Genomic DNA, 72,089 nt, shown 5'->3' with positions numbered 1-72,089 from the left:
CAAATTTATTATTTGCTATTGTCTTCCTGATTCTCCTCCCGGCCAATCAGGAAGCATGTCCTGAGACCCGATTGGCCAGGGGGTCTTACGACTCCCGACCAATCGGGTCTCAGAGCCCATTTACTTTTCTACCGGGTGGAGAAGCCCCATCTCTTCCCGAATCCTCCTTGAGTGAGGAGCAGCAGCCCCCCTTGTCATCTTCCTCCTCACGGTAATGCCTCTAAACCCCTGCCTTCCCATCAGACTCCCACAAGCGCACGGGGGGGGGGGGGGGGGGGTTATTGTTTGTGGTGGTAAGAGCGAGGGAGGCAGGTTTTTTTTTTTTTTTGCAGCCCCCCCAAAATATTGAGCACCAGCCACCACTGTTCCACATGCTTCTACTACTGGACATTATTTAACATGGAAAGAATGAGTTTGGGTTGAACATTCAGCCTAAACCCAACCTCTATGCAATTTGGTGAATGGGTAAACAAATCAGCTATATTTGTGCACTTCGCCCATACAAATCCCCGGCTAATGTGGCTAGAAGTCTGTCATTTAGTGGTGAAAGCACTACCACTATTCATTGACATGGCAGTTCTCACCTGGTGTCATGTTGACCATTTATGGTCATGACCATACTTGACCACTGATGCCACCAAGGATCCTGTAGATCTTGTAGAGTTGATATTTCTGCCAGTGTTGGATCTCCAGTCCTCGCTGCATGCTGTGGTTCTTCCTGCAGGCCCCTTCGTTACTTCGCCTTCTCCTGAAAAAGCGGTCACCACGTTGATAAACCCATTGCAGGTGGCCCTAACCATAACACAATGACCCTGCAGTGCTGAGGTCTTGGGTTGCTTTACCACCATAAACAAATTTAGTTGGGTTAATGCTATTTTGCTGTGGGTTCTCCAATTTCCTTTTATGTAAGCCAAACACATATTAGTAGAATGAACGTCTGCTTTCATAAAAACTGGCCCTAGATGTATCTGTATGATTGTGGTAGGGGAAGTAAAATGTTGGCACCGTGCCTGAGTTGTTGAATTTCTTCGTAATGGCTTGAGTCTGTCCTGTTTGCATGTTGTGGTCTGGGTGAGCGGATGAGAAGCAGAGAGCAGAAAAAAAAATTTGACCCCAGCTAAAGCAGATATTCAGTTTCGCTGGCTGAAGGAACCATGTCAACTCTGGTAGTGCTCTTCTTAGTCTGTAAGTATTGCCATTTTCTATATCTTTTATATCTCTTGATTGTAGATACCAACTTTCTCTACTGTCTCTACTGTTGGAACACATAAAGATTAGATCATTCTTTACATCTCATTCATTCATAACTTATGTTTTCAATCAATTCATTTTTTATTTTTTTATTGTGCTTATTGTATTTGTATTGTTTTTGACTTGCATTTTTTTTTTTTTTTGCCTTACAAAGTCTACATTCAATTATTCCTAATTCATTTTTGACTCTTTTAAAACTGAATTTATCCCCCATTTTTTTTTCTTTATTATTTTTTTCTCTCTCCCCAATTTGACAAAATAAATCCTATAATTATTATAATTATTTGCCTTACAAAGTCTACATTCAATTATTCCTAATTCATTTTTGACTCAGAGGGAAGGCCTCTTAAAACGTAATTTTTTCACCCCTTATTTTTTTTTATTATTAAATTTTCTCTCTCCCCACTATTGAGGACAGCTCGGCTCCCCCTTGTCTACCTTGGCCCCTGGGTCTATAGACTCGGGCATAACGCACTAACCCCCGGCCTAGACTTAAGGGTCAGTGTCAGTCTATAATTTATATCCTTAGAATATGATTTATTTTGTATTTTCCATTGAACTTCTATCTTTTGCTTCATGTCCGTATCCCCTGCGTAGGAATTTTTTATTTGGTTGTTCCTTTTTTTTTTTAAAACATTGTACTAGAAAAAAAAATCATACCTAAACTACACTATTTTAAAACACTATTGGAATTTGTTATATATTTGCATTATATAATAGTGTAGTTAACACATACATTTTCCTTACTCGTGTATCAATTTGACAACATAAATCCTATAATTATTGTAATTATTTTCCTTACAAAGTCTACATTCAATTATTCCTAATTCATATTTGACTCGAGGGAAAGCCTTTTAAAACAGAATCCCCCCCCCCCCCCTTTTCTTTTTTCACTTTTTTCTCTTTTTTTTGTCTTTAGTATTTTTTTTTCTTTCTTCCCACTATTGCGGACAGCTCGGCTCCCCCTTGTCTACCTTGGCCCCAGGGTCTATATACTCGGGCATAACGCACTGACCCCCCGGCCTCGACTTAAGGGTCAGTGTCAGTCTAGAATTTATATCCTTAGAACATGTTTTATTCTGTACTTTCGTGTGAACGTCTATCTTTTTCTTCATGTCCATATCCCCTGCGTGGGAATTTGTTATCTGGTTTCCCCTTTTTTTATATATAACAATAAAAACATTGTACTAGAAAAAAAATCATACCTAAACTACACTATTTTAAAACACTATTGGAATTTTTTTATATATATTTACGTTAAATAATAGTGTAGTTAACACATTTTCCTTACTCGTGTTTCAATTTGACAAAATAAATCCTATAAATATTATAATTATTTGCCTTACAAAGTCTACATTCAATTATTCCTAATTAATTTTTAACTCAGGGGGTCTATAGACCCGGGCATAACGCACTGACCCCCCGGCCTCGAATTAAGGGTCATGTCAGTCTATAATTTATATTCTTAGAACATGTTTTATTATGTACTTTCGTGTGAACTTCTATCTTTTGCCTCATGTCCATATCCCCCTGCATGGGAATTTGTTATCTGGTTTCCCCTTTTTTTATATATCAATAAAAACATTGTACTAGAAAAAAATAATACCTAAACTACACTATTTTAAAAAAACATTTGGAATTTATTTTATATATTTGCGTTATATAATAGTGTAGTTAACATATACCTTTTCCTTACTCGTGTATCAATTTGACAAAATAAATCCTATAATTATTATAATTATTTGCCTTACAAAGTCTACATTCAATTATTCCTAATTAATTTTTGACTCAGAGGGAAGGCCTCTTAAAACTACATTTTTTTCCCCCTTTTTTTAAATTTATTTTTCATTTAATTTTCTCTCTCCCCACTATTGCGGACAGCTCGGCTCTCCCTTGTCTACCTTGGCCCCTGGGTCTATAGACTCGGGCATAACGCACTGAACCCCCGGCCTCGACTTAAGGGTCAGTGTCAGTCTATAATTTATATCCTTAGAACATGTTTTATTTTGTATATTCACATGAACTTCTATCTTTTGCTTCATGTCCATATCCCCTGCGTGGGAATTTGTTATCTGGTTTCCCCTTTTTTTATATATCAATAAAAACATTCTACTAGAAAAAAATCATACCTAAACTACACAATTTTAAAACACTATTGGAGTTTTTTTTTTTATATATATTTGCATTATATAATAGTGTAGTTAACATATACATTTTCCTTACTCGTGTATCAATTTGACAAAATAAATACTATAATTATTATAATTATTTTCCTTACAGAGTCTACATTCAATTATTCCTAATTCATTTTTGACTCAGAGGGAAGGCATCTTAAAACTTAATTCCCCCCCCTTTTTTAATTAATTTTTTAATTTATTATTTCATTTTCTCTCTCCCCACTATTGCAGACAGTTCAGAATTTTGGATTTTTTTTTATATATATTTGCATTATATAATAGTGTAGTTAATACATACATTTTCCTTACTCATGCATCAATTTGACAAAATAAATCCTATAATTATTGTACGTTAAAAAAAATAAAAAAAATCATTTTTTATATCAGATAGAATTTTTAATTATTACCATAAAAGATATCACAATGGCTAAAGATTTGCAGAGAAAGTCACATGTAATGTTTAGAAGAAATTGTGGACACTGGCTGACCTTTGGTTACCAAGGCAAAAAATTACCGAAAATTCAATCCGCTGAGCACATAACAGAAGCGATCTGTTAATTGCAACTTTCATCCATTTTCAACATTTATAAGACATCAATATTCAAAGCAAAATGATTTTTGCGTAACCACAGCTAGTTCTGTGTGAATTCCACACCATATTGCAAATATCACCCCGTTCATGCGAATCGATGCAGGCGTGTATGTTAAGTTAACGACACCCCAACCTTGGTGGTAGCAGAATACATTTTGGTCTAAATTTATGACGAAAGACTATTTATTTGCAAAGTTGTGTAGAAACTAAGGGAAACCTTTTTTTTTAAAAAACATATTGGTCTTTTTTTCCTTTATATAGTAAAAAATAAAAAAAACTCAGTGGTGGTTAAATGCCACCAAAAGAAAGATCTATCGGTCTCCAAAAAAGATGTAAAATTTATTTGGGTACAGTGTTGCCCGACCAAGTAATTATTAGTCAAAGTATGACAGTGCTGAAAACAGAAAAATGGTCTGGACAGTAAGCGGTTTTAACATAGTGGTTACTGTAATTATGTACAAAACAAGGCATTGTGCCTTAATTGTTTCACAATATCTAGGTTTTTAATATGAGAAATTGACCGCATTTCACACTTTAGTGAAAATGTTTAAAGGCTAAATTTAATTTTCAATCTTTTTTTTTTCTTTGTGCCAATGACGAACCACTAGCAGAAACACCACTGTGTACATTGTGGCCTCAAGTGTCCGTAATAAGAACAGCCAAGGTTCATTTTAAGTACAGACGGGTTACCAGCCTGTGCAATTACTTTTGACTTGTCTCAGTCTGCCACTTATCTAACCAAAACTCTTCCATATCTGCATCAGTCTGTCCTAACCTTTTTTTCCCCCAAGACCCACTCCTGAAGATTTTAAAACCAGAGCTTCATTTAGTTAGTGCCCATTCTTCATCTTTACAAAAATGTAAGAACCCTAACATCACAGGTCATTTATCAGAGTCATAGCTCAAATTTTACTTTAAAGTATGTGAACCCTTTTCTCCTGTTTAGAGGACCCAGAGCCGCTTACCAGTTGACTCCTTCCATGTCCACTTCCATTAAAGCTTGGAGGGAGCATTTAACATGTGAAAACTACCTCAGACATGTCCATGTCACTCAATGCTGAACCCATCTCTTCCCCATCTGTATATGCTGCCTGACCCAAGGGGCATGGGACTTTCCATTCCGTGCCCTCATTTCTCTCTGTGAAAGGCTCAAGATAGTACATAGAGCATACTACAATCCTTCTAGACTCCATAAAATGAACCAGTTCCACTCTCGGGAGTGCTGGAGATGTGGGCAAGCCCTGGGAGATTTTTTCCACATTTTCAGGAAATGTCCCATAATCGTTGGGTACTGGGAGGAGGTGCTCAATACCATCAATTCCTTGATACCGACTCCTCTTCCTGTAACCATTGAAATCTGCCTACTTGGGCTAGTAGAAAATCGAATTCCAAGAGTAGCAGCGGGAACCCTAGTCTGTCTCCAGGTATTTTATGCCAGGAAGGTCAAGCCCCCCATCCATCCCCTTTTGGAAGCAATTGATCACCAATATTCTCAAACGATATAAAGACACTTCCGCCAACAGGGGTTGCCCTGCTAAATATAAATAGGTTTGGTCAAGATGGTTAAAAGAACTTTACACTGCATAGTTATCCTGGTTACCCTCAGTGTTCCTGATTCTGTGATCATTTAAGTGCCTCTGATTTTTATTTTATATATATATATATATATATATTGTAAAGTCTGTATAAAATGCAAGATCTGGGAATAATATTGCATCTCAGAATCAGGAAGCTGAAATTTCTCTCGAAGTGTTTGTATTGTTAAATACTCCGATGGTCATAAAAATCAGCAATTTGTAATAAACCTTTATTCGTCCACCAAGAAAAAAAAACAGGGGTTTGAGTCCTGGGGGCAAATGTAGGAATACCGGTTAAGGGAGCCAAAGGAACATGTGGAGAAATTGTCAGAAACCATGAAACAGACTGAGACAGAAGTACAATCAAATCACACTTGTTTATTAATAAAAATGAAAAGGTAAATAGAAAAAGTGTAGTCAAGTATAGCCAGTAGCCAGATCGGGTAGTCAGCCAGTCCAAAGTTAATTAACCAGATCGGGTAATCAGCCAGGCCAGAAGTCAGGGATCCAAGGAGAGCAACCACAAGCAGGATAAGAAGCCAGGTGGGATGTCAGCAAGTCAGTCTTGAAACAAACAGCAGGAGATGGTTCCTTGTGATGTGACCAACGCAAAGGCAAATGAAAAAGTGAGCAGGAAGGCTTTAAATAGGCAGGTCAGAGCATTATCGGGAACAGCTGGTAACTGTGGAAAGAGAAGAGAGCTGGCAATTAGCCGACAGCTGAGTGGCCAGCCCAGAGGAGGAAGGGCTAAGCCAGCCCTGACAGAAATAAACGTATGAGCTTTACTTCGTCTGCCCCATAAACTGAAAACAAAGGAAAGTGTAGGACACATTATAGGTGGCCTATTTTTATTTCGTAACCACATTAAATGGCTAATTGGTTTCGATGGGTAAAGAGATGATTCAATTTTCATCCACGAGGGCGGTGCAGTCTATAGATGAAAACGGATTAGTTGAGCCAACTGTTTCGCATGAAAGTATTTTACCAAATCTGGTAGCCTTAAACCCCTTGTAATCTTGGTGCATGTAAAGTGTGTGCATTCTTTTGGGGTCTTTATTTACCCAGATAAAGTTTGATATTTTTCATTGAAGCAATTTAAGATCCGGCATATGGATCGAAATAGGTAATGTTCTGAAAAGATATAATTCTGAAAAAAATATTTAAATAGAACTATTCCTTTTCAATACTGGATAAAGCTTAACATGCTATTTCATATAATTCTTGATATACTGCAACATTATTGTTTTGGTCACCTAGGCTGTTGCATTATGATTATGTTGAATCACCTGCTTTACTCCCCTGTTTGCGTGGCATCTTGTTTATTTCACTCTTGTATGTTTTGGTTCTCTTTTTCATTTTTATGTCTGTTTATGTGTAATTTGCACTGAAATGCTGAATAAACACATCTTTAAAAAAATTTATAAAGTATGTAAACTCTAATAATGAACCTCTTTTAACGCATACATTAAAACGAATGGTTTGGGACTTTAAATGAGGCAGGTGATCAATATTCAAAAGTAAATTTAATCAATCAAATACAGAGTAGATTTAATCAAATTGTAAACATTCACATTACATGAAGTATAAATATATTATTTCATAATTTCATATATATATATTTATTCTATCTATCTATCTATCTATCTATCTATCTATCTATCTATCTATCTATCTATCTATCTATCTATCTATCTATCTATCTATCTATCTATCTATATATATATATATATATATATATATATATATATATATAATTTTTTTTTTGAAAATATAAATATAAAATATAAAATATAAAAAAATAATAAAAAATATAATAAAGAATGTATAAATATATATATATATATATATATATATATATATATATATATATATATATATATATATATATATATATATTTATTTATTTTATTTTTATTTTTTCGTAAAACAAAGTAAATTATACAATTGACTATTGCTTCATCAATAGCTAATGGGAATTCCAGATCAGAAATCACAGTAGCTGCCAGTAGCCTCTTGTACCAATCAGTAATTTAACCACTACAGATCCGCGCTATTGCCAAATGACGGCATTAGCGCGGACCTACATTTCCGGGACTACGTCTATTGACGTCGTCCCGGATACGAGCGGCCTGCGCGCCCCCTGAGGGGCGCGCGCGGCGCGCTCTGTGATCGGCGAGTCCGTGAGACTCGCCTGATCACCGATCCATGCAAGGGGTCGATCCCGACCCCTTATCACGTGATCAGCTGTCAGCCAATGACAGCTGATCATGTGATAGAACGGAGCCGGTAATCGGCTATTATTCCTCCTCGCGCTGACAGCGCGAGGAGAGAAAAAAAAAGCCGATCACCGGCGGCCGTGATCGGGACATCAGTCCCGATCACGGCTAGCAATACAGCTGACCACCTGCCCCCTGCCAGTGCCCACCTGCCCACCGCCGTGCCATCCTGAATAAAAGTAAGTGCCCCCCATCAGTGCCCATAGTGCCCACAGTGTCACCTACAGTGCCACCCACAATGCCACCCACAGTGCCATCCAGCAGTGCCACCAACAGTGCCACCCACAGTGCCCACAATCTGCCTCAAAGGTGCTGCGACCCAGTGCCGCCCATCAGTGCCCAGCAGTGCCGCCCATCAGTGCCCAGCAGTGCCACCTATCAGAGCCACCTATCAGTGCCACCTATCAGTGCCCATCAGTCCCATCTATCAGTGGTACCTATCAGTGCCCATCCGTGCCACCCATCCGTGCCACTTATCCGTGCCACCCACCCATGCCATCTTATCTGTGCCCATCTTTGCCCATCAGTGCCGCCTTATCTGTGCCCATTGGTGCCGCCTTATCTGTGCCTATTAGTGCCGCCTTAACTATGCCTATCAGTGCCCACCAGTGCAGCCCATCAGTGCCCACCAATGCAGCCCATCAGTGCCCACCAATGCAGCCCATCAGTGCCCACCAATGCAGCCATCAGTGCCGCCTAATCAGCGCACTTCAATGAAGGAGAAAAATGACCCGTTTGCAAAATTTTATAACAAACTATTAAAACATGATTTTTTTTTTTTTTTTTTTTGCATCTTTTTTTGTTTGTTTAGCAAAAAATAAAACTCCGAGCTGTAACTAAATACCACCAAAAGAAAGCTCTATTTGTGGGAAAAAAATGATAAAAATTTCATTTGGGTACAGTGTTGTATGCCCGCGCAATTGTCATTCAAAGTGCATCAGCGCTGAAAGCTGAAAATTGGTCTGGGACTGAGGGGGGTTTAAGTGCCCAGTAAGCAAGTGGTTAAATACCCTCATGCAGCTCTCCCTATGCAGCTGTGTATCCAATAAATATATATATATATATATATATACATACATACACACATGTCATAAGTAATTGGCATATGCATACATGCATGAACATTGAAACAGTCCAATCCATTGACTCATCCTAGTTGGGCAGTTAAAATGCCAATCAGTGTGTTTGTGTCCTGTCTGACATTGGTGGCGTATGATGATATGTGTGTTGGCATCCCATATAGCTCGACGCGTTTCGTGATTTTAAAGCACTTCTCAGGAGGGGGTGCCTATTGTATGTCTAAAAAGAACGTAATAGCAAGTCAGGTATATGGCATAGAAGCAACATAGTAAAAAAATGTTGGGACAGGAGAGAAGGGTAACCCATCCCAGTCACTTACATGACATGCAATTGGGAAGGGATATGCGGTGTGATGGAATGGGAACTGCTACATGAGCCTGACACGGGAACTGAGGTGGCTAATCCCACACACAGAACGAGCGTGCACACATCAACCCCTGAAAAAGAAAAAAAAGATAAATCTCCATAAAAAATATTAAGGGTGCTTAAAAACTATTTTGGGTTGGTAAGGTGATGGGGACTATAAGTGGTGAGGGAGTGGTGGGTAGCCCACTATACCCTGAAGTATGAAGGTAAAGCGTCGTGATGATATCCGTGTGTAGGGAGCAACGCCTATGTCGGCAAGTGACTAGCAGATGTGTGTAAATGAAACAGTGATTGGTATAAGTGCGTGCGCGCGCGATGTGCATGCAGGATTTATGCTCTTTTAACACATAAATCCTCAAAAAGGACAAAGAAAGCCAGCTGCTCAACATAAGAGCCAATTTAAGTTTACTGAAATGAAAAGGATGCAGCTGCAAAGTCCACCTGGTGCAATAGCTATCCTAATCTATCCAACACAATGAACTTCTTTTATTGAATGAAACATCCATTGGTATAATACTGCAGATTTTCATTTTGATGGACCTCTGAACAGATTCACCAAAATACACAAAGAGAAGGCCTCTCCATCGGTCTGGCCAACAAATCTCTAAATCTGTGAACAAGTCCATGTCTGGGGAAAATCAGAAAATGATTAATGAAACCCCAGGGCAGTTTTCAGGTACCTACTCAACCCTACTGAACACCTCTGGGATGAATTATGAGCCAGGCCTTCTCATCCAATGTCAGTAACCCAACCTTACATATGTTCTCTTGGCTGACTGGGCAAAATTCCCACAGACACACACACAATTTTCTTAGCTAAAAGCTTTCCCAGAAGAGTGGAGGCTGCTGTAGCCACAAAGGTGGACCTCTTCATAATAATGTCCATCATTATGGAATGGGGTGGCCAACAAGCTCATACAAGTGTAATGTTCAGGTGTACACATATTTATTGAAGACATAGTAACACGTCTGTTATTACATTTTACCAGATACCTGTGCATCGGGAGCAATAAACAAACCTTTTGTGACCTGTACGCCAAACTGGAATAAGATATTCCAGCATGAACAAATCACTATCAGGTGTAACATGGGATCAGCAGAGACAAGAAATGGAAAATACAAGTGGTACAAAAACGGTGTTCAACAAATTGCAAGACATCAGAGCATTTACATTGGTTCTGCCTCCCTTCTAGACAGTGGAAGATACCAATGCCAGATCGATGACAGTGAACGTAGTGACCCGGTTAGTCTAATTGTCAAGAATGGTGAGTTCAGCAGTCTGAATAACTGCATCAGACAAAACGTTTACAATAATACTTTGAGCTTAAAGAGCAACTTCACCCTAAAGGGGAAGTTCCACTTTATGCCCTCCTCCCCTCCTCTTCCTCTTCTATTATTGTCACTCACTGGGGGGGGGGACCTGGTTTTCTTTCAAAATGTTTATTGTTTCAGCATAAAATGGTGTACAATTAACATTGCACGTGGTACATCGGCAATGTGGGTACATAGCGTAACAGTTAGAAAGTTGAACATGGTACTTTGTTAAACAAAAAGTGAGTATCACAGCAATCACGAAAAGGTAATAAGCAATATTCACAGTTCATTAGGATCATTAGTGCCACAGGGTGGTATAGACTCCCACATCTTCAATGTCCGCAACCTTCTGGGACACATCACGGGTCCCAGAAGGCTGCTGGACCATTCACAAAGCACAGAGCATCTAGAGCATAAGCAGTGGGCAGATGACCGTGAAAAAGGGGGAAAATAATGCGCTTTGGAAAAATTATATATCAAATATTGAGCAGCAGCTTATTGTGGGATATACACAAAAAACGTATACAGGGAAAAAGCTGCGCTTAAATAATGAGACCTATGTGTATTAAACCAGAATAGTGATCATATAAACATAGGTGGACAATCTAAATAAATTGATAAAAAACCTTAACAAATCAATACAGGTGTTTATAAATAAAACAAAAAGTGCGTTGTGCCAAATAAAGTCCACAATGGTAGTTGTTTCTATAGAAAACTTCTAAACGAGAAAATACACCAGTGAATTTCACAACGAAGTGCACCACCACCTTAAGAAATTCATGCTTACTAGAATGTAAGCCAAGCAAGCAGGTAGTTTTAACCCAGCCTGGGCCTTGGAATGCAAAAGGATGGAACAACAATGAAGTCCTTGCAGGCTTAAAATCCTGGATAAGCTTTGGCTCCACAAACGTATTAAAATGCAAGAGGATGGAACAACAATGAAGTCCTTGCAGGCTTAAAATCCTGGATAAGCGAAGTCCTTGCAGGCTTAAAATCCTGGATAAGCGAAGTCCTTGCAGGCTTAAAATCCTGGATAAGCTTTGGAGAGTCTACTGGGGTTATATATAAGCAGTACTAAACAAATTCGGAATCACTGGTAGTATACATGATGATGCAATAATGGCCTTGTACTCCAACCCCTCTGCTCGAGTATTCTCAGCAGATACTCTTTCCTCACGATTCCAGATCTCCAATGGCACAAGGCAAGGCTGTCCTCTATCACCCATTATATTCAACCTTGTCATGGAACCTTTAGCAGAAAGCAAAAGATCCAATAACCATACCGCCGGTATACCTCTTGTAGACTTAGAACATAAAATCAGCTTGTTTGCAGACGACGTGATCCTCATGATCACCAACCCTGACCGTTCCCTTCCTGAGGTCCAAAGGACGCTCGCCTGGTTCAGCGATATCTCTTATTACAAAGTCAGTGAGACTAAATCATACATACTATAACTTGGGACTAGATGTTCCCACTTGTAATCGACTTAAACTATGATTCCCATACACATGGGTGGACCACAGCATATCTTATCTAAAACATTGTTCTCCACCAATTACTTTCCGATCTAAGTTACAAACAGATCTCTCCAGGCTGGCGTCCTTTGAGTTCTCATGGTTAGGATGCTTGGCGGCGTTCAAAATGTTACATCACCCCGAAATATTATATTTTTTCCGCACAATTCCTATCCCCCTACCTCTTAGATACCTCAACTCACTCCAATCAATCCTATCAAAGTTTATTTGGAAAGGTAAAAAACCAAGATGTGCCCATAATCAATTAATTAAATCGATCGGCAGGAGGACTAGAACTTGTCAATTTCCAAGACTACTACATGGCATCCATCCTCACACAATCAAGAGAGTGGTTTCTACCTTCACCCCCTTACACAATATGGGAAAAAATTTAATCATCCCTAACTCAAGGCAATAAACTGTCTACTTGGCTTTTTGCTACCACACTAGGAGCGAAACTCCCCCCGCCTATCACCAACAATTGTAGCTACGTTTAAAGCTTGGTCCCGATTTTTGCAAATCACCTCGACCCGCCCCACACAAGCAACGGTACAAATTCCTATAGATGCTCTGCAACTACTGATGTTCTCGACTTCTTATGGCCGCTGGAGAGATAAAGGTATTTCCTACATATCCGATCTCTTTGACAATGATAAACCCAAAACGTTCCCTGCACTACAAAAAGAATATCAACTCCAAACTCTGACATATTCCTGTACATACGCACCCAACATTGCCTCAAATCACTCAAAACATGCACATGTAAACTCCCTCAAAAAGCCTGGATTTACTTCAAATCCCCTACTACCCACCAGAAAGGCATAACAATGTTTTATAATTTGCTCCACTCCAAAACCACATTCTCCACCTCCACTGCAATTACCAGATGGGAAAAAGACTTAAAATAAAACTTCACTTTAGCCCAATGGGACAAAGCTGACCAATCCACCTACAAAGCCACCTGTTGCTCCACTCTCTGGGAACTTGTGTACAAACTGACATATCATTGGTACCTGACAGACTGTCCAAATTTAACACAACATTAGACAACTCCCGTTGGAGGTTATGTGGACATTCAGGCGATCTACTGCCTATTATTCTGGAATTGCCCCAAACTTTCTCTTTTTTGGAACTCAGTGTTCCAATTAATATCTGACGTGACAAAAATAACAATGGAAGAACAACCATCACTGGCATTGCTATCTCTGAACCTAGACTGAATCCCCAATCCGACGAGAACTGTCATAACTCACATACTCTTGTCAGGTCGCCTCAGTATAGCTAGGAAGTGGAAAAATCCAGATCCCCCCTCTCTTCACAATGTGATCAGCACTACACACGAACACTTTATACACAAAACGACCCTGGCACTTTGACATAACAGTAAAACATGTATACACCAAAAGTGGCAACAATGGACTGACTGGGTTAACTCTAATGAACTGATTAAGACGTTCTACCCCTAAGCCCTTGTACACACGGTCGGACATTCCGACAACAAAATCAGTCGGATTTTGTCCAAAACTTGTGTTGCATACACACGGTCGGACAAAGTTGTCGGAAAATCCTATCATACGTAACGTGATGACATTATTTAGTTGCGAAGGGACTACGTTCAGGCTAGTAGCCAATAGCTTCGGTATAGGAATTTGATCTGAGCATGCATGGCACTTTGTCCGATCAGAATTCTCTACACACAATCGGACAAAGTCCGATCAGATCATGTTGTCGGCAAGTTTTATAGCCCAGCTCTAAAACTTTATCCGTTGGATATTCCGACGGAAACAGTCCGATGGAGCCCACACACGGTTGGATTATCCGACAACACGGTCCGATCGGACATTTTCCATCGGAATGTCCGACCGTGTGTACAAGGGGGGAGATTCTGATGTAATCCCTCTCAATTTCTACTACACCCCAAAAACTGTTAATGTTCACTCCTTGTAAATCCTTGCTATATAATTCTCAATGCTGATGTAGCTTTGAGGGTTAATCTGCAGGAGGGTGGTGAATGCCTTCCCACGGACACAGTCTAGCACCCTACCGGGGTGTCCGGGTGGAAGTGCCTCTTCCCTCCATTCAATTAAGTAGCGACTCTATATTATGTTAATGCTTTTCCCTTTACTTTGGATAACAGATTGTACATAATCTTCAACCTGTAATTATTAAAATATAACAATAAAAATCTATTTTGGAAAAAAAAAAATTCACTGGTGTTTTTTCGCGCTTGGAAATTTTCTATAGAAACAACTACCACTGTGGACTTTATTTGGCACAATGCACTTTTTGTTTTATTTATAAACACTTATATTGATTTATTAAGATTTTTTTTATCAATTTATTTAGATTGTCCACCTATGTTTATATGATCACTATTCTGGTTTAATAGACATAGGTCTCATTATTTCAGCGCAGCTTTTTCCCTGTAGATGACTGTGAAGCCACATGAAATCACAGCCCATAGTAAACATAAAACTGAGCAGGCAGGTTCTTTATTGTAATGTTTCCTCTGCAATAAAACCTACCTGTCCGCTGACAGTTATCTCATCCTGTGACGGCCAATCAAGATGGCCAAAGGCCAGGACCCGGAAGAAGTCAAGGAGAAGATTCCAGTTCTGGCAAAGGACCTTGGACCATTGAAGCAGAAGTAAGTATTGAGATTTTAGGTCCGCTTTAATATAGTGTAATAGAGGTGGTCCCAGCAGTTCCCAACTCCTGTGTATTACCAATACCAGGAGCTCTTATGCCACGTACATAGGGAGCAGACTATCCGGTGTACTAAGTCCGCTGGACTATCCGCCGTACTTTTGAAATGAATGGACTCCCCTACACACGCGGAGGAAAGTCTGCTAATTTTGAGCGTGTCTCCAGGTAGCCGGGGCCAGCGAAGGAGGCGTCGCTGGCCCCGTCACATGGTATGGACTTAAAGGGGAACCCCTACGCCGAAAAATCGGCGTGGGGTCCCCCCCAGGTCCATATCAGACCCTTATCCGAGCACGCTACCCGGCCAGCCAGGAATAGGGGTGGGGACAAGCGAGCGCCCCCCCTCCTGAGCCGTACCAGGCCGCGTGCCCTCAACATGGGGGTGCCTTGGGGAAGGGGGGGCTGCGCGGCCCCCCCCACCCCAAAGCACCTTGTCCCCATGTTGATGAGAACAAGGGCCTCTTCCCGACAACCTTGGCCGCTGTGCAATAAACTATTTTAAACCTTGTTGTGTTTTTTTTTTACTTTTTTTCACAGGTGAATGGGTAGGGGTACATTGTACCCCATACTCATTCACATAGGGTGGGGGGCCGGGATCCGGGGGCTCCCTTATTAAAGGGGGCTCCCGGATTCCGATAAGCCCCCCGCCCGCAGACCCCGACAACCAACGGCCAGGGTTGTCGGGAAGAGGCCCTTGTCCTCATCAACATGGGAACAAGGTGCTTTGGGGCACGGCCCCCCCTTCCCCAAGGCACCCCTCCATGTTGAGAGCACGCAATTCCGGCCGGCCAGGAAAGGGGGTGGGGATGAGCGAGCACCCCCCCTCCTGAGCCGTATCAGGCCGCGTGCCCTCAACATGGATAAGGGTCTGATATGGACCTGGGGGGACCCCCACGCCGTTTTTTCAGCTATGGGGTTCCCCATTAAGTCCATACTAGGTGACTTTTGAAATTAACGGACTCCAGGTAGCCGGGGCCAGTGAAGGAGGCGTTGCTGGCCACGGCTACCTGGAGATGCACTCAAAATGAGCGGACTTTTCTCCGGGCGGGAAAAGTCCGTTCATTTCAAAAGTGCGGCGGACTGGCACACACGCGGCAGGATTGTCCGCCGAAATGCGAGTTTCAGCGGACAGATTGGAGTGCAAAAATACTTTCTTAGTCCGTCTGACTTTTGGGTAAAAAAAGTCCGCCGGAGCACACACACGGTGGGATTGTCCGGCTTTTCCACCGGATTGTTTGATCGTGTGTACGAGGCATAACTTTAGATTTCATCTGCAGCTCTACCTGTTGATGCAATCTGGTACTGCTGCAACTTATATCATAAATCATAAAATGTAATTAAATCATTAAATTAATTAAATCATAGCAACATACGTTCTCTGAGCAATGCAGGCAAAAAAAAAAGAAGATAAGGGTTGTTATTGTTATAATTGCTGTTGCTATTATTAGGATTTTGGGATGGATGGCGTGTCATGGAGAGGTCCAAGTTTTCTTGATATCCTATTTAAGTTCCAAAGCTATTTACTTTTGAATGTAAGTTATCTAATGTACCGTATATTTTTTACAGAAGGGGTCATCTTGCAAGCTCCTAACTCTGTTTTTGAAGAAGAATCATTACATCTTCGATGTCACAGTGTTCCTGGATATAAGCATGAGAATCAAAATATAACATTCTCCAAGAATGGAAAGATCATACAGACATCAGACCAAAATTCTAATTTCTATGTTAGTAGAGTGACTGTGGATATGTCCGGCAAATATCGCTGTGAAAAGAAATTGGGCTTTACTTCTGATCAAACACAGTTTGATGAAACATTGATTTATGTCAAAGGTAAAGCTTTTCTGAAATCAGGAATTTCCATAGATGGGATAAAAATTACACAAAGGGGTTGATTTTCGAAAGACAAATAACCTGTTTGAAAGAGAAATTGCAACGGAAATTTTTCCTAAGGGAATGTTACAAAATATAACTTTGTAAGAATAACAAATCATGTGCAAGGAAAATACAAAAACAGCATTTTTGCGTCCACAGGATTGGATGATTTTGATAAAAAGAAAGGAGAGGCCTGGGTCCAGAGAAATGTGACTTCTAAAATATGTTTCACAAATCTTTAATATAAATTATCAACATGAACTGTACATGTATACAGTAAGCAGCAAACAAAGAAAGCTGGCATCCCGCCATTCAGAAACTTTGATCCAATGCATCCACTTCTGGAATCTTTCCCCCAAATAGTATGCAGCAACAGCTCTGAAGAAGGAGGAGTCTTTCCCCTGAAACGCGTCGGTTTGATGTACATGTTGCAAATTTTTATTAAAAATCCATAAACCATACTTCTCATTTCTCTGGACATCGGGTGCTCCTTTCTTTTTATCTAAGTCTACATGCTGAAACAACCTTAAGGTCACACAGAAAAGGCAGCAGCCCAATCCCCCAGAGGGTCCAACCCAACCGTCCATCACTGGGCACTATCCACAGGAAGACATTTATTCCTTCTGCCCACACGAATACCCACTCAGGACCAGTGACCTATTCAGTTAGTCCAGCACGGACTGCAACACAAGCTAGATACAGGATTGGATGATGGAACTCAGCAGAGCTTTGCCTCATTCACCAAGCTCTGAGGATAATTCCCTTACAAAATGCCACGTCTTTTGAAAAGTGAATAGTCTATTTGCCTTTAGTAAATCAACCTCAGAATATTTTTTTTACAGTTGTGTTGTTCAATAATTATTTTGGGGTGTGTTGTCTTTTAGAGGTGTTCTATTCTCCTGAAATAAAAATGCCACCATATCCAATGGTAGAAGGTGATCACGTGACCCTAACATGTGAGACGAGCCCCAGTCCTCTTAAACAGATGGTAGAACTGAAGTTTGCTTTCTACAGAGATGGACAGAACATACAGAATTTCAGTTTATCCAACCAATATGGAGTCCAGTCTGCTCAGCTGGAGGATTCTGGGAATTATTCCTGTGAAGTGAAAACTTCTGATGATAGTATAACAAAGACCAGTAAAGAAATAGATCTCCTTATTCAGAGTAAGTTACCAAAACACTCAGCCTAGTAATCACTTTATAATTCTTTATATGGATTATATCGTATGGCTTTGGTGTTGTTTTATATGATGATTTGTCTTTTTTAGGTCTTTTTTCCAAGCCAAAGATAAACATCACTTCCTATCCGATCACAGAAGATGACAACATGATCCTGACATGTCATACAAGTCTTAGTCCACTAAGAGAGACAACAGAACTTCAGTTTGCATTCTACAGAAATGACCAAATTGTTCAAAACTTCAGCAAATCTTTTCACTATGGAGTCCAGTTAGAGGATTCTGGGAATTATTTTTGTGAAGTGAAAGATCCAAACAACAATGTAAAGAAGAGGAGTGATGTGTCAACACAAAGTAAGTATAAGATAAGATCCATACCAAACGATAGTTTTAAATGCTATTCAGCAAGCACTACAGCTACACTATATTGTCAAAAGTATTGGGACACCTGCCTTTACACATACATGAACTTTAATGGCATCCCGGTCTTAGTCCGTAGGGTTCAATAATGACTTGGCCCACCCTTTGCAGCTATAATAGCTTCAACTCTTCAACTTGCTCATCCATGTCTTTATGGACCTTGATTTGTGCACTGGGGGTCATCCCCAAACTGTTCCCACAAAGTTGGGAGCATGAAAATGTCCAAAGTGTGTCAGTATGCTGACGCCTTAAGAGTCCCCTTCACTGGAAGGATGGGGCCAAGCCCAACCCCTGAAAAACAACCCCACACCATAATCCCCCCCTCCACCAAATTATTTGGACCAGTGCACTAAGCAAGGTCAATAAAGACATGGATAAGCAAGTTTGAGGTGGAAGAACTTGACTGGACTGCACTTCAACCTGATGGAACACCTTTAGGATGAATTAGATTGGAGACAGTCCAAAATCATTGCCTGAGCTCACAAATGAGCTTCTGTAAGAATGGTCAGACTTTCCCATAAACACACTCCTAAACCTTGTGGACGGCCTTCCCAGAAGAGTTGAAGCTGTTATAGCTGCAAACGGTGGGCCAACTCAATATTGATTCATAATAAAGCAAAAGTTGAGGAAAGATATCCCCAAAAGGTGTCCATACCTTAAAGGAAAGAGGTGGGAACAGACTTTTCTTTGGGGTATGGACCTCTTTTGAGGATATCTTTCCTCACCTTTTGCTTTTTTATGAATCGTTAATTGGTCCTCCATAGGTAAAATCCATCCTTAACCACTTCCGGACCGCCCACCGTCGTTATACGTCGGCTGTTTGAAGTCATGGCGGCAACTAGCTGCCATAACCCCGGTATCCTCTTCTTCAGTGAGCGGTCTGGTTTAAGATAAAAGTGGTCGCTCTGGTGCCCTCCACCGATCAGGTCCTTCCTTCTTGTGGCCTGACATTGAGACAAGTGAGGGGAAGATGGCCGCCACCCGTCTCCATATCATTGTAGGGCGGAAGCGACGTCAAAACGTCACTTCCGCCCATAGCTCTTAAAAGGCTTTTTTTTCTTCATTTTTTTAAATGACAATTTTATTTTATTTTTATTGCATTTTAGTCTAAATATGAGATCTGAGGTTTTTTTTTTTTACCCCAGATCTCATATTTAAGAGGTCCTTTCATGCTTTTTTTTGTATTACAAGGGATTTTTCCATAAAAAAAAGGTAAAATAAATAAGAAAATAAAAAATTTAAATGCGCCCTGCCCCGATGAGCTTGCGTGCAGAAGTGAACGCATGCGTGACTAGCGCATATGAAAACGATGTTCAAACCACACATGTGAGGTATCTTTCATGGTCTGCTGGTTAGGAAGGACCGGATGCTTTTAGATATCATACTACAGAAGGCCCATATCTACTTTTAGATCTTTTATATACCCGTGACACCAAGATTTGAACAGAACAATTAGTGGTATAAGACATGAAGAGCCATTGTGTGGCCTTTAGATACCGTTTTGGTAATGGGTTTACTGTTTCTGACCATACTTGTAAAGAAAAAAAAAAGAAAACATATGGAAAGTTTCAGAGAAAACAAACCAGATGTCATGACATGATCTCTGCCCAGTGAGTTATTTTGCTATGCTATATAAATAAATGTATGATGTCATCTGTCGATATGATGTAATGATTACTACATTTGCTTAAGATAATAAGATAATATTTATTAAAAACTCTTTGATGTTTTTCTTTAATTTTTCTAGGAAGAATAGAAAAACAAGATGGCTATAACCTGCAAAATATTATTCGACTGGTACTATCTGGGCTCATAATAATTGCACTTGCCGTAATCCTGTTCGATTATGTCAAAACGAGCTAAACCTATTTTACAGAAAGGAGGCATGATAGATTGTGAGAATGTTGGGTAATTGGAACTTATACAATACCATTCGAATGAAGTATTTTATCAAGATTGTTTTTTAATTGATGGCTTTGACCTTATGTTTAAAGTGAAGAGTGTAGACCTTGCCCACATAAAATGGCATGGTGGAGGCTAGATTAAGGCTTACCTGTAGGTCCAAGAAATATCTCCTAAACCTATATGGTTTAGGAGATATTTACAAAAAGACAGCCACCGCTGTCTACGGCGCATGCGCCATAGACAGCGTCGTGCAGGCGCACTGGGCAGGCCGCAGATCGCGGCGATATGCCGCTCGTGTCAGCTCCCATGCGCATGCGCGGGAGTGACATCATCGCGGCTCTGGTGAATCACAGCGCCGGACCAGCGAGACCCGGAAGTCACTCCGGGATACATGGCAGCGGCGAACATGAAGACGGAGGACCACTTCGGGGGCTTCGTTCTCAGGTAAGTTATTCATAATGAGCTAGTATGCTATGCATACTAGCTCATTATGCCTTTGCCTTGAAGGCTTAAAGGTTGCATTTTTACTTCCTCTTTAAAAAGCATCATTGACCAGCACAAGAGGCAAACATTATATTTTGGCAAAGGGAATAATTCAGTCCCAAAAAATGAAAGCCCATCTTTAGTCAAATTTTTTAATTTCATTTTGGATAGAGCAAGAAAGGGCCTTGAGACTCTTTGAGGTTGTGACATACATTTGTGCTCCTGGTGAGAATGGTTGATCTCTCCAATGGGACACTGACAAAAAAAATCCAACTTTTAGTAGAGTTGGGAAAGGTTAGAACATCTGACAATGCTTTTATTTCTGTCTGTGTTTTCATGTGTCGGGGACAACTGCCTTTCCAATTCTTGTATAGATGTCCCAGGGATAGAAAAGGAGGCAATGTCTTCTCAGAGTCAGGGACAGCTTACCGAGCGGGCACACCTGGGCACAGCCCAGGGGCCCAGGTGCACATGGGGCCCCATCAGTCCGGTCGGATCTAGAGCGAAGCTACTGGAATTGCCTCCATTCTGCTCTCCGTCACACACAGCCCCACCTCCTCCTGACCCCGCGCCTGTGATAGACGTAACGCGGGTCCAATGCTGGGATGCATTCTGTCTATCACAGGCACGGGGTCAGGAAGAGGTGGGGCTGTGTGTGACGGCAAGCAGAGTGGAGGCAATTTCAATGTAAGCTGTAACAGCAGCTATCCGCTCTGTGATCCCCCGGCTCTCCTCTTCCTCCATTCATGATCCGGCCACCCCCTCTATTGACCCGCCCTGGTGAGTCTGCAATGGGGGCATGGTGAGGCTGCAATGGGGGCACGGTGAGGCTGTAATGGGGGCAAAGTGAGGCTGCAATGGGGGCACAGTGAGGCTGCAATGATGGCGCAGTGAGGCTGCAATGTTGGCACGGTGAGGCTGCAATGTTGGGCATGATGAAACTACAATTTTGGGCATGGTGAGGCTGGAATGTTGGGCAGGGTGAGGCTGCAATTTTGGGCACAGTGAGGCTGCAATTTTGGGCACAGTGAGGCTGCAATGTTGAGCATGGTGAGGCTGCAGTGACAGTGAGGCTTCAATGTTAGCACAGTGAGGCTGTAATGTTGGCACAGTGAGGCTGCAATGTTGGGCACAGTGAGGTTGCAATGACAGTGAGGCTGCATGGTGAGGCTGCAATGTTGGGCACAGTGAGGCTGCAGTGTTGGGCACGGTGAAGCTGCAATGTCAGTGAGGCTGTAATGTTGGGCATGGTTTGGCTGCAATGTTGGCACAGTGAGGATGCAATGTTGGCTTAGGGAGGATGCAATGTTGGCTTAGTGAGGATGCGATGTTGGCACAGTGAGGCTGCGACGTTGGGCACAGTGAGGCTGTGTCGTTGGGCACAGCGAGGCTGCAATGTTAGGCACAGTGAGGAATTATACTTTAATTCTTGAGAGTAGGTGCAAAAATTGGGACAGGCTTGTAGGGGCCCCAGTGCATTACTTTGCCCAGGGGTCTATGATGCTCTTAAGATGGCCCTGCTCAAAGTGGTCATATTTAAAAAAAAAAAAAAAATTGAGGTGCAGAGAAAAATTTCACAAAGTGTTAGACCCAAACCCAACATTGTGGACTGGGACAAACTAGCCACGCGGAGAAAGCAACCTGAGAGTCTCTGGCTTGTTTCACCATAATGGCTTCATCAGGAGAGCATAAAAGCTGGGAAAAGGAGACACCTTCCTGCTTCAGACTGATTACATCATCTCAGCCAAGGCAAAGTCCACTGACTGGAGCTCAAGGATAGCTGTTCAATGGAAAGGGGTACAATTTAAAAGAAAATGAGGGGAAAAGGAAAAGTTTAAACAAGAAGGATTTTATGAAAAAACAGACTACAGGGCAATTAAGTAGTGGATGTGCATGTGGGATATCTTTTAGTGACAGGGAATGTTGGGGGGGGGGCTGTAAAAATACGGCTCAACTGTATGTTTTTGTTTTTACTGCCCCCCAATAAAATTACTTTTACTTGTAATACGCTATGAAAATAAAGTATTTTTTAAAATTACAATTAGTTCTACCTTTGTCTTGTGTATTATATGAATAAAATGTTTTCATGTTTACACCTCTTTTTGTCTTTGTTTTGTTTTTTGTGTACATTTTTATTGTTAATGGTGTATGAACTGCAAAGCTAGTGGAATTGATGGGTCATGGCCATATTATGCAATGTGTGAAACAAACACAAATGTCTGAGAAAGTACAATTTCTGCATCTCACAGGGGCCACTATAGTTCCTTAGAACAACAACATGTAATGTAAAGTTGCTTATATAAACTGAGCAATATACACTGTATGTATTATACCTATCTATGCAGCAGATGGCGCTATAGTATTATAATGTTTTCTATGATATGACAGGATGTTTGTCTATCCTCTTTCTATGTACTTGTATTGTCCTGTTTCCTGTAAGACATGATAAAGACATCCTCCATGAAAGTATGATTCAATAATCTGCTAATAAATACAACATATACTGTATATGCAGCGTGTAAAATACATATTGACTAGTCACCATTTTTCTAGGAAAACACATTTCTAAAGGTGCTATTGATATGCAATTTTTACCACATGTCGGTATCGACCCCTGCAATCCATACATACAAAGAAACCAAAACAAAGAAGCTCAGAAATGAAGTTATGTGTAATAAAGTGGAATGTCAAAGGGAAAAAGTATTGAACACGCTAACTGAAATGTATTTAATACTTGGTACAAAATCCTTTGTTGGTAATGACAGCTTTAAGACGTCTCCTGTATAGAGAATCTAGTGGCATGAATTGCTCTTCAGATCTTGGAGGTTCCATCGGCCTCTTCTATGAACTCTGATCTTTATTTATTTTACCCGCTGCATATACAGTATATGTTGTATTGTGGTAGGAAGTATAGTGGCCCCTGTGAGAGAAATTTTACTCCATCCTCCCTTCCACCTGGCTGCAACTCCTCCTCTCCTCTCCTCTCCTCTGTGCACCTCACTCCATCCTCCCCTCCACCTGGCTGCAACTCCTCCTCTCCTCTGTGCACCTCACTTCATCCTCCCCTCCACCTGGCTGCAACTCCTCCTCTCCTCTCCTCTCATCTCCTCTGTACACCTCATTCCATCCTCCCCTCCCCTTGGCTGAAACTCCCCCTATCCTCTGTGCACCTTGCTCTGTAATCCCCTCCATCTGGCTGCAACTCCTCCTCTCCTCTGTGGACCTGGCTCTGTCCTCCCCTTCACTTGGCTGCAACTCCCCCTTACCTCTGTGCACCTGGCTCTGTTCTCCCCTTCACCTGGCTGCCACTCCCCCTCTCCTCCGCGCACCTGGTTTTGTTCTCCCCTTCATCTGGCTGCAACTCCCCCTCTCCTCGGCATCTGGCTCTGTCCTCCCATTCACCTGGCTGCAACTCCCCCTTACTTCTGTGCACCTGGCTCTGTTCTCCCCTTCACCTGGCTGCCACTCCCCCTCTCCTCCGCGCACCTGGTTTTGTTCTCCCCTTCATCTGGCTGCAACTCCCCCTCTCCTCGGCATCTGGCTCTGTCCTCCCATTCACCTGGCTGCAACTCCCCCTTACTTCTGTGCACCTGGCTCTGTTCTCCCCTTCACCTGGCTGCAACTCCCCCTCTCCTCCGTGCACCTGGTTTTGTTCTCCCCTCCACCTGGCTGCAACTCCTTCGCTCCTCTGTGCACCTGACTCCATCCTCCCTTCCCCCTGGCTGCAACTCTCCCTCTCTTCTGTGCACCTGGGTCCATCCTACCCTCCACCTGGCTGCAACTCCCCTTCTCCTCTGTGCATGTGGCTCTGTCCTCCCCTCCCCCTAGCTGTAACTCCCCCTCTTCCTTGTGCACCTTGCTCTGTACTCCCCTCCATCTGGTTGCAACTACTCCTCTTCTCTGTGCACCTGGCTCCATCCTCCCCTAAACCTGGCTGCAACGCCTTCTCTCCTCTGCATCTGGCTCTGTTCTCCCCTTCACCGGCTGCAACTCCTCCTCTCCCCTGTGCACCTGGCTCCATCCTACTTTCCACCTGTCTGCAACCCCCTCCTCTATGCACCTGACTCCATCCTCCCCTCCATCTGGCTGCAACTCTTTCTCTCCTCTGTGCACCTGGCTCCATCCTCCCGTTCACCTGTCTGCAACTCCCCCTCTCCTCTATGAGCCTAGCTCTGTCTTTCCCTCCATCTGGCTGCAACTCCCCCTCTCCACCGTTCACCTGGCTTTGTTCTCCCCTCCATCTGGCTGCAACTCATTCTCTCCTTTGTGTACCTGGCTCAGTCCTCCCCTCCCCCTGGCTGCAACTCCTTCTCTCCTCTGTGTACCTGGCTCCGTCCTCCCCTCCCCCTGGCTGCAACTCATCTCTCCTCTGTGTACCTGGCTCTGTCCTCCTCTCCACCTGGCTACAACTCCCCCTCTCCTCTGTGCACCTGGCTCTGTCCTCCCCTCCACCTGACTGCAACTCCCCCTCTCCTCTGTGCACCTTGCTCCATCCTCCCTTCTACCTGGCTGCAACATCTCCTCTCCTCACAGGGGTCAAAGGATGATTAGGGGTCATATGGGACACAGGATGTGTGGAATTGTGTGCAGGGATCACAGTGGACATAGGATGACCAGGAGACTCAAGAGTTATGGGGGACACTGCATGATTAGGGGCTCAGGGGGTCACAGGGGACAAAGGATGAACAGGAGCATGGGGTCACAGGATGATCAGGGGTCACAGGGACACAGGATGTTTAGAATTCAAGGGTCACAGTGCACACCGGGTGATCGGGATTCACAGGTCACTGTGGACACAGGATGGTCAGGGGGACACAGGATAAATAGGGGCATGGGGGTCACAGGATGATCGGGTGTCATGGGGACCTAGGATGATTGGGATTCACAGGTCGCAGTGGGCACAGGTTGATCAGGGGTCATTGTACACCCTGAATGATTGGGATTCAAAAGTTAAAGTGGACACCGGATGATTGTGATTTAAGGGTCACAGTGGGCACAGAATGATTAGGATTCAAGGGTCACAGTGGACACTGGATGATCAGGGGTCACAGTGGACACTGAATAATCAGGGGTCACAGTGGACACTGTATGATTGGGATTCACAGGTCACAGTAGACACAGGGTGATCAGGATACTCAAGAGTTACGGGGAACACCGCATGATTAGGGGCTCAGGGGTCACAGGGGACACTGATGAAAAGGGGCACAGAGACACAGGAGGATCGGGATTCAAGGGTCACAGTGGACACAGGATGATCAGGGGTCATTGTGCAACCTGAATGATTGGGATTCAAGGGTCACAGTGGGCACTGTATAATTGGGAAACAAAGGTCACAGTGGACACCGGATGATTGGGTTTTAAGGGTCACTGAGGACACAGGATGATTGGGATTCAAGGGTTACAGTGGACACCGGGTGATCAGGATTCACAGGTCACTGTGGACACAGGATTCTCAGGAGACTCAAGAGTTATGGGAGACACTGCATGATTAGGGGCTCAGGGGGACACATGATAAATAGGGGCACAGGGGTCACAGGATGATCGTGGGTCATGGGGACACAGGATGATAGGGATTCAAGGGTCACAGTGGACACCAGATGATTGGGATTCACAGGTCACAGTGGGCACAGGTTGATCAGGGGTCATTGTGCACCCTGAATGGTTGGGATTCAAAATTTAAGTGGACACCGGCTGATTGTGATTCAAGGGTCACAGTGGACACAGAATGATTAGGATTCAAGGGTCACAGTGGACACTGGATGATCAGGGGTCACAGGGGACACTGGATGATCGGGGGTCACAGTGGACACTGGATGATCGAGGGTCACAGTGGACACTGGATGATCGGGGGTCACAGTGGACACTGGATGATCGGGGGTCACAGTGGACACTGGATGATCAGGGGTCACAGTGGACACTGGATGATTAGGGGTCACAGTGGACACTGGATGATTGGGATACACAGGTCACAGTGGACACAGGGTGATCAGGAGACTAAGAGTTACAGGGAACACCGCATGATTAGGGGCTCAGGGGTCACAGGGGACACCGATGAAAAGGGGCACAGAGACACAGGAGGATCGGGATTCAAGGATCACAGTGGACACAGGATGATAAGGGGACATTGTGCAACCTGGATGATTGGGATTCAAGGGTCACAGTGGGCACTGTATAATTGGAATACAAAGGTCACAGTGGACACTGGATGATTGGGTTTTAAGGGTCACTGAGGACACAGGATGATTGGGATTCAAGGGTCACAGTGGACATAGGAAACAGGGGCGGACTGACCATTCAGAAGGGGCCCCATCAGGGTTGCTAGCCTCAATAAAACCAGGGACAGCATGTAAAAATCTGTGTTTTTTTAAAAAATCCCAAGATTATAGCTGTACCTTTTCAGTGTGTGTATGTGTATTCTGTGTCTGTGTGCGTATACTGTATGTGTGTGTGTGTATACTGTGTGGCCCCATAATCTATTGCCTGGGGGCCTCATAATCTCCTATTGCCCGGGGGCCCCATAATCTCATATTGCCCAGGGGCCTCATAATCTTCTTCTATTGCCCGGAGGCCCCATAATCTCCTATTGCCCGGGGGCCCCATGAGTTGTCAGTCCGCCCCTGTTAGGGAACTTTGTGGTCACAGTGGACACAGGATGATCAGGGGCTCTGGGGTAACAGGGGACACCCTCTCTCTTTTCCTCTTTCCCTTGCCTCTCTTTCTTCTCACGTTTCTCTCCTCCCCCCCCCCCCTCGCTATTAATTGACAGATGGGCGTGTGTTTTGTAAAATACATTGAGCCTGATAGAAGGCACAAGGAGTCATGGGAACTGTAGTTCCCTGTGGGAGATGCATATGCTAGCACAGTGGAATGACATGCCAACTCTGCAGAACTCCCCCCGTCATCACTAGCATTATCCAGCAGAGGAGGAATGGTGGGGGGGGGTTTAGAGACCCCAACTGCAGCTATATGGTCGAAAAATAATAATTTGACGTATTATGTTTATTACAATGGATGCACCGATACCATTTTTTTTATGAGTACGAGTGCCGATACTTTTTTTTTTAGTACTTGCTGATGCCATCTACTAATACCTCCCGCAACTTTTTTGTCTACACTTCAATTATTATTATTATTTTTTTTATTTTGTGCTTTTTCAATGTGAAATGTGTAACTATATGTTAAAGGTGTACAAGTATTAGCAAATATGAACAAAACACATAAAAAAAAGTTTTAATTAATTAATAATAGTTTATTAAATAGAAGTGAACAAAATAAAACAGAAGGAAGATAATAATGAAATGGAAAATTAAGGATTAATTAGGGGTTGAACAGAGGAAGCATTTAACCACTTGCTTACTGGGCACTTAAACCCCCTTCCTGCCCAGGCCAATTTTCAGCTTGCGGTGCTGTCACTCTTTAAATGGCAATTGCGCGGCCATGCTACACTGTACCCATATGACATTTTTATCTTTTTTTTTTACACCAATAGAGCTTTCTTTTGGTGGTATTTAATCACTGGGGTTTTTATTTTTTGCTAAACAAACAAAAAAAGACCGAAAAACAGTTTTCATAGTTTGTTATAAAATTTTGCAAACAGTTAATCTTTCTCCTTCCTTCAGGCTGCACTGATGAGCACAGATAGGCTGCACTGATGAGCACAGATAGGCTGCACTGATGGGCACGGATAGGCTGCACTGATGGGCACAGATAGGCTGCACTGATAGGCATTGATAGAGCTACACTGATGGGAACTGATAGGCTGCACTGATGGGCACTGATCAGCAGACAGGCACTGACAGATGGCACTGATGGGCACGGATAGGTGGCACTGAAGGGCACTGATAGGTGGCACAGATAGGCAGCACTGATAGGTACCACTGATGAGGCACTGATGGGCACTGATTTGCCGCACTGGTGGGCACTGATAGGTGGCACTTGTGGGCACTGCTTAGTAGTACTGATATGCACTAGTAGGTGGCACTGGTGGGAACTGGTAGGTGGCACTGGTGGACACAGCAGCAGTGGCTCTCTGTGTATGGGACTGATGTCAAGTTTACACAAGTCGGTAATCAGCTTATTTTTTTCTCCTCACGCTGTTAGCGTGAGAAAAAAAAGCAGATTCCCGGCTTTTGTTTACATCACATGATCAGCTGTCATTGGCTGACAGCTGATCACATGGTAAAGGGTCAGGATTGACTCCTTACTTCAATCTGTGATCAGCTAAGTCTCATGGACTCGCTGATCACTGAAAGCGCCACCCACGAATATGGAAGGACGTACATAGATTCCCCTTCTAGCAATTTAGGCTTGCGCTGTAGCCATCCTTTGGCTATAGCAAGGGCATGAAGATTTTAATAAAAAACAAAAAAACTATTTGCTTTAAATTGACTTCATCTGCAGACCCGAGTTCATGCCTTTGAACTGTAAATGAATAAACAGAAAGAAAGATACAAAAAGAAACAATGTTTATTCTTTATCTATCTGTTTCAGGGGCTGAGCAGTGTTGTTGATAAACATTGCCTGGCTGCTTTTTTTTTTTTGACAACTCCAATTGCCAGGACTTAATTTACACTTCATCTGTCAACAGGAGAACCCCACAACTGAATGAGCCATCGGTCTTTAAGAACGCAGCAGCCCCACTGCTTAACAACTGATAATTGCAAGCTTTTATTTTTTATTTTTTTATTTCAGCTGTCAGTGGGGGAATCCTGCTGGCAGATGAAAGAACTGAGCCTGAAAGTCTCGGTTTCAGGTATCGGGGGGATTTGCACAAGTACCTATACTCGTGCAAATGCTTAGTATCAGCACCGATACCGGTATCGGTACAACCCTATTTATTACCATGTCCAACTTTCAGGTATTTATATGAGAGTTTACTAAAATATGCATATTGCCTGTAGTTGTACTTTAAGCTTGTATTTTCTTCCAGTGCTTATGGGGTTTTCCATGGATTTCCTATCACAAGTCAAACTGGTAGATCTAGTGATCTTCCATACTAACCCAGCCCTAAGTATGTCCGTATGATTGTGGTACGGTTAGTAAAATGTACAAACTTATAGCAGCAAAGACTAATATGGTTTAATTTCTTTGAAAGGCCCTCGGCATGCCTGTGGTCAATGTGAGGGACGGGCGGTAGATGGAAACTTGTCTCGGTTATAGCTGACTTTCATCTCTTGCAGGTTGCAGAAGCTATGTCACCTCTTGTACTGCACGTCCTATTCTGTAAGTACTGAAATTTATATTCTATATTTTTATGTCCTGTGGTTTTATCTATGAAATGTTCAACAAAGAATGAAGAATAAGAATCTAACAATACAATCTTATTAAATGAGATGGTTCTTAGAAATATATTATGCTCAGTGATTTAAACACAAAGCCATCAGTAAATTAAACATTTATGTTTCATACAATTTTTTCTTAGTGAAGACTGTAAATTACGTCTTCCGATAATTTTAAAGGTACCTTGTCATTAAGATGCCATGCCATGTCTTCTCTGAAGAAGTCTTGATGGTCACAGTTTATCAGAGTTTAGTGTGGTGTCTTTCCTACGGGGCCTGACAAAACATCCTTCTTTAAAGGGGAGGTCTACCCCCAAAAAAATGGCTCCAAAAAAAAAAAAAAAAGTTTTCACTTACCAGAAATGGCTGTTGCTAGGCAGATCGTCCTAATCTGCCTCTTCCTATTCCGCGGTGATCTTCGGTCTTCTCCTCCTCCCCCCCTTGTCTTCTGGTGAATGGGGCGCGGTATGTTGTGCGAACTGTGTGTGTCCCACAACATAGCGTGCCCCATTTACAAAGCGATGTGCGTCTCGCACATGTGCAGTAGGAAACGGGCAGTGAAGCCGCAAGGCATTGGGCATGGAAGATGTCATCATAAATTTCTTATTGGATGTAAGTGCAATTTTAAATTGTTTTAATAAATTAGTGAAAGATTTTACCAGTGGCGTAACTAGAACCTACAGGGCTCCGATGCAAGAAACCATGAAGGGCCCCCGCTGAACCCCAGCCAGGGCCCTTCCCTCCAAGTCCGGCGGTGGAACTCCAGGGCGTGGTCACAGGTATGACCTTTGTGAGCCCTGTAGTTCCACCACTGGTATCAGTAGTTTTTTATATTCGTTTTTTTTTACATTTTTAGGTGCCCCATTGGGGGACTGTCCCTAGGCAGGATGGGGCCCCCATCCCCAGAAGAGATGAGGTCCCTTTCTCCGGGGCAGATGAAGTTACTGTCCCTAGGTGAGAAGGAGTCCCTGTCCCCAGGCGAGGTAGGGGTCCCTGTCTCCACGTGAGAAGGAGTCCCTGTCCCCAGGCGGAGATGGAGGGGGTATGTAATGGTGTGTGGGGGATGGGGTCCTCTCACTCACCATGACCAAGCTGCAGGCCGCGCACTCATCCATGTTGGCCTGGGCTCCATCCAGTGTGCTGGATGGGCGATCAGCATATCTCCCGGAAAGACCTTTCATCATCTGTGTATGACGGGGGGAGGAGGGGGGCTGGCAGACAAGCCTGCAGTGTTCTCCGGGGAGCTCTCATAGGGCTGCACTGCATCTGTGTGCTTAAAGTTTGTTTACCCGGGAGAAGTATGCAGTGCAGTGTGGGCTGGACTCAGGGGGGGGGCGGGACTCTGGCTGGGGAGAACAGACATTGGACTGAGCGGCAATGCATGGAGCAGGAGAGGGGTACTCTGAGGAGCCGGCCGAGGACACAGGTCATGGGGAATGCACAACTAAAGAGCAGCCAGTGCGATAGTCGAGCATGGAGCTCTGCTAGTCACCCTCCACCTCCAGCCACCCGTGTGCATGGTGCACTGGTACCCCTAGCTGCCTATGCTGCTGCTGGCCATATGTAGAGGGGGGCTGCATGGGCCCCCTGCATCACAGGGCACAGTTGCGGTCGCAACTGCTACACCCCCTATAGTTACGCCCCTGGATTTTACACTATTGGGGCATTTTTTTACCTATATACATCTGTCCATGCAAATTGGTGTGGTTGGTCTGGAGTTCAGGAGTGACAGTCCAACATCCATGAAGGGGTACACAACATCTCCCTGATGGTTATGATCATCGCTTGTATGACATCTCTGGAGATAGAAGGTCAATAAGATCTGGTAAGCGCCCCTTATGGTCAGAGGTGGTGGTATTCACAGAAGGAGTCTTTTTTTACTCGGAACTCTGAATGAACTTTTACTGAAGGTTGCTTTATTATCTTTTTACCATTTCATGAGGACTCTATCTATCATATTTTCTAAAAAAAAAAAAAAAAATTAAAATAAAAAAAAATTGACGTGGGGGTCCCCCTAAAAATCCATACCAGACCCTTTATCCGAACACGCAACCTGGCAGGACGCAGGAAAAGAGGGGGGACGTGAGAGCGCCCCCCTCCTGAACGCAGGTTTCCGCTACATCAGAGGGGGCGGGGTCACCCATACGTCACTGGGGAACCCCTGGCTCCCTTCACCAGTGTCAGAGGGGGCGGGGTCAGGTGACGGGTGGCCCCGCCCTCCTAATATAAGAAACGTCAGCGCTGGGATCTCCGCAGAGTCTCCGCACTGGAGACAGAAGACGGATGTATGGACAGCTCTGGACTGAGAGATCCCCCATAGCTGGATATGATCATCCATCGCTGGACCCCGGAGATTCGTCGCTGGATAGCAAGAGTGGATTAGAACCCGCTGGAATCTTTTTTTTTATTTTTTTATTTTTAATAAAGGAATTTTTCAAAAGTGTGTTTGTCTGATTTAACAATTTTTACACTTTCTTTGTGAAATGGTAGGGGTACTTTTGTACCCCCTTACCATTTCAAACAGGGGGGGGCGGGATCTGGGGGTCCCCTTGTTAAAGGGGGCTTCCAGATTCTGATAAGCTCCCCGCCCGCAGACCCTCACAACCACCAGTCAGGGTTGTGAGGATGAGGCCCTTGTCCTCATCAACATGGGGACAAGGTGCTTTGAGGGGTCACAGACCCCCAAAGCATCCTCCCAATGTTGAGGGTATGTGGCCTGGTACGGTTCAGGAGGGAGGGGGGGCCGCTCTCTCGCCCCCCCCCTCTTTTCCTGCGGCCTGCCAGGTTGCGTGCTCGGATAAAGGGTCTGGTATGGATTTTTAGGGGGACCCCCACGTCAATTTTTTTTTATTTGATGCGGGGTTCCCCTTAATATCCATATCAGACCTGAAGGGTCTGGTATGGATATTTAGGGGGACCCCCACGTCAATTATTTTTTAAATTTGACACGGGGTTCCCCTCAATATCCATGTCAGACCTGAAGGGCCTGGTAATTGAATTTAGGGGAACCCCCACGCTTTTTTTTATATCAATGAATGAATGAATTGTCGGCTAAGGCCGCGTACACACGGGCGGACTGTATGGCCTACTTAGTCCGTCATACAATCCGACGGACAGTCCGTCATACTTTCGAATGAACGGACTTGACCACACACGGATGCACAAACAGTCCGTCGAAAGCTTGCGCGATGACGTGTACAGCACGTACGACGGGACTAGAAATAGGAAGTCCAATACACAGCAATGCAACCTTCCGCCGTGTAAATCCTTTCTGAGCATGCGCCATTCTTAGTCCGTCGAACTAGCCTACTCACGAGCGGATTGTCCGCTGAAACCAAAGTATGACGGACAGAATTTCGAAAAATCCGAAATACTTAGTACGCCAGACTGCACGCTGAAAAAGTCCGCTGAAGCCCACACACGAGCGGACTGTCCGCTGAAATGTGTTTCGACGGACTAAGTAGGCCATACAGTCCGCTCGTGTGTACGCGGCCTAATACAGAGAACACTCATTGAATGTTCTCTGTATTACGGGGAGCCGAAAAAATAGCCGCAAGTGATTTTAAAAGACTTTTTTTTCCTGCACAAATGACACTTTGTGCAGGGACAGTTCTAAGCACGGGAAACATGCGCCCCTTCACAGGCATACTATAGATACCCCCAGGTACGAAATTTAAAGGAATATTACACTTTTATTGTTTCACTTTAATCATTACTAAAATCACTGCTCCTGAAAAAACTGCCGTTTTTAAAACTTTTTTTTGCATTGATCCATGTCCCCTGGGGCAGGACCCAGGTCCCCAAACACTTTTTAAGACAGTAACTTGCATATTACCCTTTAAAATGAGCACTTTAGATTTCTCCCATAGACTTGTATAGGGTGTTCTGGCTTTTCGAATTTGCTGCGAACAGCCCAAATTGTTCACTGTTCGCTGAACAGGCGAACAGGCAATGTTCGAGTCGAACATGAGTTCGACTCGAACTCAAAGCTCATCCCTAGTCCTTCAGGTCTAGTATTGAGCTATGTGTCACAATAGCATGCATAAACTTGCTTGCATAAGTGTTTTGTGAGCATTCTATAATGTATAAATAAGTTGTGGTATCTCCCGCCTTCCTCTTATTGGGGTACACAGACTCGGGATGGGAAACCAAGTATTAGTCATTACCAGATGGTATTTTCGTCCTGGTAACATTGTGACAGCTATGTCTCAAAGGTTATTTACATTATAGGCATGTATAGCATTATGGTAATAGACTGTTTCATTATTAATGATATGTAATGATATGTACGCCTCTATGTTAACCACACCCATGTTCTATGCAATGATTGGTTGATAAGGGTGCATATAAGGTGCAGCCCCTCCCACAGTAAATTAGACAGCTCCTGACATTTGGTCTCAACTCATCTCTTATTGTCTTTGTCGGGATGTTTGTCTCCTAATGCTACAGCATTAGTATAAAGGGTTTCGTGAGTATTGTAATTGCGTTAGTTAAACCTAGCTGGTCTTTGTCAGGTATATAGAAATACCATTTTAATCACAACAAAAAGCGTGGAATTTTGTTTGAAGGTTGTTGGCTTCAACTTGCCTTGCATACACACAGTCAAACAAATGTTGGCCAACAATTATGAACGTAGTGACGTACAAGACGTACGGCGAACCGATAAAAAGGAAGTTCAATAGTCATGCTAATGTTGTGTTTGGTGAGCATTGATTCTGAGCATGCGTGTTTGTATTTTGGACTCCGCTTTCTTCTTCCAGCTCTTTTACTAGCGGTGGCCCGGTCTTCTGACGCCGCCGCCTCTTCTTCTGACTTCGGGGGTCTTGTCCCCTTTTCGGTTCTTTTTGCCGGGCTTCCGCTTTCTTCTTCCAGCTCTTTTACTACCGGTGGCCTGGTCTTCTGTCGCTGTCGCGGTCGCCTTCTCTTCTTCTTCTTTGAGATGTTGACTCAACGCTCTCTCTGGCCGCAATGACAGGGACGCTTTGTGCAGCGACTTCTATAGGGACAATGGGCGGGGTCACTGGGTGATGTCAAATGGGTGATGTCCCCCTTATGATGTCACAGTCCCAGCATCCTCCAGGAGTGTTCTCTGTATTACGGGAGCCGACAATGGAAAGTGATTTTAAAAGACTTCTTTTCCTTGCGAAATTACACTTTGTGCAGGGACAGTTCCAAGCATGGGAAACATGCGCCCCTTCACAGGCATACTATAGATACCCCTCAGGTACGAAATTTAAAGGAATATTACACTTTTATTGTTTCACTTTAATCATTATTAAAATCACTGCTCCTGAAAAAATGGCCGTTTTTAAAACTTTTTTTTTGCATTGATCCATGTCCCCTGGGGCAGGACCCGGGTCCCCAAACACTTTTTAGGACAGTAACTTGCATATTAGCCTTTAAAATGAGCACTTTAGATTGTGAACGTTCGAGTCCCATAGACTTTAATAGGGTTCTAAAGTTCACACGAAGTTTAGGTCTGTTCGCCCGTTCCGGTGCGAACCGAACAGGGGGGTGTTCGGCTCATCCTTAATTTTGGAATAAGGCTGTAAGATAACAAAATGTGGATACTGTGTTGTGAATACTTTCCGGATGCTCTGTGTATATACTGTATATATGTATATATATATATATATATATATATATATATATATATATATATATATATATATATATATATATATGAAATATGAGTATTTATTTTTCACCGAGAGCTTCTGTGTGAGGTGCAAATTTAGAGACCAATCATTCTTGTAACTGCCATTTCAAATATTGTTGATTGTGCGAACAACTGACCACAAACGGAAACATCTTTGTATGCATTTTTGTAGCCAACTGACCACAAGCTTCAAAGTTTTTTTTACATACAAGTGTGTCAGAGGCTAACGTTTTTCATACTTTCCCAGCACTTAGTGATAGCAGTAGCTTAAACCATAAAAATACATAAAGGAGCTACCGACCAAAGCTAGATGAAAGAATCTAAGGTCATTTTAGTTGTTCGTAAAAAAAAAAAAAAAAAAAAAAAATCCGTTCTGGGTGATCTACCTGGCAGAGATTTTAACAAACTTTGTTGGAGATTCCTACCTTATGTTATGCTGAAGAAATTGCATTTTTTTTTGTTTCTGTCTTTGTATCTGTATGGGAGTGGTTTCACAATTGTCAGTCAGCTGCTGCACCTGCAGGGCTCTAATGAGGAAAACTGCAGGGTCTCTATCCCTTTAGGAGTGATTTTCCTTTGGCAGTATCTCACCAAAAATTACATTTCTGTTGCAGGGGATGCTCAAAATCTCATTTGTATCTTAATGCAGACTTCTGGGAAAATCAGTGAGCCAATCACACAAGCAGGAAATTAAATTTTATGGGGGGGGGGGGGGCTTTCTGTACATTAGCTGCGTACAGAACGCCTCCAGGTGGCCATATTGCATTTTGCTGAAAATTACAGCGGCTGTAGATTGAAAGGCAAAGGTCATTTTTAAAAATATTCAGTTACAATATGACTTTTTTTGCAACTGTATATCCACTTAAGGACCCAGCCTTTTTCTGAAACTTGTTTGCAAGTAAAAATCTGTATTTTTTGTTAGAAAATTACGTAGAACCCGCAAGCATTTTATATATTCTATATAGAGTATAAAATGTCGGTCGTTACAATTTTTGTTATGTCCCATGGTTTTTGCGCAGTGGTTTTTCCAAACATTATTTTGGAAAACATACACTTTAAAAAAAAAAAAAACATAATATATGCCCCAATTTTTTAATAATATGAAAGATGATTATACGCAATTAAATAGATGCCTAACATGTCATGCTTATAAATTGCGTGTGCTTGTGAAATGGCGCCAAACTACAGTACTTAAAAATCTCCATGTTACCATTTTAGAGTTACAGTAGAGGTCTACTACTATAATTATTGCCCCCACTCAGACGTTCGCGCCCATACTTCACATGTGTGGTGCGAACACTGCTTACATATGTGGATGTGACCTACGTATACTGCATACTACGTATAATGCGTAATATTCTACACATAATGTATATTGCGTATACAGGATACAGGCCCTAGGGCAAACTGGGCACTTGCCCGGTGGGCTGGGGCCACCGGGCCTTAAGTCCTTGTGGTGCCCAAGGCAGCTGGGCTGCTCTTTGAGCCTGCAACGCTCACCAGGCCTCTCCGCGGCCATTTAATGGGATGCCATTAACCATTTCCTATCCGCACTATAGCCGAAAGACGGCTGCAGCATGGACTTGATTTGCCGGGAGGGCGTCCATGGACGTCCTCTCGCGCATGAGTGGCCTGCGTGCCCCCTATGAGACTCGGTTGTTCACAGATTGGAGTAAGGGTGTCGATCCTGACCTCTTACCACGTGATCAGCTGTCAGCCAATGGCAGCTGATCATGTGATGTAAAAAGAGCTGGTAATTGGCTATTTTTTCTCCTCACGCTGGTAGCGTGAGGAGGAAAAAAGAAGCCAATCACCGGCAGCTGTGAGAGGGACATCGGTCCCGGTCCCGATCGTGGAGAGCCTCTGCAGAGGCTTCTGTGTGCATCAGTGTCATCCACCAGTGCCCACCAGCGCCACCTACCATTGCTCACAGTATCACCCATCAGTGCCCACAGTGTCACCTGTCAGGGCCCACAGTGCCACCTATAAATCACCAATCAGTGCGTCATCACCAGTGCTGCCTATCAATACCACCAACTACTGCCACCTACCAGTGCCCATCAGTGCCACCTACCAGTGCCCATCAATCCACCTACCAGTGCCCATTAGTGACATCTATCAGTACCACCCATCAGTGCCACCCATCAGGGCCCATCAGTGCCATCTTTCAGTGGCCATCAGTGCAGCCCATCAGTGCCCATCAGTACCCATCAGTGCAGCCTCATCAGTGAATATCAATGAAGGACAACATTTTATAACAAATTCTGAAATGTTTTTTTTTTTTTTTTTAAATGTTGGTCTTTTTTTGCTTGTTTAGCAAAACATAAAAACCCAAGTGGTGAATAAATACCACCAAAAGAAAGTTCCATTTGTGTGAAAAAAAAATGCTACAAATGTAATTTGGGTACAGTGTTGTATGACCGCGCAATTGTCATTCAAAGTGCGACAGCGATGAAAGCTGAAAATTGGTTTGGGTAGGAGGGGGGTTTAAGTGCCTGGTAAGCAAGAGGTTAAAGTTCACGTGCGTGTAAAGGCAGGTGTACAAATACTTTTGGCAATATAATGTATATAATTGGGATATGTCTAAGCCCTTGTACACACGGTCGGACATTCCGACAACAAAATCCGTCGGATTTTGTCCGACGGATTTTGTCCAAAACTGGTGTTGCATACACACGGTCGGACAAAGTTGTCGGAAAATCCGATCGTTTGTAACGTGATGACGTTATTTCGTTACGATGGGACTACGTTCAGGCTAGTAGCCAATAGATTTGGCCTAGGAATTTGACCTGAGCATGCGTGGCACTTTGTCCAATCGGAATTCTCTACAAACGATCGGACAAAGTCCGATCGGATCATGTTGTCGGAAAATTTTATAGCCCAGCTCTAAAACGTTGTCGGTCGGATATTCGGACGGAAACAGTCCGATGGAGCCCACACACAGTCGGATTATCCGACAACATGGTCCGATCAGACATTCTCCGTTGGAATGTCCAACCGTGTGTACAAGGGCTAAGTGTCACTCTATCTTGATGAAAAATCTTACAGATTTCTACTATATAAACGTGTCTAGACATGGACATGATAATGATTATTTTTACAAGGCTTAGCCCTGTAGATGTTAGATCCAGGGCAGTCTGTAGGGGTTATATAGAAGAAATTAATTTTTTTTTTTTTAGCCGTTATATGAAAGAAATGACAGCTATTTTCTTTGAACATTTAAAAAAAAAGTCTGTTATTACATTCTGCTAGGTAACTGTGTGGCAGGAGCAATATATCGACCATTTGTGACCTTCATACCAAACTGGAACAAAGTATTCAAGTATGAACAAATCACCGTCCAGTGTAATGTGAGATCATCTGCTCCAATCAATGGACAATACACTTGGTATAAGGACGGCAGACAACTGAATACAAGACAATGGAGCATTAACATTGGTTCTGCCCAAATTCACCACAGTGGGAGATACCAATGCCAAATCGTTGGCAGTGAACCTAGTGACCCAGTTAGCCTACATGTCAGTGATGGTGAGTTCAACAGTCCGAGTACATAAAAATGTATATAAGCGTCAGGGGCGGACTGACCATTGGGCCACTCGGGCACTGTCCGAGGGCCCCGTGCCACTAGGGGGCCCCATCAGGGTTGCCAGCCTCAGTAGAACCAGGGACAGTATGTAAAAATCTGTACGTCTGTCTCTGAAATGTCCCTTACCGACATCCTTTTGGTCTAAAAATCCCGAGATTATAGCTGCCCCACCTCTCCAGTACCTTCTCAGCCAATAGAAACATGTCTGTGTATACTGTGTGATTGTATACTGTGTGTGTGTGTTTGTGTATACTGTGTGGCCCCATAATGTCTGATTGCCTGGGGGCCCCATAATCTCCTATTGTCCGGGGGCCCCATGAGTTGTCAGCCCGCCCCTTATAAGAGACAACATTTATAAAATAAAATTTGTAAATTAACCACTTCAGGACCGCCGTATTGCCAGTGTACGTCAGCACAATGGCACAGGCAGGCACAATCACATAGATGTACGTGAATGCCTTCCAGCGGGTGGGGGGTCCGATCGGACCCCCTCCCGCTGGATACGACGGTCCGTTTCCCTCCGGGAGCGCTCCGTGATGAGGGGATGGACGTTGGTTTTCGGCCACCCCCTCTGGATCGCTCCTGGCCAATGAGAAGCTTCCTCTTCCTGTGTAAACAATACACAGTGGGGAGGAAGTGATGTCATTCTCCTCGGGGCGGTCTTTTTGACCGGACTACGAGGAGAAGACTAATAGTAAGTGTGCACCAACACTACACTGACATGTAGGTACACACAGGCACACAAACCCCCCCCCGATCCCCCCCCCGATCGCCCCCCGCCCCCCCTCCCCCCCCAGTCACAGTGTCACTGATTGCATTGATCATTTCTTTACTGATCAATGCATTCAGTGTCAGTTGTGACAGTAAAAACTGTCAGGACAGTTAGTGTTAGGTCCAGGGTAGCCCCCTATCACCCCCCAATAAAGATTTAACCCCCTGATTGCCCCTAGAGTTAACCCTTTCACCCCCTTTTGCCAGTGTCACTAAGCGATCATTTTTCTGATCGCTGCATGTGTCGCTAGGTAGCTAGTTATTTTTTTAGGTTCACCGCCAGGTTTTTATATCGCTAGGTACCCCGATATACTACCCAATAATGGTTTTAACCCCCTGATTGCCGCTAGTTAACCCTTTCACCCCCTTTTGCCAGTGTCACTAAGCGATCGTTTTTCTGATCGCTGCATTAGTGTCGCTACAGTCGCTAGGTAGCTAGTTATTTTTTTAGGTTCACCGCCAGGTTTTTATAGCGCTAGGTACCCCGATATACTACCCAATAATGGTTTTAACCCCCTGATTTCCGCTAGTTAACCGTTTCACCCCCTTTTGCCAGTGTCACTAAGCGATAATTTTTCTGAACGCTGCATCAGTGTCGCTAGTGTCGCTAGGTAGCTAGTTATTTTTTTAGGTTCACCGCCAGGTTTTTATAGCGCTAGGTACCCCGATATACTACCCAATAATGGTTTTAACCCCCTGATTGCTGCTAGTTAACCCTTTCACCCCCTTTCACCAGCGATCACAGTATAACTGTCACTGGTGACGCTGGTTAGCCAGTTAGTTATTTAGGTTCCCCGTCAGGTTTTTATATAGCGCCAGGGACCCCCATATACTACCTAATAAAAATTTGAACCCCCTGATTGCCCCTAGTTAACCCTTTCATCACTGATCACCGTATAAGTGTTACGGGTGACTCTGGTTAGTTTGTTTTTTATAGCATCAGGGCACCCACCATTTATTACCCAATAAAGGTTTAACCCCCTGATCACCCGGCGGGTGATATCAATTAGGTTTTAGGGTCAGGGTCTGCGTCGCCCCAGGCAGCGCTAGGTTAGTGCCAGTACCGCTAACACCCACACGCAAAGCATACACCTCCCGTAGTGCTATAGAATCTGAACAGATCAATATCTGATCTGATCTGATCAGATCTATACTAGCGTCCCCAGCAGTTTAGGGTTCCAAAAAAACGCATTGTTAGCGGGATCAGCCCAGATACCTGCTGGCACCTGCGTTTTGCCCCTCTGCCCAGCCCACCCAAGTGCAGTATCGATCGATTACTGTCACTTACAAAACACTAAACACATAACTGCAGCGATCGCAGAGTCAGGCCTGATCCCTGCCATCGCTAACAGGTTTTTTGGTAGCATTTTATATTTAAATCCGGAAGGCAGTGCTTGGTTTTCGGGGTCCCGTACGTGGCTAGGCTCCCAAAAAGTCCCCCACATGTGGTATCCCCGTACTCGGGAGAAGCAGCAGAATTTATTTTGGGGTGTAATTTGACTTCTGCCCATAGCATGTGTGAGCAATATATCATTTAGTGACAACTTTGTGCAAAAAAAAAAAAAGTTTGTAATATTCCCGCAACTTTTGGCAAAATATAAAATATTCCATGGACTCAACATGCCTCTCAGTAAATAGCTTGGGGTGTCTACTTTCCAAAATGGGGTAATTTGGGGGGGGTTTTGTGCTATTTTGGCATTTTATGGCCTTCGAAACTGTTATAGGTAGTGAGGAGTTAAATCAAAAATTTGCACCCTTAGAAATCCTGAAGGTGGTGATTGGTTTTCGGGGTGCCGTGCGCGAGTAGACTCCCAAAAAGTCCCACACATGTGGTATCCCCATACTCGGGAGAAGCAGCAGAATGTATTTTGGGGTGTCATTTCACATATGCCCATAGCATGTGTGAGCAATATATCATTTAGTGACAACTTTGTGCAAAAAAAAAAAAGTTTGTAATATTCCCGCAACTTGTGGCAAAATATAAAATATTCCATGGACTCAACATGCCTCTCAGTAAATAGCTTGGGGTGTCTACTTTCCAAAATGGGGTCATTTTGGGGGGTTTTGTGCTATTTTGGCATTTTATGGCCCTCGAAACTGTGATAGGTAGTGAGGAGTTAAATCAAAAATTTGCACCCTTAGAAATCCTGAAGGTGGTGATTGGTTTTCGGGGTGCCGTGCGCGACTAGACTCCCAAAAAGTCCCACACATGTGGTATCCCCATACTCGGGAGAAGTAGCGGAATATATTTTGGGGTGCAATTCCACATATAACCATGGCATGTGTGAGCAATATATCATTTAGTGACAACTTTTTGTAAAAAATTATTATTATTTTTTTTTTTTTTTGTCATTATTCAATCCCTTAGGACAAAAAAAATAAATATTCAATGGGCTCAACATACCCATCAGCAATTTCCTTGGGGTGTCTACTTTCCAAAATGGGGTCATTTGGGGGGGATTTGTACTGCCCTGCCATTTTAGCACCTCAAGAAATGAGATCGGCAGTCATAAATTAAAAGCTGTGTAAATTCCAGAAAATGTACTCTAGTTTGTAGACGCTATAACTTTTGCGCAAACCAAAAAATATACGCTTATTGACATTTTTTTTACTAAAGACATGTGGCTGAATAAATTTTGCCCTCAATGTATGACTAAAATTTAGTTTATTCGATTTTTCTTATAACAAAAAGAAGAAAATATCTTTTTTTTTCAAAATTTTCGCTCTTTTTCCATTTATATCGCAAAAAAAAAAAATCGCAGAGGCACTCAAATACCATCAAAAGAAAGCTCTATTTGTGGGAAGAAAAGGACGCAAATTTCGTTTGGGTGCAATATTGCATGACCGCGCAATTACCAGTTAAAGCAGCGCAGTGCGAAATTGCAAAAAGACCTCTGGTCCTTAAGGTGTTTATTGGTCCGGAGCTGAAGTGGTTAAACAAGAGTATAACGTGCAATGTCTGAAAAAAAAAACCTCCGAAAGATTTGGACTCCCTTAATATAGTATAAAAATGAGTGTATGACTGTTCTCAACTGTGCTTTTCCAATACCAGGAGCTGAAATTGCAAAGCTCACCTGCAGTGCCATCTGCTGAGGACATCTGGAGTTGCTGCAACTTTAGTGATCAAAGAGACTTTAGTCCTCCAAGCAGTGGCAGCCCGTTCATTAGGGGTGCCCGGGAGCCATCCCCTCTGCCACGCCACCCCCTCTGTAGAATGGATAGATTCATATATTGCATGAATCTATCAACGGCCGCTGTAGCCAACCCCTATTTAGGCATCCAATCACCTGAATTACAGTGGCAGTTTTTATTTGAAGCACCTGAATGAATGTGAACTCAGAGCACAAAGCATTGTGCTCAGAGTCCACCCAGGCGTGTTAGAAAAGTGAATGAATATTTGCTTTTCTAACACTGAACCGGCTCTCAGCCAATCAGGAGGCATGGGTCTAATACCCGTCACCTGATTGGTTGAAGGCACAGGCGCTCCGATTGGATGCCTAGCAGGAGCCAGGAAGGAAGACGAGACAAATGGAGGACACAGAAGCCGCCTGCCTGACCTGCTGCTGAACCCACCATCCCACAGCTCACCACCGTCACCCACTGCCTGATCCCACACCAAGATGGGGTAAGTGCTGGGCAGTCAGCAAGCGGGCATGCGGGTGGACTGGGGGGGAGGGTCACAGTGGCTGCATTTGATGGGCACAGTGGTGGCAATTGACGGGCACAGTGGTGGAATTTGATGGACACAGTGGCTGCATTTGACAGGCACAGTGGCTGCATTTGATGGGTTCAGTGGCTGCATTTGACGGGAACAGTGGCTGCATTTGACAGGCTCAGTGGCGGCATTTAATGGGCACAGTGGCAAAATATGATGGGCACAGTGGCTGCATTTGATGGGCACAGTGGTTGCATTTGATGGGCACAGTGGTGGCATTTAATGGGCACAGTGGTGGCATTTGATGGGCACAGTGGCTGCAACTGATAGGCACAGTGGCTGCAACTGATAGGCACAGTGGCTGCATTTGATGGGCACACTGGCTGCAATTGATGGCACAGTGGCTGCATTTAATGGGTTTTTGCAGTATTTTTCTGAATTTTTTAGTTTGTTTGCGCCCCCTCAAAAATGTTGAGCACCATCCGCCACTGCCTCCAAGTGATGTCATCGCTAATATGAAGAGGCTTTAGTCCTCCAAGTGATGCCATCACTAATGATGCCTGCATTTATTCGTACATGAACTTTAATGGCATCCCAGTCTTAGTCCATAGGGTTCAATATTGAGTTGGCCTTCCCTTTGCAGCTATAACAGCTTCAACTCTTCTGGGAAGGCCGTCCACAAGGTTTAAGAGTGTGTCTATGGGAATGTTTGACCATTCTTCCAGAAGCACATTTGTGAGATCAGGCACTGATGTGTGATCTGGTTGAGGTCATGACATACCAGTCAAGTTCCTCCACCCCAAATTCACTCATCCATGTCTTTATGGACCTTGCTTTGATCACTGGTGCGCAGTCATGTTGGAACAGGAAGGGGCCATCTCCAAACTGTCCCCACAATGTTGGGAGCAATAAATTGTCCAAAATGTCTTGGTATGCTGACACCTTAAGAGTTCCCTTCACTGTAACTAAGGGCCAAGCCCAAACCCTGAAAAACAACCCCACACCATAATACCCCCTCCAATAAATGAGTGGACCAGTGCACAAGCAAGGTCCATAAAGACATGGATGAGCGCGTTTGGGGTGGAGGAACCTGACTGGATAGCACAGGGTGAGCCAACTCAATAATGATCCCTCTGAACTAAGACTGGAATACCATTAAAGTTTATGTACGTGTAAAGGCAGGTGTCCCAATACTGTTGGTAATATAGTGTATAAAAGTATTTTCGGTTCCATGTTCAAATATTTTTTTCCCTGGAAATGCTCTTTAGCTTCTTGAGCTTCTAAAGCAAGTTATCTAATAATTACCTTTTTTTTTCCAGATGGGGTCATCTTGCAGGCTGCTACCCCTATTTATGAAGGAGAAATGCTACATCTCAGATGTCGCAGTCTCTCTGGCTATGGCTATGTTGTTAAAAGAATAACATTTTACAAGGACGGAAAGGTCGTACAAACATCAGACAAAAACTCTGATTTCTACCTAAGTAGAGTGACTGTGGATGCAACCGGTACATATAAATGTGAAAAAAATATATTTTTTTCCTACGATCGAACACATTCTGATGAAAATTTTATTGTTGTGAAAGGTAAATGTTTTCCAGCATCAGAAATTCAGTTTTTTTAGAAATGAAATATTATTTTCAGGTGGCGTTTATTCATTTTTTGCGGTGTGTTTTCTTCTAGAACTTTTCTCTCCTCCAAAATTAAGACTGCCATCGTATCCATTAATAGAAGGTGATCATGTGACTCTGACATGTGATACAAGCGTTGGTCCGCTCACACCCAGGACAGAACTGCACTTTGCTTTCTACAAAGATGGACGAAATGTTCAGAAATCCAGTTTATCGAATCAATATGGTGTCCGGTCCCTTAAATTGGAGGATTCAGGGAAATATTCCTGTGAAGCGAGAACCTTGAATTACAATGTAGCAAAGAAGAGTGGAGAAATATATCTTCTGACTCAGAGTGAGTTACCAAAACATTCAGCCTGGTTACAAGAGACATTCTTGGCACAATGTCTATATGGGTTGTAGGTTTATTGGGTGACCTCAGTGCAGATTGTTTTATATCATGTTTTATCATTTTTAGGGCTTTTACCCACTCCACAAATAAACCTGACTTCCTCTCCGGTCATAGAAGGTGACAACATGACCCTGATATGTAGCTCAAGTGTTAGTCCACCTAAACACATGACAGAACTATGGTTTGCTTTCTACAGAGATGACCAGATTGTCCAAAACTTCAGCAAATCTGATCAATATGGAGTCCAGTCCTCTCTGGGGGATTCTGGGAATTATTACTGCGAAGTGAAAGCTCCAACCAGTAATCTAAAGAAGAGAAGTGGCATGTTAACTATAGCTGTGCAAAGTGAGTATAATGATAGCCAAGAAGTATTACAAGACTTACAGTAGTTATTAATAATATTAATCACTTGCCGACCACGCTATAGCCAAATGACAGCTACAGTGTGGTCAGCCAGTTTTGGGAGGGTGTCATATGATCTTAGGATAAGGCTGATCACAGATCAGGGTAAAGGGCCAATAACAGTGGGCCTTTTCCACATGATCAGCTGTGTCTAGTTACAGCTGATCATGATGTAAACACAAGGCGGTTATTGGCATTCCTCTCCTCACGCTGACAGTGTGAGGAGAGGGGAGCCGGTAACCAGCTTGTGTGAAAGGGACATCTACACGGATAATAAGGGCACCGATTATCAGTGTTCTGAGTGCCCATCAATGCTGCCTAACAGTGGCCACCAGTGCTGCCATTCAGTGCCCACCAGGGCTGCCAATCAGTGCCCACCACTTCTGCCAATCAGTGCTTATCAGTGCTGCCAATCAGTGCCCATCAGAGCCTCCTCATTAGTGTTTACTTATTAGTGCTGCCTATCAGCGCCCATCAGTGCCACCTATCAGTGCCACCTCTCAGTACCCTTCAGTGCTGCCTATGAGTGCCCTTCAGTGCCAAAGATCAGTGCTTATCAGTGCCACCTACCAGTGCACATCAGTGCCACCTATCAGTGCAGCCTCATCTGTGTCTCCTTATCAGTGCCCACAGTGCTGCCTCATCAGTGCAGCCTCATCTGTGCCTCCTCATCAGTGCCCACAAATGCTGTCTCATCATTTCCCATCAATACAGCCTATCAGTACCCATCACTGCCACCTCATCTGTGCCCATCAGTGCAGCCTATTAGTGCCCATCAGTGCACATCATTGAAGGAAACAAATTACCTGGTTACAAAAATGTACAAAAAATAAAAATGTTAGGACTTTTTTCATTTATGTAGCAAAAAATAAAAACCCATAGGTGATTAAATACCACCAAAAGAAATCTCTATTTGTTCGAAAAAGTAATAAACATTTAAAGTGGTTGTAAACTCTTACAAACCACTTTGGCCTACAGGTAAGCCTAGATTAAAGCGGAAGTAAACCCTGATGGGTTTACTTCCTCTTTTTTTCCCTGCAAAGGTAAAGCATAATGGACTACTATGCATCGCATACTACCCCATTATGTGTCACTTACCTGACACAGGAGCCAGCGAAGTCGCCGCTGATCCCTGTAGTCCGCCGCATCCATCTTGCTGGTGGCGTCTCGCAGCTCCGACCAATGACAGCGGCAAAGCCGCGATGACGTCACTCCCGCGCATGCGCACGGGAGTCGCGTCTCGCAGCTCCGCCGCTGCCATTCGGCGAAGCCGCGATGACGTCACTCCCGCGCATGCGCACGGGAGTCGACAAATTAGGCAAATCCATTCTTGGACTTGCCGCATTTAGTGCGCCTGCGCGCCGCTGTCTACGGCGCATGCGCCGTAGACAGCGGTGCCCATTTTCGGGCAAATATCTTCTAAACCATATAGGTTTAGGAGATATTGCTTGGACCTACAGGTAAGCCTTAATCTAGGCTTACCTGTAGGTCAAAGTGGTTTGAAGGGGTTTACTTCCTCTTTAAGGCTTACCTGTAGGTCCAAGAAATATCTCCCAAACCTATACGGTTTAGGAGATATTTGCCCGAAGACGGCGGCGCGCAGGCACACTGAGCGTGGCATCGTCGATGACGAAGATGCCGCGCAATGCCGCGCGTCTCGGCTCCCGTGCGCATGCGCGGGAGTGACGTCATCGCTGCTCCGGCGAATCACAGCGCCGGAGCAGCGAGACCCACGGAGACCCACCAAGAAGATTGACGCTCGGAACTACAGGGGACAGCGGTGACTTCACTGGCTCCTGTGTCAGGTAAGTGACACATAATGGGCTACTATGCGATGCATAGTAGTCCATTATGCTTTGCCTTTACAGGGATTGAAAGAGGAAGTAAACTCATCAAGGTTTACTTCCTCTTTAATATAGGTACAGTGTAGCATGACCGCTCAATTGTCATTCAAAGTATGACAGTGCTGAAAGCTTAAATTTGGCCTGGTCAGGAAGGGGGTAAAAGTGTCTATTAGGCAAGTGGTTAAAGTGGTTGTAAGCCTTAAGGTTTTTTACTATGCCTGGAATCCCTCCCTTATACTTACCCAAGCCCCATCACGATCCAGTGCTGTGCATGAGAGCAGAGGCTGTCCAAGCTCTGTCCCTCCTCGTAGATCGATAGCAATGGGAGTCATTAGCCATGAAACAATCTCAATAAAACTTTCCAAAGGAAAAGATTAGTATCTTTGTGGACGGTAAATCTATCCATCTGGCTTGTGGGTAAAAATGACAATGCTTTTTTGTAAAAGTTGCAATGTCTCTCCTGTAATGGGAACATTGATATATTTGTCACCTCCATGTCCTCTTCCTGATTTGTAACTATTTCAGAGGTACCTACTTCTGGATTTGTCTCCTGGCTCTTCTCTCTCCACCACTCCCCTCAACCACTCCCAATCCCCCTCTTCTTTGTACCTTTTTCTTCTTTACCACCTTTTCTTGCTGAGGTTCCCTCTCTGTCCCTCCTGACTTCCCCTCCTCTAACAAACTAACCGAATAGGTGGGGACCTCAATGTCAATATCACTAGATGTCCTCTCTCCCCCTGAATGAGAATAGGATCTATAATTTCTCCACCTTGAATAGCTCAGAGTCCTACCCATCCTAACCATTAGGTCTAATGTATTCCCAGTCTAAGTCCCACCAAAATTTAGATTGTTTCGTAATCTTTACATTTTTAATCTCTTGCTTAGTTAGTCAATTCAGTCTGGCAAACTCCTCACTCTCTTTAAAGGGTTCAAGTCCCCGTTTTCAATTGAATTTGCTCCTCCTCTACAATAATCCCCAAAAGATCAATATCATGGAAAATACACAATGCTTTCGATTTGAGCAGGAATTGGTCATCATTATGGCACTCGGCCAGCACCACTCTGTCCCTCAAACCCCTTGGGACTATCCTATTTTCTATATAGCATTCAAGGGAGGATATATCTAATTTCCTATTAAGATGTTTTACTAACAGTTTCTTATGCTCCTTGAAATGTTTCTGGAGCTCTTCTTCATAACTTTCAGTTTGGTGTGCGTCCTTCCAAAAAGCTTCCCTAATTTTGACATCTATATCGTCTCCAAAAACACATGCCATTCCTCAGACTAAGAAAAGTGCCCCACTGGTGGCAGCACTAGTGGACCCAGCCCAAGACATGGTGGGCCACATACAGAGAGTCCGCAGGCCACATGCAGCCAACTGACTGTGTGTTGGGCACCAGGGATCTAGACAGTATTGTTTATAAAAAAAAGTAGAAGAGGGTTGTCCTGCCTCAGCATCATTCATATGACTCACTAAGATAGGCAACTTACGATTCTGCTCTATGATGACCTGGTTCTAAAACAGCTATACATCAATATTTGGCGTGTCTACTCCTTCATAAGCCATAACCCAAAAGTTGTTGTTGTTCAGTCATTTAGTTGTGTTGGACTGTGATCTCATGGACGATAGCGTGTTATGCTTTTCTGTCCTCAACTGCCTCTCGAAGCTTGTTTATTCCATAGCTTTGACTATGCGACACTTTATTGGTAGGGTGATGTCTCAGCTTTTTATAATGTTATCTAGGTTTGCCATTGCTTTCCTTCCAAAAAGCAAGTGTCTCTTAAAGCGGTTCTTCACCCTAAAGGGGAAGTTCCGCTATTCTGATCCCTCCCCCCCTCCGGTGCCACAATCGGCACCTTTCAGGGGGGAGGGGGGTGCAGTTACCTGGATAATCCAGGTAACTGCACACACTTCTGGCCAGACCGCCGCAGAACCCCCGCAGACGCCCCGCTCCCCCCCCCCATTGTGTTCTGGGAAACACACAGTTCCCAGAGACACAGCGGGGGACCATAAGAGACGCGCAGCGCGACTCGCGCATGCGCAGTAGGGAACCGGGCAGTGAAGCCGTCATGCTTCACTTCCCGATTCCCTGACAGAGGATGGCGGCGGTGGCAGCAGCGAGATGAGCGATCGCTCGTCATCTGCCGCCGACATCGCTGGAACCTGGGACAGGTAAGTGTGATTTTATTAAAAGTCAGCAGCTGCAATATTAGTAGCTGCTGGCTTTTAATATTTTTTTTTAGGTGCAGCTCCTCTTTAATTTCATGGCTATAGTCACCTTCTGCCATTATCTTGGAGCCTAGGAACATAAAATCTGTCACTGTCTCCAACCCAAAAGTATACCACAGCAAAATCATGAAGAGCCATTGTCTGTGGCCTTCAGATACAGTTTTGTTGTGAATTTTTTTTCTGACCATTTTTCTGTGGTCATGGCATGGTCTCTGCCCAATTTTTATTTTTTTTATTTTGCTATTTCACACAAAATTATGTATGATGTCATCAGTCAGACTGTAACAATTCTTACATTTACTTATTTACTGATAATTCTACAGTGCCGTGCCCCCTTGATTTTTTGCATATTTGTCACACTTAAAGTGGTTGTAAACCCTCCCCCACAACTTTGTCCCATGTAAATCAGCATAAAACCCTAATGAACACTGCTTGTAGATATCTCCTTACCTGCTTAGTATTGTTGTAATCCTTTTTGTTCTTTAGAATGAAGTCACTGAGCATGCCCAGATCTCCCCTGATTTACACCACCCTCTCTATGTCTTATCTATCTGTTATCAGGACTGCTTACGGCACACAACACTTAACTCCCAGGAGACTTCAGACTCATTCAGAGCTTCCTCCTACACACCATGTGACCATGTGTCATGACATACAATGTAAACCTGGCCATTACTGCAGTCTTATCAGCTGAAGCTGATAAGTCTGACAAAGGGAAACATTAGACAGCGGCACAAGTAAATACTATGAAATAAAACAAGTCAGTTATGAACAGGGAAGCAGGGTTGCCATAGAAATGTTGGGTTGAGAAGGAGGCTTGGTTAACAATGGTGCTCAATGTAAGGGCAGAAATACACTCCACTGTGGACTCAGATAACAATACTTAACCACTTGCCGCCCGCCCTATAGCAAATAGACGGTGGCAAAGTGGTTGCATAATCCTGACCGGACGTCATATGACGTGATCAGGATTATGAGCCGCTGCCATCATTGCCCATCAGTGTAACCCCATTAGTGCCTATCAGTGAAGGAGAAAACTTACTTATTTGCAAAGTTTTGAAACTGAAACAAAAAAAAAACATTTTTTTTTTTCAAAATTTTAGGTATTTTTTTATTTGTTTAGCAAAAAATAAAAACCGCAGAGGTGATCAAATACCACCAAAAGAAAGCTCTATTTGTGGGAAAAAAATGATAAAAATTTCATTTGGGTACAGTGTAGCATGACCGCGCAATTGTCATTCAAAGTGCGACAGCGCTGAAAGCTCAAAATTCGTCTGGGCAGGAAGGTGTTTAAGTGCCTGGTATTGAAGTGGTTAAGATGGCGTGCCTAACCCCTGGAAACAAGTTTTTTGAAGTTTCTTTAAACAGTAAGTAATATGCGATTTGGGCTGGATTACAGTGGCTATAGTCTGATAATTACTTATTATAATGGACTAAATTAAGAGAAGCATCAGAATGGGAGAGTTTACTTCCTCTGTAAATGATTCAAGTGCCAGGCAGGTTTGGGAAGTTTTCTTCCCTTAATAAATGAAATCATCATTTAGCAACTGCATTTTGTATTTACTCGGGTTATCTTTGTGTAATATAAAATTTTGTTTAATGAAGAATCAAGTGGGACAAATATGGAAAAAATAAATAAAAATCAGGACTAATACTTTTTCACAGCACTGTATATGTGATCATTTTTCTTTAATGTTTCCAGAAAGATCATCTATCAAAAAACAAGCACAAGACGACTATAATCTGCAAAATATCATCAGACTGGTGCTATCTGGACTCATAATAATTGCAATTGCCGTAATCCTATACGATAATGTCAAGAAGAACTAAACTTATTTTACAGAAAGGAGATATAATTTATTGTCAGAATGTTGGATATATGGAAAATTGATATCTACCAAGCTTATACAACATCATGTGCGACTTTCATCTAACTTGGTTTTTATTCATGACTTTGATCTAAAGGGTAAGAAAAAGGGTTTAGATATCATCTGTATAAGTGATTTGGTGAAAAACGCTCCATCTGTTTCACCAAGAAGTACAAAATTATCCAAATCAAAAGCAGAGAGGCACAATTAAAATCCAATGGGCTAACCTACAAAGCCTTATTGGCAGGCACAGAAAGCCAACGACAAAGGGAATCATTCATGACCAGGGTCCTTCAGGGGTAACCAATTACCATCGCCCTCTGCTTGGCCATAACCTTAACTCCCCCTCACCACCTTGCCCAAAAGAAGACATATCACACTCGAGTAAAAGTTAAAATGGACATAATGTAGTAGACTTTTTTTTCTTAGAAATAACCACATATATTTCAATAACAATAATGCAAATAGTAGAAAACACTCAGATAAGGGTTCAGGTTATCGATGGCAACGCAGGAGTAAGACACAATCTCAATGTTCGTGGCACCAGTTACCTATGTTAGATGCCCCAGTCACAACACATGGCCTCAGGGGTGATATCAGCTAACTGCAGACTCACTGTTTAAAAATGTTATAATATGTAAACTGAGGATTACTTATACGTATCATCCATGAAAAACCCTCTTTCAGTATAAAAATAATCTCTACCATGATCAGAAAGACAATTTCCAGTGATCCCGCTTCCACTAACACAGTGCTCTAATGGAGGTACTCACACCTTCTCAGATGGACCTCACCAGAAAAAAGAGGTCAGCTTTCTCGGTAAGTATCCCAGGTAACTATCCCCAGACAGAATCCTTCTCTACAAAGACTTAGTGACTTCTATGATGAATTCTGCCACTATATATATAGGACTGCTGTCACTTTAAGGCTTCATAAATCAATATCCCCCATTCATTCAGGGCATAGCAGCTCATATAAAACACAGAGGAATCTCCATAGTGTAAAGCCATCAATGATTTATAAGGATAAGTAAATATTTCACTCACAAATAAACACAGGTCAGTGCATCCTATCCAACATGATGATAGCAGATAGCTCTGCCCACGTCACACTTCATCACATATTTATTATTTATCATCTCCCTCAGCCACCTTCTGGGTGCCCCCCCCCCCCCCCCAGGAATTAGCCAAGGTCTGATAAATGTCCATAAATCAGTTGCTGGCCCTCCCATTATATTTTCTGGAATCCTGTTAGCAGGTTGAAAAAGTCAATCAGGTGCTGTTCTAGTTGGGAGTATAAGAGTTAATGCCATGTTTGGTTTCTTGGTGGGTTCCTCCCTGAGTTCAGCCCACTTGTCCTGTGTGGAATAAATTGGGTCATAAAGTAAGTAAATAAGGAATAAATATTGCTTTACCCACCTGTTGGACCGTGAAATGTCTATTTGAACTTTGTCTAAGTAAAGTATTGAAATTTTGTCCCTGTCTGGTTTCAAGTTACTGAAAGAGGTGTATCGCCGTTAACCAGCACACATAGAGTTAACATGTGGGTCTTAACACATTGGGGTATGAAGGAATCAGTGTGGAGTGAAGTAGTGTGAAGACACAAGTGGTCATCTAGAGTAAAGAAAGTGTAACTAGCAGCCTGTTGGTAGCGTGTACCTGTTATAGATGGCTTGGCCTCTAGGAGTGAGGGAAATGTTGTTGGCACTCCTACGGTCAGCGGTATGTCCCCCCAGAGCAACAGGAGCAGATTGCACCACATAGGTTCCCCATCATGTACAGATGTATGGAGGTTTGAGAGTTAAGTTAAGTGCATGTGTGGTGCCCTTGCAGATTTCACAGCGGGGCCCAATCTGCTATTGAGGAGTTGTAGTGGAAAATGCTGGACAGGTGTCCCTCCAAAATGCAAGTTATGATAAACATTGCTATGGAGAACCAAGAGTTAGCTGGAGAACAGCTACAGTGCCAGTTTGCATGGTCTACGTTTATCTCTAATGCCGTTATCATGTACCTGGTAGAAGAGCCTGAATGGACGAGCAAGGCCTCCCCTACCACTCTGACTCAGGGCCCCTGATAGAGTAAACAAAAGGCACCTGAGTGGAGAGTCACATGAGCGCCAGGAAGTCTCTGGTGGCAGCTGGGTGGCTGGTCCCGATAGAGCTGGTGGAGACACAGGGAGACTTTAGCAGAAGACCAACAGGTGGCAGCAGGTGCAGATGACAGCAGCAAGTAGCAAGGTCAGGCAGGCAGGGTCATACACGGCAGGCCAAATCGGGTACAGGGTTCAGGCAGGATCGTAGTCAGGGACAAGCCAGGTCAAGCCGGATCAGTGGTGCAGGTTCCAGGGAGAAAACAGAAGATTGGTCACAGGACAAGCCGAAGTTGGTGCAGGCAGAGTTCAAGGGGTGGTCAAGACGAGCCGGGTAGATAACAGGAATCAGGTTCACAGGAAACAGGACACTCAGAAGCTAAAAACAAAGCAGCCGACAAAGCAGCACTGGGCAAAGTACTGGCTGGACTTATATAGTTACACTTGGCACCAGCGCGGGCGCAGGCAAGTGCCGGGGCGCACGCGGGTGCGCTAGCGCTGTTCTGTTGCGCACGAAGATGCATGGCGGCTTCTGTTTGCGCTCTTGTTCACGCATGCGCACATCTATGTGACATAGCCTGGTTTCTGTACGCAACAGGAATGCGCCTTCTTCTGCAACTCAGGAGTCTTCTGGAGGAATGAGACTGTCCACTGGTGGGTGCCTAGTGTCGGTTTTCGTCCGTCGGACTAGCATACAGAAGAATGGATTTTTCGACCAGACTCAAGTCCGTCGGAAAAATTTGAAACATGTTCTAAATCTAAAGTCCGTCTGATTTTTCAACAGCAAAGGTCCAATGAAGCCCACACATGGTTAAATTGTCCAGAGGATTCAGACCTTTTCTGTCGAAAAAGTCCAGCCGTGTGTACACGGCATAGAGTAGAGGTCTGCCTTAAGGTTGAGTATTCCTCCATGGCAGCCTCAGCCTTGTCCCAGGACATTGGTGAAGATGGCACAAAGCAAAGATAAAATGTGTGTGTGTGGTAAAGTCACCATTCATAGAAACCCCTGCAATTTTATTGAGCATTTTCTGTTTGGACAAGGTCCAATCAGTCAGAGAATGTCTTGTCCCGGTTTATGTTTGTTTTGTTTTTCTTCCGTGTTTATGGGGTATTCCTGTAGATTTCTTTCCACAAGTCAAAGAAAGTTAAAGTCATCTTCCATACAAGCCCAACCCTCAGGGCTGCCATCAGGGGGGTACAGCCGGTACACATGTAAGGGGCCTGTCCGTCCAAGGGGCCCGTACCACAGGTCAAAAGCCGGACTATCCTTAAAACGAGGCAGCTGCCATGAGAGCGGACCGGCTGCCAGGATGCAGGGGAGGGTGGAGAGGTGGGTGGATCCCACGTGTGTGCAGGTCGGGGCCCGCTGACAGACGCTGTGTGGGGTGGGGTGATGTCAGCTGCCAGGACAGAGGGGCCTATGGAGGAGGACAACTGGGAGGAGGAGCCCCTCCCCGCTCTTTTGTGTACAGGTCAGAGGGACCAATGGAGGAGGATTTCGGGTGGAGGAGCCCCCCTCTTTTGTGCATGCAAGCTCCAGGAAGGTACCAGTGTGCGCCAGGCTGTGCGTGGTGGGTGGGGCCAGTTGTGCCAGTGGAGGGCCCCATGGAGGAGGAGGTCAGGGTGAAGAAGCCCCCCTTTCTTGCAGCTGCCACCAGAGATCCTGATGGAGATGGGACACAGGCTCTGCTGGACATGTCAGAGCTGGGAAGACTGGTGCTTCCCTAGGTGTGTGCGACACTGCCTCTCACCTGTTCCGTTGCACCCCACCTGTCCCGCTGCCCTCCTACCTGTGACACTGCCCCCCACTTGTCCCACTCCCCCCCACCTGTCCCGCTGCCTCCCACCTGTCATGCTGCCCTCCTACCTGTGACACTGCCACCCATGTGTCCTGCTGCCCCCTACCCATGACACTGCCCCCACCTGTCCCACTGCCCCCCTACCTGTGACACTGCCTCCCACCTGTCCCGCTGCCCCCTACCTGTGACACTGCCTCCCACCTGTCCCATTCTCTCCCACCTGTCCCGCTGCCCCCTACCTGTGACACTCCCTCCCACCTGTCCCTCTGCCCCCCACCTGTGACACTGCCTCTCACCTGCACCACTCTCCTCCACCTGAAACACTGCCTCTCACCTGCACCACTCTCCTCCACCTGAAACACTGCCTCTAATCTGTTATGCTGCCCCCTCCCCCACTTTTCCTGCTGCCCCACCTGTCCCACTGCCCCCCTTCCATGACACTTCCCCCTCCTGTCCTGCTGCCCCCCTCCTGTCCCGCTTACCTCCTCCAACGACACTTCCCCTTCCAGTCCTGCTGCCCTCTGCCTGTCCAAGTGGGCTGGCCTTTGGCAATGTTGGCGGTCAGGCCCGGGGGGGGGGGGGGGGGGTTCTGGCCTAAAGCTGTGTAAGGGGCCCCACCATTTCTGGTGGCTGCCCTGCCAACCCTAGATATGTCTGTATAATTGTGGGAGGTGTATTAAATATATTCACCTACAGAAGCAGGGACCGATATACAGTTGTACTCGTAAGTTTACATACCCTGGCAGAATTTATGATTTCTTGGCCATTTTTCAGAGAATAAGAATGATAACACAAAAACTTTTCTTTCACTCATGGTTAGTGTTTGGCTGAAGCCATTTATTATCAACTGTGTTTACTCTTTTTAATTCATAATGGCATCAGAAACTACCCAAATGACCCTGATAAAAAGTTTTATGTATTTGTGGATGAGGCTCTTTATCTTCTCAGATGGTAAAGCTGCCCATTCCTCTTGGCAAAAAGCCTCCAGTTCCTGTACATTTTTGGGCTGTCTTGCATGAACTGAACATTTGAGATCTCCCCAGAGTGGCTCAATGATTACGAGGTCAGGAGACTGAGATGGCCCCTCCAGAACCTTCACTTTATTCTGCTGTAGCCAATGACAGGTCTACTTGACCTTGTGTTTTGGATCATTGTCATGTTGGAATGTCCATGTACGTCCCATGCACAGCTTCCTGGCTGATGAACGCAAATGTTCCTCCAGTATTTTTTGATAACATACGGCATTCATATTGCCAACAATTTTGACCAAATTTCCTGTGCCTTTGTAGCTCACACATCCGCAAAACATCAGCGATCCACCTCCGTACCTTTCATCATAGGCCTTGTTGACTGTTCTCCAAATGTAGCATTTATGGTAGAAGGGATATGATTAATTATTTTTCATCGAGAACTTCTGTGCGAGGTACAAATTTAGAGACCAATAATTTTGGTAAGTATATATAGTTTATCGTGCAAACAATTGACCACAAACAGAAACATCTTTGTGTGAATTGTAGACAACTGACCACAAGTGTCTGAACAGATAGAAGCTTGGGGTAAATTAGAGCTGTGTTTTGCTGGTAGACAAGATATCATTTTAAAGGCTCATATCTCAAAATCTAAGTGTAAATTCAGGGATTTATTTTTTTGAAGTAGAAGAAGTATTTGTGCTATCCACAGCTATTGTTGTTACTTCTCAATTCGTGCCACAGTTATAATTGTTTTATCAGATGGTAAGTAAGGGAAAATCTGAAATAGAGGCATAGACACCAATAAAAATCTTTTTCGCAAGTGCAAGTGAAGTCATGTGAAGAAAAATTTGAAACAAGTTCAATAGCTTTAGTGAGGTGGCTCCCTCACACCAAGTTTTTCTTCAATGGGTATCTGGCTGCAGCTCAAACCATGGAGATACAGAAAGGAGTGCCAGGCCAAAACTGGATGAAAGAGTCCAAGACAATTTGAATTGTCGGTAAGACCCCTTTCACACTGGGGCCGAGGCCACGTTAGTGCTAAAGTGCAGCTCATTTTAGCGGTGCTTTAGTGCTGTTTAACACTGGCCACTTTCCTCCTTCCTGCCCAGGCCAATTTTCAGCTTTTAAGTGCTGTCACTGCACCCAAACAACATATTTATAATTTTGTTCCCACAATTAGAGCTTTCTTTTGGTGGTATTTTATCACCACTGGGGTTTTTATTTTTTGCTAAACAAATAAGAAAAAACAGAACATTTTTTCTTTGTTTCTGTTATAAAATGTTGTAAATAAGTATGTTTTCTCCTTCATTGATGGTCACTTATAAGGCGGCACTGATGGGCACTGATGAGATGGCACCAATGAGGTGGCACTGATGAGGTGGCACTGATGGGAACTGATGACGATGACTGAACTGATGATGGGCACTAATATGCAGCACTGATAGGCACTGTTAAGCAGCACTGATAGGTGGCACTGATATGCAGCACTGATGGGCATTGATAGGTGGCACTGATGGGCACTGATAGGCAACACTGATGGGCACTGATAGGCGACACATATGGGCACTCATAGGTGGCACTGTTGGGCACACATAGGGGGCACTGATGGGCACTGGTAGGTAAAACTTATGGACACTGATAGGTGGTACTGATGGATACTGATAGATGGCACTGATAGGTATCACTGATGAGGAGGCACTGGCAGGCATTACTGATAGGCACTGATTGGCATCTATTATAGGCACTGGTTGGCATCATTTATGGGCACTGATTGGCATTTCAGGTGGTCCTGAGTGGCATACCTGGTGGTCATCATTGGTGGGCATCCCTGGTGGTCCTGGGGGGGGCATCCTGGGGGGGGGCTGCACTCATAATCAATCAGTACAGACTGCCCTAGTCAGGAGAGCAGCCGATCGGCTCTCCTCTACTCGGGTCTGTCAGACGTGATAGAGGAAAAGCCAATGCACAGCTTTTCCTGTTTACACTGTGGTCAGTGGACTATGATAGTGTTCAAAGTTCAGTTTTAAAGGGATGAGGTGGCAACCCTAGTGATGATCAGTGATAATAATATACACTGTCACTGTACCAATGACGCTGGCTGTAAAGTGGTTAACATGTAGGGTGGTCAAAAGGGTAACTGTGTGCCTAACAAGTGTTAATGTTTGTAGTGTGTGTTGTTTTTACTAACCGATGTGCCAATTTTTTAATCCGCGAGAAAAAAAATGGCACATCACTGCTGTCTTTAGAGAGCCCTGTGTTGTTTACCAACACAGGGCTCTCTTCTGTAATTTACTCAGCCGATCAGCGGGTGATAGCCAAACAATAATTGTCTGGGACTCGCTGTGCTGTAGGGAATGGGGACCCGGAAGAAAGCCGTGATGTACAGGTACGCGATTGTGCCGGTACGAACCGACCTGTTACAGTAAATGTATTGCGGCAGGTCGGCAAGCGGTTAAGTAAAAGGGATTGCTTAGGTATGTGCTGAGAAAAATTGTAACATATTTGAGTTTGAGATCTGTTAAACATATTAGATCTTACAGCATTTCACAATATGTCATTGGGAAGTGTCACTCCACCTTGACGAAGAACCGATTTATATAAACATGTCTAGATGAGGACATAATAAAGGTTATTTTAAAAAAACTTAGATTTAAAAATGTAGAAGCATGTTATTCGCTGAACCGCTGCCTCGGAGGGGAAGGAGGGAACAAGCGCCGCCGAAATAGACAGAGCCGAATCTCCTGTGTACTCAGCTCTGCACGCAGTCACACCAAGTCCCGCCTCCTAGCATTGACGTCCTGCCATTGGCCCAGTGTTATGTCCATCATAAGAGACCCGGGCCAAGGGGTGGGACTGGGCTGGACTGTGAGCTGAGCTGAGTACACAGGAGATTTGGCTCTGTTTATTTCGGCAATAACAAGACTGTAGATGGGCACTGATCATGCTGCGAAGAGGGGCAAGACTGCAGACGGGCACTGATCATGCTGCAATGATGGGCAAGGGTGCAGATGGGCACTGATTAGACTACAATGATGGGCAAGGCTGCATGGGACAACAGGATATCCTGTTCCCACTTCCGGGAGCCTCAGCGGTGGCTTTTGACATCACCGCCCGGCTCCCACCTCCTCCCCCAGTCTCCGGATTGGCTCTTGGGTTTTGCCACCGCTATTCATGGTAAGGGAAACCAGCCAGTTCCCTACTGCACATGTGCGAAGCACGTTGAGCTTTCTGAATGGCCCAGTGGAGGAAGGAGGAGGGTGCCCAAACTTCCAAGGGTGAAGCGCAGTCTCCCAGAAGTGGGGAAGGGTACCTATCAAAAACAGGTACCCATTTCCCCTGACCCCCTCCCCACCGAAAGTTGCCAAATTAACTTAAAGAGGAAGGGGTGTGGTTTACAGATGATAAGGTGGGTCTTAAACAGGAAGGAGTGTGGCCTTGACAGGAAGGGGTGGGCCATATTTAAATTAGGGTGTGCATGAGCATGGAGATCGAGATGCTAAAAGGACTTCCTTTGCGGCTAGGTGCTGAATTTGGGAACAGGAAGCGCGGTGCCCGAAGAAGCACGGGTTACCGATGCTTGCTTATAGTTTGATGAGCTCTGCCGCTGCAGGATGGATGGAGCAGGGGGAGCAGAACTTGCTGTGTTCAGATGAACAGAGAAACCAGGATCCAGGCCAGAAGTCATGCACAGATAGATCAGTCCAAAGAATACACAGGGGTGAGTCAAGGTCAAACACAGGCAGGGTCCAGATACAAGCCGAAGGTCAAGCTGGGAGATCAGGAAGCAGAAGCAGAGTTCAGGAACAGGCCAAGGGTCAGACTAGGAGATCAGGAAGCAAGGTCGGAGGCAAGCCGGGTCACAGCGGTTATCTCAGACCCAGAAGCAAGGTCAAGGTACACAAGGCAGCTGAGGAGATAATCCAGCAAGGTCCTGTACTTGCAGGCTGGCTTAAATAGGGCCAATGGCTTCAGCGTTAGTCACGCCAGTTGTGCACCGTCGTGCACTTGCAGTATTGTGCATGCGTGTGCTCTGATGCATGCTGATGAGCACCGGCATGCGCCAATGCACGCTGATGCACAAGTCTTAGGACTCTCTGTGGGCGTCCATGAGTGTTCGGGGCAGCATTGCCAGTACCGTGACCGCCATGTCCCTGACAAGTACTATTAATCCCTTCCTTTATTTAACCCTCTAAATTGGTTATCAGTGGCAGTAAAATGTAACCTGAAAAATTCTTCCCTGATCACGCTGATTTTATGCCAGGATTATAATATACGTTTGGTCTGAGATCACTTCATCTGACAGTACCATCTGTTTTAGTATTGGTTCTCAAATGTAGACAGTATTCTAGCACCTGGCTGCCACCCTGGAAAGTGCCCACAGTTGGCAGCACTAGTGGACCCAGCCCAGGACATGGAGGGCAGCATTAGGGATGGGCTTTATGTTCGAGTCAAACATGAGTTTGATTCGAACATTGGTTGTTCGCCAGTTCAAACAATTTTGGGTATTCGCTGCAAATTTGAAAGCCGCGGAACACCCTTTAAAAGTCTATGGGAGAAATCAAAAGTGCCTAGTATGGAATTTAGGGGGACTCCCACGCATTTTCTTTTTACATTTTGGTTCGGGGTTCTCCTGTGGGGAAATTTCATGCCGTTTTTATCAATGAACTGTTATGTGTATTGTCGGACCGACAATTCATTATAGCCACGAGTAGTTTTAAATGACTTTTTTTCCTTTAGAAATGTCATTTTGCTGTCAGACTAACCACGGGAAACATGTGCCCCTTTACAGGCATACTATAGACACCCCCCAGGTATGAAATTTAAAGGAATATTACACTTTTATTGTTTCACTTTAAGCATTATTAACCACTTCAATACAGGGCACTTAAAGAGGAAGTAAACCCTGATGAGTTTAGTTCTTCTTTCATTTCCTGCAAAGGTAAAGCATAATGGACTACTATGCATCGGATAGTAGTCCATTATGTGTCACTTACCTGACACAGGAGCCAGCGATGTCACCGCTGTCCCTGTAGTCCGGCGCATCCATCTTCTCGGTGGGTCTTGCTGCTCCGCCACTGTCATTTGGCGAAGCCACGATGACGTCACTCCCGCGCATGCGCACGGGAGCCGCCACGCACGGCATCTTCGTCGTTGGCGGTGCCGCGCTCAGTGCGCCTGCGCGCCGCAGACAGCGGTGCCTATCTTTCGCCAAATATCTCCTAAACCGTCTAGGTTTAGGAGATATTTCTTGGACCTACAAGTAAGCCTTAATCTAGGCTTACCTGTAGGTCAAAGTGTGTTGTAAGTGTTTACAACCACTTTAAACACCTTCCTGCCCAGACCAATTTTGAGATTTCAGCGCTGTCGCATTTTGAATGACAATTGCGCGGTCATACAACACTGTACCCAAATGAAATTTTTATCATTTTTTCCCCACAAATAGATCTTTCTTTTGGTGGTATTTGATCGCCTCTACAGTTTTTATTTTTTGCTAAACAAATAAAAGAATACCGAAAATTTACAAAAAAAAAATGTTTTTTTGTTTCAGTTTCAAATCTTTGTAAATAAGTAAGTTTTCTCCTTCATTGATGGGCACTTATGGGGCTGCACTGACGGGCACTGATAAGGCAGTACTGATGGGCACCTATGAGGTGGCACCAATGAAGTGGCACTGATGAGGTAGCATTGATGGGCACTGATGGGCACTGATAGGCAGCACTGATGGGCAATGATATGTGGCACCGATAGGCAGCACTGATGGGCACTGATAGGTGGCACTGATGGGTGACACGGATGGGCGCTGATAGGTGGCACAGATGAGCACTGATAGGTGGCACAAATGGGTACTGATAGGCGGCATTGTATTGTATTATATTGTACTGATGGATGCCAATCAGTGCCAAACAATAATGCATGCCAATCAGTGATGCCCATTGTGGGCACTGATTGGCATCCATTGTGGGCACTGATTGGCATCCATTGTGGGCACTGACTGGCAACCCTGGTGGTCTAGGGTGGCATACCTGGTGCTGGGCATCGCTGGTGGTCTGGTGGCATCCCTGGTGGTCTAGGGTGGCATACCTGGTGCTGGGCATCGCTGGTGGTCTGGTGGCATCCCTGGTGGTCTAGTGTGGGCATCCTTGGGGGGACTGCACTGATAATCGATCAGCACAGACACCCTCTGTCAGAGGAGGAGCCAATCGGCTCTCTTCTACTCGCGTCTCACAGACGCGAGTGAGGAAAAGCCAATCAATGTCTCTTCCTTGGCAGACCTTGGCAGAATGCTGGCACACTTTGATCAGCCGTGATTGGACACGGCTGATCACGTGGTAAAGAGTCTCCGTCAGAGACTCTTTACTGAGATCGTAGTTGCAGGGTGTCAGACTGACACCCCGCAACAACGATCGCCGCAATGCACGGCCCGGGGGCGTGCAGCGGGTCAAAAACCTGAGGACGTCATATGACGCCCGGTCAGGATTTTGAAACCACTTTGCCATCGTCATTCTGCTATAGGGCAGCGGCAAGTGGTTAAAATCACTGCTCCCGGAAAAATTGCAGTTTTGAAAACCTTTTTTTGCATTGATACATGTCCCCTGGGGCAGGACCCAGGTCCCCAAACACTTTTTATGACAATACTATGCATATAAGCCTTTAAAATAAGCACTTTTGATTATTCATGTTCGTGTCCCATAGACTTTAACGGTGTTCACGTTTTCGAACAAATGTTTTGCCTGTTCGCATGTTCTGGATGCGAACCGAACAGGGGGGTGTTCTACTCATCCTTAGGCAGCATACAGACAGCGAGCAGGCTCCATACAGCCCATGGACAGTGTGTTGGACACCAGGGATCTAGACAGTATTGTCTCTAAGCCCTTGTACACACGTTCGGACATTTCGACAATAAAATCCGTCGGATAAATTCCGATGGATTTAATCCGGAAGTGATGTTGCATGCACACGGTCGGACAAAGTTGTCGGAATTTCCGGTTGACAAGAACGCGATGACGTAAACCGCGTATGGCGGGACTAGAAAAGAGAAGTTCAGCACCACGTCCGGCACCCTTTGGGCTCCTTCTGCTGATCTCGTGTTTATCACGTGTTTAGTAGAAGTTTGGTGAGAGACCATTCGCGCTTTTTCAGATTTGTGCTTCAGATCATTACTGCTCTTCAGTTTGTGCTTGTCGGTGCGTATCTGATTATCAGTGCGTGTAGTTAGTTCACATTTGTTGGTCATTGCGGACTGCATCTTGGTATATAGTACGCTTTGATTTGCATTGCTTATTGTCAGCTCGTTTCTGGTTTTCAGTTCGTTCTTTCAGGCATTGCTGTTTATCGGTGCCTTCTGTTGTATGTTCTGACCAGCCGACCGTTTTAAGCCATGTTTTATGTAAGTACTCATCGTAGAGTTTGTGCTGTGCAGGGGCTTGGTGTTGGGCTTTTAGCTTTGACACAAGCCCGGTCCATGAACAGGGCGAGGAGGAGTTTGTGGGCCAAGAATTGGTTGCTCCAGCATGACCAGCTCTCGCACATGCCTTTGCTTTGTGAGACCCGGGAGAATAATTCTGATGATTTCAGGAATTATCTCCGGATGACGGACCCCGTTGTTCACCATCTGCTGGCTTTGCTGTCCCCTTATATCAGCAGGCAGGATACTTGCATGCGGCAAGCCATCACTTCCGGAGCAGAGGCTCATCGCCACGTTGCGGTACTTGGCGGCAGGGAGAAGTCTTCAGGACCTCAAGTTCTCGACAGGCATCTCCCCCCAGGTTCTGGGAATCATTATTCCAGAGACCTGTTCTGCCATCATACAGGTCCTGCAGAAGGACTATATGAAGGTAAGTTTTTCTCCTTTAACATCACATTCTATGTATTTAATGTTTGCTAACGTATTGGATTTCTTTCCTCATTCCCTAATTACCATGATTGCAATATGCTCTAATTGATATGCTGTGCCCCTTTGTCCTCCTGCATGCTGGAAGCTTTTCAAGTTCCTTTTTTGTCCTTCATGCATATTTGCCTTCACTAACTTCCCCAGCATGCTCTTTTGGGCCCATAAACTTATAGCCTAGTCACTTAGCAATGTATTTTGTCAGCTCCATAGTATTGCTTTCCCCTAAACACCCCCTAAAATTAGTACAAATGTTATGTGTGTGCTTAAATTCATGCAGAGTGCCAGATTTTTTTTTTTTGGTGTGCCAAACTCATTGGGAACCCCCCTCCCCTTGTGTTATATCTGTATTTTTTAGGGCTGTTACTGATTAAAATTTTCCTGTTCGATTAATCTATTTATTTTTTAATCGATTAATCGACTAATTTCAATTAATTATAACGCACATACAGATCCAACTATTTTTAGCTGATCTCCTTGCATTGCAACTTTGCATTAGTCAGTGGTAAATGTGGTATACACTATATACAATCACCCGACACTAGTTAGTTTCCACAATCCATGACTTAACTTCACAGTTCACACAAATACGTTTTAAATTCAAACTGTAGCACTGACTTAAGTAATTTAAACTTCTCTCACCTCTCCTTAGATCTCAGCAAGGACGCCAGGTCATGGATAGAAAGAAAAGATCTAAGTGCTCACCGCTTAAGTATAAGATTTAATTGTTGTGTTCAAACACAAACTACTCACATAAAGATGATAAAAACACAGCATGTAAAGCCGACAATCGTGTTAGTTCCATAGGGCAGCAACGAGTGACGTCATGCGTAGCTCCTCCCCCATACGCGTTACATTCAATCAGAACTTCAACGTCACTGGACTCCTCCCCCTTCCCTTCATTAGCAGACGGAGGCACTTGGGAAAGGGGGGGGAGTCCAGTGATGTTGATGTCCATGATGTCACCGGATCTCCGAAAGAACTTCCTGAAGACCCAGAAGCCAGCGGAGAGGTGAGTATTTTGATCAATGAAAAAAATTTTGATCGATCTAAACAATTAACGATTAATTGAGGAATTCATCTTTAATTTCCACAGCCCTAGTATTTTTATAACTTTTTATCTGTACATATGAACAGTTATGTATTACAATACAGGTAGAGGTAGACCTCATCTGAAAGGCAACTGCCAGTGGCTCATGAACCACTCATGAGAGGCTGGAAATGAATATAAATGGAACCTGTGCTTTGCCCTCTATCTAAATTTTCTGTTCAAAATTGACTTGATATGTCCTAAGAGATTTTGCCTGGAGAACGATGAGAGCAGGAGGTCCTGAGAAGAGCTGATTACCCAATCACCTTAATTCAACCACCATGTAATGGGTCAAGGCATGTTGAAGAGCATAACAGGAGTTGTGTAAATTCATGAAACCACCTGGTTCTATATTTATAATCCAACCACTATGGTGCCATGAAGACTGGGTCAGGTCCAAGATACATGGCTAAAAATTTGAAATTGTGTCTAATTATCAGAGTAGGGATGTTAGGCTACTATCAAATGTGGGTAATAGTGAGAGTTGAAAGCTCTGGTTTAGAGATGGTTGTTTCTGAAAATGTTCCTAGAAATAGTTTAATCTTTGGAAATTTCACCCCTGGAGTCTCAGGACATGTTCAAAGACAGAACATTAAACCCCAATAGTAACTTCCTAGAATTAAAATATCAATGTCTAAATTATTCAGCAAAATATAAATGACTTTATGACAGTTTTATATTTATTAACTTTTACTCTGATTTCTAGGTGGAGATCTACTATATTCCCACATTCATATCAGGCTTAAACCACAAAGTGCGTTCTATCAGTATTTTTAATAAATGATCATTTACATAATCCTTTAATTGCAATTATATTAAAAATGAACCCAAGACAAACAGCTAAATACACATACCTCTCTTGCCTGCCAAAACAAATTCTGTATTTCTGTCCATCCAATTCTGAGATATACACAGCTCTTCTACACAGCACAGTCCTGTCTGGCAGAAGAGTGGACCTAATTTTTCCCTGCTGCAGTTCAGTAATGCCTACAGGTGTCCTCCCCACACCCACCCTGTGACTGGACAGTGAAAGGAGAAGCAGCAGACTGATGAGCTCATCTCTTTGTCACCCTTCTATGAGCAATCCACATTTACTGCAGCAGATCTGATTGGCTCTTTGTATTGCTTCTAGTTGGCTTTTGCTGTACGTAGACTTCAAAAGGCTCATGCAAAGTCACACTCTGGTCCTCCTTGAAATAAAAATTAAAAAATAAGTTTAATGATGTATTATTAAAAACAATACTTTTTGTCTTTTATATCTGCCTGGAGTTTACCTTTTAATTAGGGTTTAAAGGGGTACAAGTTCAAAATGCCATTTTATTCACGTATCTTTTTCTCTGACTTTTTAGCTTCCTCAGCTGCAACCAGTGGAAAGTGTGAGTAACAAATGTTTATTCTACCTCTTCTGCTAAGTAATCCTGACACAAACGATATGAAGTAACACAACACTTAACAGTTTATTAGTATGGATACAAAATGCCATGGTCTCCAAAAAAAAAAAAGATGAAATTCTTTTGAAAATTGACATTTTAGCTGGAAGTCGATAGCAAACCCTTGCTTTAGGTGTAACCAGCTCTATTTCTGATTGAATCCATAGATAAAATTAAGTATATCTTATTTTTTTTTTTTATGTAGAATTCACGTTTTTTTTTTCATCTACAGGATATTATCTATTCGGACATAAAGAAAAGGACACCATTATTAGCCCTTGTACACATGGTCGGATTATCCAACAACATGGTCCGATCGGACATTTTCCGTCGGAATGTCCGACCGTGTGTACAAGGGCTAAGAAGTGCTCAACTGAATTCAACAACCGATATATCAACCTACCTACCTAGCAGGAGAGCTTTCAGCCTTGTCGGCGATCAAAGAGTCTCCCCTCTCCCCTCTTTTTAAATTTTATTATTTTATCTACATAGTCTCATTCACGTGATAACCAGGCCTTGTTCTTAGGAAACTTTGCCATTGTCCCAGTAGCCTACCGTTGACATTCTTTCTCAATGAAAAATCCCCCAAGGTTTTTTCACATTATCTCTACCTTTCAGGAATAAGGCGCTAGATACTCCATTTTATCAGGAGCAATAAGTCATTGGGTTGTAATTACATGCACGTCGTCCATGCATACCTGATCCTCTATACTGATATGTTTCCTGTCATCGCTATTGTTTCTCTACCGGTGGTAGGGTCCTAAAAATCACTCTTTATTAGACTCTATCGCTGTTTAGGCTCACATTGGGCCTGCATGACTTTGAGCATGTGATATTGTATATGATTGTTAATTACCTTCAATAAAATATTTTTGGAACAAATAAAACTGAGTACTTTGCTGCTATGAATTGCTCTTTGAGCAAAGAAAATCTAATACAATACAACAAATAGAGATTATTCTTATTATTGTCATTATCATCATGATTAAGCTGGTTCAGATGTTTCTTTGCCTTACCATGGACTTCATATTCTTCCTGGGGTTTCCAAGGTAAATGTATTTGCATATGACAAATATATCCTACAGAGAGGGCGCATCTTTAGGCAAAGTTGTGTTGTTTGTCATTAAAATGCTTGTTCTATAATTCCTATGTAATCTATGGTCATCTGAGTTTCCTTCAACCTTTACTCTGATGGCTTTGAGGAGCCCACATCTTTTAGAAAAAAAAAATGCTGGGAAGATGCAGTCTGACGGGAGCTTTTCATCGTATATTCCGACCATGTGTATGCCCCATCTGCCTTTTTACGTTGAAAATTCAGACGGGCTTATATAGAGAACATGTTCTATATTTTTCCGACAGAACAAATTCCTATCGGGAAAACAGCTCGTCTGTATGCTGTTTTGACGTACCAAAAATGGTGCATGCTCTGAAGCAAGTACGAGACGTTGTACGTGTTGTCCCGTCGTACGTGTTGTTGCATTCTTGACGGTCGGAATTTGGTGTGACTGTGTGTATGCAAGACAGCTTGAGCGGAATTCCATTGGAATTCCGTCAGAAAAACCTGTTTATTTTCCAACGGCAAAACCGGTCATGTGTAACTGACAGATTACATTCATTCAATTTGCCTTCCAGTGTTTCCATAAGAATGCAGGTATAAATAAATATCCAAGGTTTTAGAGCTCTGTCTAGACTGGGAAAGCCATGTACAACATGGAGGATCTAACGATTGACTTCTGCCGAATGGGAACATTGTTAAATTTTTATTCTATCAGCTCATGCAGCCAATGGGCTACAGCATTGATCAATGTATTCTGACAGCAGAGGAGTCCCACTGTCAGAATACAATAGTGCAGCGGAGAACATCCCCCCATCGCCCTTGAATGTGTGGATGGGGCGAAAGTGTGGATGGGGGATGAGTATGGAGCAATACACTAGCAGCAAATTTGTGAATTTCGTTGAATTTTGATCTTATTAGTTACATAGTTACATAGTCAGGTTGAAAAAAGACACAAGTCCATCCAGTTCAACCAAAAAAAAATATATATATATATATATAATAAATATACCAGCCCATATACCCAATTCTATACCCACAGTTGATCCAGAGGAAGGCAAAAAACCCCAGCAGAGCATGATCCAATTTGCTAAAGCAGGGGAAAAAATTCCTTCCTGATCCCCCGAGAGGCAATCGGATTTTCCCTGGATCAACTTTACCTATAAATTTTAGTACCCAGTTATATTACGTACACTTAGGAAATAATCCAGGCCTTTCTTAAAGCAATCTACTGAGCTGGCCATAACCACCTCTGCAGGGAGTCTATTCCACATTTTCACAGCTCTTACTGTGAAGAAACCTTTCCGTATTTGGAGATGAAATCTCTTCTCCTCTAGACGTAAAGAGTGCCCCCTTGTCCTCATTGTTGACTGTAAAGTGAATAACTCGACACCAAGTTCCCTATATGGACCCCTTATATATTTGTACATGTTTATCAAATCCCCCCTTAATCTCCTCTTATCAAGAGAGAATAAATTCAGTTCCTCTAATCTTTCCTCATAGCTGAGTTCCTCCATGCCTCTTATCAGTTTGGTTGCCCTTCTCTGCACTTTCTCCAGTTCCCCGATATCCTTTTTGAGAACTGGTGCCCAAAACTGAACTGCATATTCCAGATGAGGTCTTACTAATGATTTGAACAGGGGCAAAATTATGTCTCTCTCTCTGGAGTACATACCTCTCTTAATACAGGAAAGGACTTTGCTCGCTTTGGAAACCGCAGCTTGGCATTGCATGCTATTATTGAGCTTATGATCTACCAAAACCCCCAGATCCTTCTCCACTATGGATTCCCCCAGTTGTACTCCCCCTAGTGTGTATGATGCATGCATATTCTTAGCCCCCAAGTGCATAACCTTACATTTCTCAACATTAAACCTCATCTGCCACATAGTCGCCCAATTAGACAGAGCATCCAGGTCGGCTTGTAAATTGGCGACATCCTGTAAGGACGTTATTGCACTGCATAGCTTGGTGTCATCTGCAAAGACGGAAATGTTACTCTTGATCCCAGACCCAATGTCATTTATAAAGATATTAAAAAGCAAGGGTCCCAGCACTGAACCTTGGGGTACACCACTCATAACCTTAGACCATTCAGAGTAAGAATCATTAACCACTACTCTCTGAATTCTGTCATTAAGCCAGTTTTCTATCCATCTACAAACTGATGTTTCCAAACCTGTAGACTTTACCTTACGCATGAGCCGTGTGTGCGTAACTGTATCGAACGCTTTTGCAAAATCCAAATATATCACGTCCACCGCCACCCCTATGTCCACGGTTTTACTTACCACCTCATAAAAAGAAATCAGGTTTGTCTGACAACTCCTGTCTTTCATGAATCCATGCTGTCTGTTGCTCAAAATATTTTTTTCCTGCAAGAACTCGTCTATGTGGTCTTTTATTAATCCCTCCAGTATCTTCCCAACTATAGAAGTTAAACTAACGGGTCTATAATTACTTGGTAAAGACTTTGTTCCCTTTTTAAATATAGGCACCACATTGGCCCTGCGCCAATCCAGTGGTACTATTCCTGTCATTAATGAGTCCCTAAAAATTAGATACAATGGCTTTGAAATTACAGAGCTCAATTCTTTTAGGATCCGTGGGTGGATGCCATCAGGTCCAGGTGCTTTATCCACCTTTATTCTGTCCAAATATTTCTGGACCATATCACTTTTGAGCCATTGTGGATTTGGGGCTGTGTCACTACCACCCCCATTATGGACATGAGCTCCCCCATGCTCCTTTGTATACACAGAGCTGAAGAAAGTATTTAATAAGTTAGCCTTCTCTTTGTCCCCAGTCACCCACTCCAGATTATTTTGCAAAGGGCCTACATGCTCAGACTTAACCTTTTTACTATTAATATATTTGAAGAATTTTTTGGGGTTTGTCCTACTGTCTTTTGCAATCTGTCTTTCATTCAGAATTTTTGCATCCTTGATTTCCTTTTTACATATTCTGTTATATTCCTTGTAACATTTAAATGACACTAGCGTTCCTTCATTATTGGTGGACTCCTATATATCTTGAAGTACACTGTGACCTTTTTTGTCTCCGTACTATAGGATTGTGTATCTGTTGACTCTTTGTAGATGGAGGGTGCCTTTTTATTTTTCCCCACCCCTTTTTATGATTGTTGTATTTTAATGTATATCCAATAAATTTTGTTATTTTTTTTTTATACCTATAGATTCATGCTGTGCCTACAAAATCCATGTCCTGAGAAGCTGAATTAGCATCTTCCATTTTTTTCGTCACAATTTGGATGTTGGCAAGGTGAGGGTCTTCCTCCCCAGGGAAAAATGTCAGTCATAAAACATTGGTGGAACTTTGAACCCTTCATCTGCCCAGGGTTGCCATTAGAAATCATGGGTCCTCATGCATTATACATCATAGCCCCTGCTTAACCCCCCCCCCCCGCACCTAGAAAAAAAGCAGCAGAGTGCTTCTGTGGACTGTGAGTTTGACAAAATTGTGCCAACAGTGGAAAAAGCTTTAAACTCGAGTCTATGTAGAAAGTGCCGGAGTCAGAAGTGCAGGGGTCAAGACTTTTTTTGGTCTCCAATTAATCCCTATATTCCTGGTGTACTGCAGGCTGTGCCTACTTCTGCCAGCAATCAGATCCCCCATCTATTACCTTGTACTTGGCACAGTATTCCACACAGTCCCTCCACCCTTCACTGTAACTGCACCCCAAACAAAGTCTGGTACCCACCAGATCACATTTGACTTCAGCTGTGTC

The 72,089-nt window shown here is 43.8% G+C and overlaps 2 protein-coding genes across 2 annotated transcripts; both read left to right on the top strand.

Moving 5' to 3' along the window:
- Nucleotides 1-999: 999 nt before the first annotated feature.
- LOC143973520 (high affinity immunoglobulin gamma Fc receptor I-like) lies at nt 1,000-22,804 on the top strand. The gene is made up of 6 exons (XM_077474439.1): nt 1,000-1,185; nt 10,309-10,584; nt 16,418-16,681; nt 17,608-17,889; nt 17,994-18,257; nt 20,071-22,804. The coding sequence occupies exons 1-6, from the start codon at nt 1,155-1,157 to the stop codon at nt 20,184-20,186; spliced, it is 1,233 nt and encodes a 410-aa protein (XP_077330565.1). The 5' UTR covers nt 1,000-1,154; the 3' UTR covers nt 20,187-22,804.
- Nucleotides 22,805-29,846: 7,042 nt separating this feature from the next.
- On the top strand, nt 29,847-53,146 carry LOC143973517 (high affinity immunoglobulin gamma Fc receptor I-like). The gene is made up of 6 exons (XM_077474435.1): nt 29,847-29,933; nt 38,901-39,176; nt 44,980-45,243; nt 45,341-45,622; nt 45,746-46,024; nt 51,856-53,146. Exons 1-6 carry the CDS (start codon nt 29,903-29,905, stop codon nt 51,981-51,983), a joined length of 1,260 nt encoding a protein of 419 aa, XP_077330561.1. The 5' UTR covers nt 29,847-29,902; the 3' UTR covers nt 51,984-53,146.
- The last annotated feature ends 18,943 nt before the right edge of the window (nt 53,147-72,089 follow it).

Source organism: Lithobates pipiens, unplaced genomic scaffold (assembly GCF_037356315.1).
Source record: "Lithobates pipiens isolate NorthernLeopardFrog02 unplaced genomic scaffold, aLitPip1_a1.2 Scaffold_83, whole genome shotgun sequence".
NCBI lineage: Eukaryota > Metazoa > Chordata > Amphibia > Anura > Ranidae > Lithobates > Lithobates pipiens.
Note: the sequence above shows the minus strand (reverse complement) of the source record. Positions and strands in the feature narration are given on the sequence as shown.

Excerpts from the sequence above, each read along its gene's own strand:
- LOC143973520 (XM_077474439.1), top strand. The coding sequence starts at position 1,155 with ATGTCAACTCTGGTAGTGCTCTTCTTAGTCT. Across the intron at positions 1,186-10,308 it reads GGTAGTGCTCTTCTTAGTCT|ATACCTGTGCATCGGGAGCA; the intron begins GTAAGTATTGCC and ends ACATTTTACCAG. Across the intron at positions 18,258-20,070 it reads GAGTGATGTGTCAACACAAA|GAAGAATAGAAAAACAAGAT; the intron begins GTAAGTATAAGA and ends TAATTTTTCTAG.
- LOC143973517 (XM_077474435.1), top strand. The coding sequence starts at position 29,903 with ATGTCACCTCTTGTACTGCACGTCCTATTCT. Across the intron at positions 45,244-45,340 it reads AAATTTTATTGTTGTGAAAG|AACTTTTCTCTCCTCCAAAA; the intron begins GTAAATGTTTTC and ends GTTTTCTTCTAG. Across the intron at positions 46,025-51,855 it reads GTTAACTATAGCTGTGCAAA|AAAGATCATCTATCAAAAAA; the intron begins GTGAGTATAATG and ends TAATGTTTCCAG.